Source organism: Mandrillus leucophaeus, unplaced genomic scaffold (genome assembly GCF_000951045.1).
Source record: "Mandrillus leucophaeus isolate KB7577 unplaced genomic scaffold, Mleu.le_1.0 Scaffold95, whole genome shotgun sequence".
In the NCBI taxonomy this organism is placed as follows: domain Eukaryota; kingdom Metazoa; phylum Chordata; class Mammalia; order Primates; family Cercopithecidae; genus Mandrillus; species Mandrillus leucophaeus.
This window is the reverse complement of record NW_012110363.1, coordinates 4,141,940-4,214,028: the sequence shown is the minus strand read 5'-3', so window position 1 is coordinate 4,214,028 and position 72,089 is coordinate 4,141,940. Positions and strand designations below refer to the sequence as shown.

Below are 72,089 nucleotides of genomic sequence, written 5' to 3'. Positions count from 1 at the left end.
GCTTACAAGGCTTTGGTCCAGCTCTGAGCTTTCCTCTGACGTCATCTTTTATAATACTGCTTCACTCAGATCTAGTCCTCCTGGAATTCTACCGCGGAGTGAGTGAGGGGAGTGTTGTGGGATTGTCAAAACAAGAATGAGTGAGAAAGCAAGAATGGGCACAGTGAGGGCAAGTGGTGCAGGGTGGGGTGTATGGTTTAAGTGGTACAGATCAAAAAGGAAGAGTCCACGTAGGAGCAGTTCAAGAATTTTGTTCAAAACAAAACAAGTGAAAACAAGATCTATACCCAGCCCCTTGGAAATAGGCCTAGTATGAAGAAGGCAAGAAAGCAACTCCAAGTGCCTGGCATAGATCTTGCCAGCCTTGAATACCCTTGAGTCCTAAAATTAGGCCAAATGTGGTCTGGCTTTGTTGTAGTGGTATTTGGTGTTAGGAAGCCTGTGCATGTTTTGACAGAAAAAATATTTCTAAACCTGGTGGTATGTGGAACCAACTCCTGTAATAACACTGACCTGATTTTCTCCTAGAAAAGTGATGGGATGGCTCCTATAACTATAACTGAAAGTTCCTTGGGAAAAGATGGGATGTGGCTGACATGAAGGCAAGCAAAAATTAAAAAAAAAAAAAAAAAAAAAAAAAAGGAGCAGCCAGGACAGCTGGGAGAATCGGCTGTGATCTAGTTCAAGGATAATCTTCCTTTTATTCAGAGACCAAGAACACATAGACCAAGAGCAGATATACTGATTGTTATCTTTTAAAATACAGTCTTGACAGGGCCATACTGTAAATCAAACAATCAGATAATAAAAAATGAAACAAAACCAAAAAGAAGACTTTTGTTTGCCCAGTTTAAAACATTGTACTGGTAAAAATCTCCTGCAACAAAATCTACTGGGTAGGATCCCAACTTACAGCCCAGCCTCATCAACTGCCTCGTCCCTTTTTCTGATACTGATCTCAGTTTATGAATCCTTTTCCAGTCTGTACACGTACCTTTCCAGCTTTGTTTCTGGCATATTAGCTCATTGCTACCTGCTTGTTTCTAGGATTCAATACTGCTTCTATGATTACTTGGCTGTAGCTCTTCTACTCATTAGATCTGTTTTGCTTGGGTCCCTGTGCTTTAGGTCCCTGTGGGCATAGTTGGCCTTAGTATTATAACCTTCTCCGATCCCAACTCCCCTGGCCCCTTTGTCATCTGTATCTGCCTTATCCTGACTTCTTCTAGACCATGTCCTTGGGTTAACAGGCTACCCTCAGAGATACACAGGCTACTCTATGCAAACATCTCATGACATGATAGAAAATTTCATCATAGCACATCCAGCCACCAAATAAAATATTCCAGCATGCTGACAAGGTTAAAGGTTGTTCTATTTAAATTTGTCCTAGCTGAGATTTTAGGACCTGGTCCTAGACCCTCCTGTAACTAGACCCTCTTTTGAATCATTTCCATAAAGGCCTGATGAAGGTGATAAAAAATTTGGTGATGAATCCTTTATACTTATACGTAATTGATGCTGTTGGTTTACTACAGAGTTGCCCATGTAGCCAATATACATTTCCCCCAGCTGCTGAAAGTGTGGAAGCTGAGGCCTAGACCAGACTTTTTCCAAAGGGTCTCCCTTGGCTGACAGAGCTACCTCATCCAGAGATGCTTGGGAAGTTACTCCCTCCCCCTACCTCCATTCTACCTGGATTAGACTTCAAATCCAGTTTTTTTGTATAGGGTGGAGTTGAGGGAAACGAGGCTTCTTCCCACATAATCACCATATAGGGCTCTCTGAGAAACGCTACTAGTCTGTGACTTGGTGCTGTATGAGTGGTGCCAATTAAAATTATTCTTCCTCCCACCTTTAAATAAAATCTACCTTGTGACTTCACATTTTTAGTGAATTCAAGCATTAAAACCTTTCTCTTACACTGATTAGGACATTATTTCCAGATGAGAGCTCTGATACATCTTTTTGGACAAGTTGTCAAATCCATGCATCATCAAGTATGCTTTACTCCAGTAATGACTTGCATCTTTTTCAGGCAATAGATCTTCACACGTATAAAATACAGGTACGAGACAGTGTGTTAGTTCCTCTCATCAAATTGCATTGATGTGAGGCTTTAGAAAGAGGCACTGGATTCTGTTTCCATGACAACCGCTTCACTGCTCAAGGGGAAAACAGGACAGTGATTGAAATCTGTGTTAATGGCAGCTCTAAAAATAATCGGCAATGTATTGAAATCAAATGAAAGAGCCAGGAAGCAATTAATAAAACTTGTAACCGTGGAGAGTGAGATTATTACAGTTATAATATTCTTTAAGAATTATAGAAATGGCTGGTGACAAAAATAGTTTTGGGGAGAATCAATTATTATTTTGTTTGTCCATTCTTTCAGGTGGCTGTCGATATTCATTATATGCCAGCCATAGATTAGGACCTGAAGATAAAGGGGTGAATCAACAGTGTCTCCATCTTCCAGGACCTCATGGTTTTATCTTCTAGGATCTCACAGTTTTATAAAAAGAGAATCCACCGTGATTATGATGGACATTTTGTTTGCATACCCAACGTTTAACCATTTCCCACTGTGTAGCAGCCAGGAGATTACATATTTGTGTGGGATCAATTCCATAGCTAAGTCCAGGGACAATTCGAAATCACTTAGTATAGTTATTGGTTCTTCGGTGAGCATGCAACCAAGGCATAAACCTATATGACACTCTTTTATTAAGACTGGCTTCTGCACAAAGCTCAGAAATGTTGAGTGGCGATGGGATGTTTATAATCTTTTTTACTTAAACATAAAAGAGGGGGCATGTAAGGTCTGTTGCTTCAGGCAGCTACTTTGTGATTAGGGGAAAATCAGCCTGAGGATGAAACCAGCCCTTGGACAAGGGCAATGCCAGGAGAATCACAGAGAAACACAGCCAGACCTGATTGAACTGCAGGAAACTACTCTACCTCTGTATGTTCTAGAGATCACAGCCCACCAAATTTCTTTTTGTGGATGCTTGAGTTGGGTTTTCATGTTTTTTTCACCTGAAAATAAAAAAAAAGCATACAGCTAATAACAAGTGTCAATGTCATGAAATAAGTGTAATATTGCAAATAAGCAGAGGTAACTATTGAATGTACAGGGAGAGAATAAATCAGAGGGAGAAAGAGGAGGTAACAATGAACTCAATCTCAGAGAAAGGAGAGCAGAGAAGATCATGAAGCATCTTATACTGTGAAGGTAGAAAATTCGGCTTTGTTGTCAGCATAGTTCCTGACTGTCCAACTATCTAGGACTGCCGATCAATGGCAAAATGGGCCTATCTTAGTCCAAGCTCTATGCAGAGGTGGATGTATCCCGAACCTAAAGAAGCTTAAGCTCATGTGCTTGTTACTTACACTGCCCCTTTGGGGAGGAAGTAGCAGCCATGGCTGCACATTAGCAAATGGGCTGCCCCAGCTTGAAGGTTATACTCTTAGGCCTGGTAGTGTTTTTGCATTGTGGATGGAGTTTTTGAAATTGTGATGTTTATGGTATTTATCAACTTTTAAAATGTTGTAACTTGGTTTTATGTATTTTCTAAGTAAATATTCTCTTTAGTATGTAAATTTGTATTCTTTTAGTTAAATAGAGTGCACAAAAGTGTACCATTGTCAGACCCACAAACCCTACATCTGACACCTGTTTTATGAGTCGAATATTCTCAGTCTTCTTCAGATGAGTCGGTTTTAACTAAAGCTTATTTCTCTCCAGCATCTTCCAGCAATCTATAAGAAGTACGAACATGGTGAAGTACTGCCTATTTTTCTTTTTCCTAAAATTTCAGACACAGCAGGCATGTTGTCTGAATCCTAAATGCAATCGGCAATGATTTAACCAACTGTTTTGTTATTACATGTACCAGTTTCCTGGAACTGCCATAACAAATTACCACAAACTGGGTGGCTAAAAACAACAGAATTTTATTCTGCCGCAGTTCTAGAGGTTAAAAGTCTGCAATCTTTTGCTATCAGTATCAGCGGGGTATGCTCCTGGTGAAGACTCCAGGGAAGAATACTTCCTTGCCTCTTCCTAGCTACTGGCGGCTCTCGCAATCCTTGACTTCCTTGGTTTGTAGCTGCATCACTCCAGTCTCTGCCTCCATCTTCACATGGCCTTCTTCCTTGTGTCTCTGTGTGCCCTCTCCTCTTCTTATACAGTCATTTGATTTAGGACCCACTGTTATTCAGTATGACCTCAACTTAATTACATCTGCAAAGGCCCCATTTCCAATTAAGGTCATACTTTGAGGTTTCAGGTGGATATGCATTTTTGGAAGGCACTACTCAAACCACTCAACTACATAACAGGCATATCGTACTCCCAGATGGGGATGGAGTGATTTGCATTGTCCCCATCCCATCTTGTTTCATCAAGTTCCACATTTTAAAGACTGTAATTGACAAGGTTTCAGTTCTAAGTATAAATACTCCTACACTTACCTCTTTGATAAATCCATTATATACTCATAATATTCTAAATCAAAAATGCATTTAATACACCTAACCTACCAAATATCATAGCTTAGCCTACCCTACTTTAAATATGCTCGGAAAACTTACATTAGCCTATGGTCAGGTAAAATCATCTAACCTTAAGATTATTATATAATAAAGTGTTGAATATACCATGTAATTTATTGAATGTAGTACATGATAGAGTACAGTATCATTTTTCAGTCCTTGTGGTCATATGACTTGGAGCTGTGGCTCACTACTGCTGCCCCACATCATGGGATATTATCATCTCATAGCCATAGCCTTGGAAAAGATCAAAATTCAAAGTATGGTTTCTACTGAATGTAGGTATCTTTTGCATCATTGTAAAGTTGAAAAATTTTAAGTTGAGCCATAACTTGGGGACCATCTGTACAAATCTCTGCATCAATAAAAAATCTTTGAAATGAAAGTGATTGAAACTCAATTTGAGCTTGTTAGGCAAAAGGGTGAATTTATTGGCACATTAATTATGGTAAGGACAGGGAAGATGGAACATCGAACTGGAGGCTCTAATCTGTATTATTCTCTTCCTTCTCTTTCTGTGGTTCTTTCTAAACAGTGACTTCATTTTCTCAAGCTGGCTGAAATGATGTGCACTATCCCTCTTCCTGGGATCATTAACTCATCGCTTCATGACTAGACAGTAAATGTTCTTAATTTAAAAGTCCTGGAAGAAGGCTAATATTCCAAGCTTGAGTAAAGTTCTCAACCCTAGACCAATTGCTGTCCTAATAGGGAGATAAACTGTTTTTGCCAAAGCTTAGCCATATATTCATTCTTACATGCAGGACAGTGACGGGGTCTATTCCTAGAAGAAATGAGGAAAGAAATGGTAGGTAGAGAAAAGGTAGATGTCTATTATCAATAAATCATAATTCCTTTTTCCATTCTCTCTTGTAGTCCTCCACCCTCCTTTCACATAGTACAGATAATTGTATTAGAAATTGTATGGATCAGTCGGGCACAGTGGCTCACATCTGTAATCCCAGCACTTCGGGAGGCCGAGGCAGGCAGATCACCTGAGGTCAGGAGTTCCAGCCCAGCCTGCTCAACATGGCGAAACTCTGTCTCTACTAAAAATACAAAAAATTAGCGGGGTGAGGTGGCGGGCACCTGTAATCCCAGTTACTTGGGAGGCTGAGGCAGGAGAATTCGTTGAACCCAGGAGTCAGAGGTTGCACTGAGCCGAGATTGTGCCACGGCACTCCAACCTGGATGACAAGAGCAAAACTTCGTCTCAAAAAAGAAAAAAAAAAAAAATTGTATGGATCACACAACAAATAATAGCTAAAGCTAAACATGAACGCAAAAGAACAGCAGTTTTCGGTTTCAGTTGCAGTGCTCAAATGTCATCTAAAAAAAAAAAAATACATGTGAAAAACACTCTGAGTTTGAAAGTTCAGAGACTTAAATTTTAGTCCCTGATCTGCCTCTAACATGTGATCTTGAACAAGTGACTGACATTACCCTTTCTCACTATCAATATGCCAACATTATGAAAGTCAACAAGAAAGATTTAAAAAGTAGTTTAGGAAAATCCATATTTAAAATGATAGTATGCTCTATATCTTCTGATAATGCTGTTGATTTAATTTAAGAAAATTAGATAGGAAAGTCTTATATAGTGAAAATATCACTTAATTTGAATTTAAGAGTTCTGATTCTGTCTGACTCTCAAGTTATTTACTGGTAGGCCCCTCAAGCTGCTGCTTCTATAAAATCAGTGGGTTATATTTATTTTATCTCTTAGGCATCTTCCAGTTCTAATATTCCAAAAAAATACAATGCAATCTCAATTATCCAAACTTTATATTGCTTACTTCTTATAAAATGGAAATGTGCTTATCCTTCTGCAGGTTTGTAGCATTTATTAAATCTGAAAAATTCTTGGCTGTTTTCTCTTCAAACACTGTTTAAGTCTCATTTTCTTCTCCCTTCTTCTGTACCTTGAGTAAACCTTTTAATCATGTCTGGTAAGTTTCTCACGCCCTTTCCGGATTCTCCATCCTCTTAACTGTCTGTGTGTCAGTTTGGGTATCTTCTTCTGACCTACCTTTTAGTTTACAAATTCTCTTTTCAATTGTATATATTTTGTTTTTTAATGAGTGAACTATGAGGTGTTTATTGATAATTCCCTTGTACATGCATTGAATTCAAAGATTTTACTTTATCTTTGGATTGATGTGTTTTTTGAGTTTGAAAATTCTATCATTGTCTTTTAAAATATTGTTTCTGCCACCACGTCTTTCTCTTTTCTTTGGGACATCCAGTTACACCTATGTTTGATTTTTTAACTGTGTCCAATACATATTTTAAACACTCTGCTTTGATTTTTTTTTCTATTTATTTTTCTAATGCTTTGCTTTTATATTTAATATTTTCTAGGGACCTGTTTTTGATTTCATAAACCTTGGTTCTGCTTTGTTCTATCTGCCTTTAAAATCAAATTATTTTTTTAAATTTCAGATTTCTAAAAAATTTCAGACTAAGAATATCCACTTAATTTTTTTTTTTTTTTTTTTTTTTTTTTTGAGACAGAGTCTCACTCTGTCACCCAGGCTGGAGTACAGTGGCGTGATCTCAGCTCACTGCAACCTCCACCTCCTGGGTTCAAGCAATTCTCCTGCCTCAGCCTCTTGAGTAGCTTGGATTACAGGAGCGCACCACCACACGTGGCTAATTTTTGTATTTTTAGTAGAGATGGGGTTTCACCATGTTGGTCAGGCTGGTCCCAAACTTCTGACCTTGTGATCCACCCGCCTCGGCCTCCCAAAGTGCTGGGATTACAGGCATGAGCCACTGCGCCTGGCCCCACTGATTTTTTTATAGCTTCTAATTTTCTGTTGAAATTCTCACACTCCTTATCTTTTGCTTTACTTTGTTTTATCGATCAATCTAAGTATTTTAAAGTCTGAGTCTCCTGTAGAACTCTCCCTAAGTCATTATCTCTGTCTTATAGGTAGGGAAACTAAAAAATTTCATGAAGAATAAAATCCATTGTACAATGCATAATATAGTCAAAGATCTTGAAAAAGAATTGGTGTCTAAACCATTATTTTTTACCTTTAGTCAATAAACATTACTCCTCTTTAGAGGAGGTAAAAAAAATTACCCATATAAAATATACTGAAAATAAGTGTCATTAAACATTAAACGATGAATAGTTTTAAATCGCTCTATTTTCTTTGCATGCATTAACTAGCACTTCAGAGAAAAAATAATGATAGCTTTTGTTATGGCTTCATATTTCTTTAAAATATTGACTTAAAATAGATTTCCCATCTGGGAAATAGATAAGAACTAATGCTGTTTGGTTTTAAACAGAATTGTGTTGTAATCCTCAAGCTAAAGGCACAGCAAAATAAAAAATGACAACATCACTGGAAATTTGCCTCAGTCTACTTACTGTTCACCATTTAATCAGACATTTTTTAATTCTGGCAGAAAGTCTAAGAAATTCATGGATCCATCTCCTAAGCACATCAAGAAGTGCTAATGCACTGGACAGCTAGAACAATGGCAGTAGAACATCTTATTTAAACTTTTGACATAATAAAATAATAATTTTTTTCTTGTTTGGGTAACAATAGCATTAATACTTTATAGTTGTGGCATACTATAAAGTTAAAGATTAAATTAAGCAAGAGAACACTGTTATACACTTTAAATAAGACTGCTACAACTTTCACAGGCACAGTTTCAAACAAGACTAGTTAACCCTCCTTATTCATTAGGACTACTTCATATAAGTCAGCTACCAATAAGTAGCACTTTACAAAAGCCTCTTATCTACCGACTTACCACACAGGTCTTAGGAAAAATGTTTTATTTTTGAATAGTTATATGGATACTATAAAGATGGTGATTGTTTATCACTATGTTGTGAAATTTCTTGCCCTCCTTCAATTTTTTTTTTTTTTTTTTTAAAGTGGAGAAATGATTTTCTAAAAAGTCTGAGTCTTCTAAGCATAGTTCACCTCCTGGTAAAAATTGCAGTGCCCCATTAGTTAATAATGCCATCGCAAGGCATCCTTTTCTCTCTTCTAATGTACGATACAAACAAAATTTGTGCAAGTCAAAGAGCAGGGCAAAGTTTTCATACTTCATAGAGCTTTAAGTAAGTTTATTTCATAGAACTGTGGGAGTGCCAGCCAAAAGAGCTTCCAGTATGAAACTTTCAGTTGCTTTTATGGAGATGGCCACTGGCAGCTTACCACCTTGGTCATGCTCGGGTGGGCAGGCAGGGAGAAGGCAGCTCGCGCAAACAGCACAGGAAAAAGGCCTTTGGATGCATGCGGCCTCCCAGGCTCGTGAACTGCAAGAGCCAGGGACTCCAATAGCACAGAGCCCGGAAATCGGGCGCGCAGTCAGGGCGCACCTGCAGGCACAGGAAGTGACGCAGAGCTTGTGCCTCAGGCTTAGGCTCAGGCTTCAGTGGCAGCAGCTGCATGCCTGCCTCCTCGATATTCCTGAAGGATGGAGCCTGGAAGTTGTTTTTTTTTTTTTTCTTTCTAAATTTCCCGCCTTTTCCCTCTGTGTTGGTTATTTGCTGTTGTTATTTTTGGCATGTTTTGTAATTTTCAGTCGGTTTTCAGAATATAGATGGCATACTGTACATTCTCTATATGATGTTCCCACAAAAGTGTTGCTTTTGTTTTTTAGTTATAAAGCACGTCAGTGAATGACTTTGATCCAGTTGAGACTTAGTTTTAAGCCTTGTCATACATGACCTTTTAAATTTGTTACTTACAGGATGTGACTATTAATCTTAAAAAGTAGCTTTGCCCGAGTCGGGTGCGGTGGCTCACGTCTGTAATCCCAGCACTTTGGGAGGCCGAGGTGGGTGGATCACGAGGTCAGGAGTTCGAGACCAGCCTGGTCAACATGGTGAAATCCCATCTCTACCAAAATTACAAAAATTAGCTGGGCATTGTGGCGCGTGCCTGTAATCCCAGCTACTCAGGAGGTTAAGGCAGGAGAACTACCTGAACCTCCGGGAGGCGGAGGTTGCAGTGAGCCGAGATCACGCCATTGCACTCCAGCCTGGGCAACAAGAGTGAAACTCTGACTCAAAAAAAAAAAAAAAAAAAAAAAAAAGAAAGAAAATTTAAAAAAGTAGTTCTACCCAAGTCCTCCTAGACCTGAGTTTAGCACGCTCCCTCTGGATTTCATTTTACTCTTTAACTCCTCAGTGCTGTTCAACTGCTGAAATCTGTGCTCAGCACTCCAGCTTTCTGTTTGCTGTTTCCTAGTATGTATCTTGAAGGCTTGCCTTACACATACACAAGTCAGAAATTTACCCACAATTTGAGGGAAACTAGGGTGCAGATTTGCAGACACTCTCTTAGCTTCCTGTCTTTTTCAATAGTTTGCTCCTCAAATCAGAGCTCCTTTGGCATCCTGAAACACCAGACTTTGTCTCCTCTGGTGTGTGAGACTCCTGCTTTCTTCTTGCGCTCCTTTCGCCTTCACCACAACTTGGAAAATGCCTCCAGGAAAATTCCGAGGTGAATGTTGAATACATCTTGTGTGCTTCCCTTTCTCAAGGATTCTAGCTGCTCAATATTACTTGCACTGGCTCTCCAATGCTTTCATAGGATTGTTTTCTAGATATATGTTTTTCCAATTTTTAAACTTATTTTTGGTAGAAGATTTAGTTAAATGTAAGCTACACGGTTGACTCCAGGGGCCAACATTCTATTCAGTGAATTTTAATTTGAACAGTTTTATCATTTCTAAATGTTATTTAAATTTTTTTTGATGTGTACCCAATCATTTTTAAATCCTTTTGTTGCATGTTCCCTTAGTCTTCCTTTAAACAGTTTATGTTTATCTATCTATATTTACGTTTGGATTCAAATAATTCCAAAAATTCTCTCTCTCTCTCTCTTTGTGTTTTTTTTTCTTTGTATGCTTGTGATTTCTAATATTAACCACAGATAACTTGATGTCATTTATGGAAGTTTTAAATTTGAGAATCTTTCATTTTTAGAAAATTTGTAAACAATGGATTATATGCGTTTTTTCCTTATTTATTCTAGGTCTAGGTTTTAGGTAAGAGGGCCTTTGAGAGTTTCTAGCCTGACAATATATACTGCTTGAAACAGAAAGTTATACATTTTAATTTTGAATTGTGCTCTTCATGGAAAACTTGAAAAGAAATAAAAATGTTTCGTGATGAACTTTTGTTCACCAAGCCTCTCAGACACTTATATGTTTGGCTGCAGAAATTCCAAACTCAACTTATTAAACTTTTTTATTTCACAAAGCTATATATTTTAGAAAGAAATCTATCCACCTGTTAGCTGAAATTCAATTAATTGTAAAGCATTTTTTTCTTATTTAACAAAAAGAAGAATGTCTTTTTTTTCCATGATTCAATAATAGAATAAGTGAAAATAAGCTTTGGGTCAGTTTGAAACTTATGACAGATTGGTAAGTGAATTATTTATCAATGAAAATGAATTATCTATAAAACTACCGAAAGCAGTCCAATACTGTCACTTGGTAGACAAATTTAGTATGATTAGAATGGACATATTTGAGGTATGTAGGCATGATCTACTTAATTATATTGAGACAGATAGAATGGGAAGAATTGAGAGCTGAAACTAGACATTTCTGCTCGGTTTGGGCAGGTTCTCAGGGTGGTAGATGAGGAAGAAGGTGGAGAACAGGATAGAGATGAAATTTTGAGAAGGGAGTCCAGCCTAGAAGGTAGGATCCTATAAGTCCCTTGACTGCTAGACCATTGTATATCATTTTAACTGCTACTTCCAAAGTGATTTCACAACGCCTATCACATGGTAGTTGCTCCAAAAATATTTTAAATGAAAAAATAAAAGCATAATAGAGGAGTCTAAGGATATGGCAACAAATACTTCAGTCTCTAATAAGCGATTACAGGTTTCTCCATAATAAGGAGATACCTGTCAGGAGAACTGACTAAATCCATCCAATAATTGGGTGACCTCTCCCTTGATCAAAGTATAAATGGGTGTGACCAACTCTGAATCTCATTTTGACCGTAAGAAATGAATATTTCTAAGGTCTGTCTTTCCCCACCTGATAATTACAAAGCTGACTTTTTTTTGATATTGTAAGGGCTTGCATGTATTAATTCATCTAATCCTCACACCAGCTCTATGAGATGGATGCCATTATTAAGTAAAACAAGTATTCAATTATGATACCTCCCTATTTCAATTATATTGCTATGAATCACCTCACTGTAGCCTCATATAGGTTACCATAGACTAGTTCAAAATTTCAAATGCAAAAATGGGCAAAGATTTGAATCCAAAGTAGCATGCAGAATATATTCCTGATTATCTTTTAAGTCTTTTGTTAAGTATAAAAGGAGACAGTGAAGCAAATTCTGGATAATTTACTGCATTAGTAACTTAATAATACAACTGTGTCTTGAACCTGAAATCATGTATTGATCAATGAATCTTACCAACAGTGTCTTACATCTCTTTAGAGAGTGCCTAACCATTAGTATCATCCTTGCAAAAAAAGAGAAAATAATGAATGAGCAATTACATCTTAGAGTGTATCAAGCACTGTGCTAAGTGCTTTACATATAACATGCAATTTAATTATTAGAACCATTCTGTGTACTAGATATAATGATCTTAGCTTTTCAGATGAGGAAACTAAGCTAAATTAATTATCTTGCCAAAAGCACCTACCTGAGATAGGAATCTTTTTGTTCACAAATTCGTTAACTCAGGTAAATGCAGATTTATTGTCATAAATTATATTGTCTGGTTATTTCTCTAAGCAATTAGTGCAAAGATAAAACAAGGAGTTGCCTCTGAACTGATGATTACCTCAGTCAAGGGTGGCTTCATTCCCCAAAGAACTGCAATATAATATGCATTCTTAACCAAAGCACTGGTCATTTCCTGTGGAAAAATAATTGGAGTGTGTTATATTTAGAGAACGACATGTTCATTCTTATAAAAATATTCAATTTTTTTTCTCTGTGTTATACTCCTTGGTATCTTTTCATCTTTTTATTTCAGAACCCATTCCAAGCTTCTAACCAAAAGCTTTTAGGCTTATAATTTTTGGCTATGCTACATGTTACATGACCATGGGAACCCGATGACTGCCCTTTGGAAAACAGTGTGATTTTACTATAAAAGGAGTCTTTATGGATTCATAACTGGTGATGGGCTGTCAAGGATTGATTTTTCTCTGGCACTTTTCCTTAGGCAGTCCCTCCACACCCAGCCATGAGTGCTCCTGGTTTTCATTCCATGGGCTGTGAACTGTAGTCTCTCTCAAATTCCTTCTTTTTCCAGTTTCTACATGCTGTGAACTTGCTTTGAGAAGGAGCTTGAATCTATGGCGCTGAGTAGGTGAGAGTGGGTGGCTGGGCGGGGTATGTGATGTTAACACATTCTGTGTTTTTGATCCAAAGGATAAAATATCAGGAAGGAAATGGAACTCTCATAAAGATGGGAAAAAGAATAGAATAACCTTAGATAAACTGCAAATATTGTTTTGAATTGTCTCCCAACTTTTTGCTTTTCTGTCCACCTTCTTTTGGTATCTTACTGTCTTCCTCCTGGCCTGCCCCATTCGTTTTGGGGCTTCTCACTAGGGCAGTCACCTGGAGGGCTTGTTTCAATATCTGTATTGAAACAAGACTCTCCTCCAGTTTCCGATTCCGTAGGTCTCAGGTGGGTTTCGAGGATTTTCATTTCTAACAAATTTCTAGGTGAAGCTGATGCTGCGGGTCCAGGGTCACACTTTGAGAACCACTGGCCTTGGGATGTGTTTTACCATCTTAATATGTTCATTCATTCATGCACTTGTTAATTCAGTTAATGTCCAGGCAGTGCCTTACACATTGTGTACTCCCCACAGAATCCAGCTTTAGTGACAAGCGTTGAGTAGGTCTTCAATAAATTTTAAACTGTTGTGCAACGTACATTTCTCCAAGTCTCACTAGCCCATGGCTACCTAGCATTCTTTGGCAGGAGTGACTTGAACTGTACTGACTTTTACCCTCCTGCGTAAAACAAGACCTCCAGCACCTCTCCGAAAAGCACTTATTGTGTCTTAGGGATGCTTAGTCTTGTAGTTCATAGGCTTATAACCCAGGTAGTTCTGGTTACCACACACAAGCCTCTCTCATGGATGTTTTCTCTCTGTGCAGCTACTTATGGGCAACTTACTGCTTCACCTGCTGCTCTTGCTGCCTTCTACGGCAACCCTGAAGTCCACACCATGGGAGCTACCCACCAGTGCTCCAGAAGTTGCAATACCTGAGAGGTAATGGAAAGGATGAGATGCTCCCTGACCCTGCATCATATTTCTTCACCTTGCAAGCCAATGGCTGCTAATGCATTGATATTGCACAGAATAATATATGAAAATATCTCCATCAGTGCCTTCCTGTAGTTCTTCTTTTCTGGTGCTTGAATCCACAGTGCTGGGGAGGTGGGAGTGGGTGAATGGGTAGAGTATGTAACATTAACCCAGTCTGTCTTTTCCAATCCAGTTTCACTATCAATTCTTAAAACTTGGGTATGTAGTTACATACGCCAACATTGTATCAGATAGGCTACATATGTCAGAATCACAGTAGGTGATCCAACTCTGTTCCAAAACTACCAGATACAAATGAATAAATGATTCCAAATTTCTCTCTACATTCTTCTCCTGCAGTTTAAGGTGTTTACTTATAATCCCAATGCATTTCTAATGTTCCAAATTTAATCTAGTGAAGCCAGGGGCCTTTCCTTTCTTTAAATGTACTCTGTAGATTTTTTTCTTTTACATAAACTATACCTTAGGTGAGGAGAGAAAAAATAATCTGTTGGTCTGCACTAGTTTTCTGCAAGGAGCCCAAGGGTTGAGACAGTTTTATCCAATCTTTACTCCTTTACAAAGACAGAAAACTACTGCTGCGTGAGTTGTTCTGTCTCTGCCAAGAATGACCTAGAGCCAGTGTGTCTGTCCTGGTTTCTCCTCTGTGTGTGTGCCCTGGGGACAGAGATGGAGCAGAGTATCAGGACCTTGAGTGCCTATTTCTGAAACAGAGAAGCTTAGTTGTCTAGATTGTGTGGGGGCTTTTTGAAGAAACCCAGGGCAACCTCCAATTTTCCTAATTCTTACTTTATTCCATGATGACTCTATGAATTATCAGGTTTTAGAACTATAAAACAAATGGAAATTATTCTAACCTGCATAAATTATCTAATTATTAAGAAGTGAAATAATAACTTTGTACATGTCTATCATTTCAAATAGATGCCAAATTGGCTGTCATATGTTTTATCTGTTTACCATATCATAGTATGTTCATGCAGACATCGCCCAGTTTCTGGTCATGTGGCAGAACCATTCTAACACAGACACAACGTCAAATCATGGAATAAACGTTCCTAGGGAAATGAGGCAAATGCATTATTGCAGGAGATTTCCATACCAGGAAAATGGAGGAAAGTGCATGGTATAATAGTAGACAGAGGAGAGAATACCTAATACAATGCAATGCCAGGCATTTTATCTGCTGGAAATATGCCTATTTGGTGTTCTCTGGGTCATATATGAGTGATTAGGCTATGGCACATAGTGTTACTTCATAGATTTGTAAGACCAGTTCTGAGGAGACAGGTGATTTTCTCCAAAAGCACTTCTCCTACTGCATATAGATGTACTAGTTTAGGTCAACAGGAATGATGTCCTTAGGGGTGAGCAATCAATTGTCAGATAAAAAGTGCACATATTTCTATAAAATATGACATAATCAATATAACTTCTTTTGCATACTGGTCAAAAGACAGATATAGTATAGACTACTATTTAACACTTTTATGACAAAACTTCAAAGATCATAAAGTTGAAAGTTTTTCAGCGGCAGGCGGGGCAGCTTGGTGCTGTCCAGGCCTGGTGTTGGAATGGATAGCAAAGGTATTAGCAAATTCCATACAATAAGTAGGGCAAAGGTTGTACCCAGGAACCTATGCTAATGCTGCAATTATAATCATAGTAGGGTTATGGTTCCTAGAAATCGGGAATATGAGGAGCAAGGGATAGGGTGCCCCAGTGGAAGAGTCTGGGCAGCACTGAACCAGGAACAAGGTGTCCATCTGCAGGTCGGCAATCTGTGCAACAAGCCTGGGTCAACAACGGTAAAGAAAAACTCAGTACTTAGCTTTTCAGTGATTGGAGTCCTTATATATTGTCCTTCACTTTCCCAAGGGCTCTCAGGAGATGGGCAAGTTGCCACACAGTCACAGCAGGTGACACACCTGACAGGAGTGGGGGAAATGAGAGTGCTGTGGGTGAAAGATGAGGCCCGATTCACTATCTAATCTGGTCCAGGAGTTGTCCCAGACTGAAGGCAAATAGCCTTCATCAAACTAGGATCTTGCTATTGGAAGCCTTGAAGGGTTCACTTCATTGCCAGTGAAACCTAAGACATCATTTAATTGTAAAAAGGTGTTAATTTGCTTCTAGAACTAAGTATTTAACTTATATATAACAGTGAATTATACACAGTATATAACAGTGTATATAATTATACACAATATATAACAGTGAATTATAACTCTGCACATTAGAAGCTTTTAAAACTGTGGATTCCTGGGCCCTACTTTAGATCATTTAGAGTCTCTGGGAAGATGGATGGGGCCTAGACACTCATATATTTTTAAAATTTTCGGGGGTTTTTGCTGTTCTTTAATATTTAAACTTAATTTTTAAATGACTGAAAAAATGTGCATTTTTTATTGTAAACAAATTATTTGTCCTACTCTCCTTCTTTATAGATTTATAACATATATACAAGGTATAAAGGATATAAAATAAATAACTATTTATCTACCACCTTTCCAATTTGATTGAAGGATAAGACATATATAAATATGGAAAAGTACAGAAATCATAAATGTATAGTCAATGTGCTATCTCAAAATAAACATACTTAGGTAAATCCCATCTAAACGAAGAAACAGAACATTCCCACAATCCTGCTCTACTCATGTTTTCTCTCCATCACCATCCTTGCCCCTCCATAAAGATATGGAAAGGTCCCCAGGTAATTCTAATGGGCTCTACCATTATCTTACTGTCTACTTTTTCACTTTATTTCTCTCATTATTTTTAAGAAGAGAAAATATTTTAGGCACAAGAATTATTAGTCTCTCTGATCTAATCTAATAATAATAACGAATGCTTTGAGTTCTATATGTGCACACACAGATTATATTGTAAGTTATAAACGAATGTTATATTGTGGCAACAAGTTTTCAAACTAACACTCGTTCAAGGAATTTAGCTTTATTTTTCTAAAACCAAATTAAACTTCTCCGTGTCCCATGCTACCTGATGGCAAAAAACACCTTTCCATTCAGTTTCAACAGAGACCATGAGCAATTGATGGCAATTGCTTCCACATTCCAAAATGAGGTATGGATCCGCTGTGCTGAGGGAAGTGGTTTGCTGCATTGGGAAGTCTGAGGTTACTGGAGCAAATGATGGTGACCATGTCCATTGGATCACTTGTGGGGCAGTACACAGAGGTCCAAGTTAGAAAACCAGCCTGCGAGTCAGCCTAAATGCTGCCTAAGAGAACAGCCTGGAGAGATGAGGTGATCTCAACAGAACAGGGGACTACCAAGTTCCAAGGGACTGAGGGGCCATCAACAGCCAGCTAGAGAGATGCTTTGATAGTGGTGTCTTTGAAGTGACTACAAGATGCTCATCGCAGAGTCAGCTTTACATACCTGCCAAACCTGGAGAGCTTATAAGTCAATTCGCAGCATTATGAATGGAGTAGCAAAACCATTTCTGCCATTATTGCTTCTCTCTCTCCACTACCTTGGAACAGCCAGAGCCAGGCTCAAAGTAGGGTGAGTGGCTGGGTGAGTGGTTAAGGAACAAGAACTCTAGGCAAGAACAAAAAAGAATCTACGATGGATCTCCTCTGTCCCTTTTCAGTAGATTTTGGTTATGCTTTTTGAGGGACTGCTATCTTCTGGAGAAATTCTGGAAATTTAAAAGAAATTGAAAAAAAATGTACTATGATATAGAATCAAACATATTAATTAGTTTATGTATATTACGTGTCTGTATGTCTATGGTTAACAACTGGAGAACTTTTAAAAAAATTTAAGTATTACTGGAAAAGTCATGGGGCCTGCCTGAGTTTCCATTTAAGAAAGTTGAGGCCGGGCGCGGTGGCTCAAGCCTGTAATCCCAGCACTTTGGGAGGCCGAGACGGGCGGATCACGAGGTCAGGAGATCGAGACTATCCTGGCTAACACAGTGAAACCCCGTCTCTACTAAAAATACAAAAAAAACTTAGCCGGGCGAGGTGGCAGGCGCCTGTAGTCCCAGCTACTCGGGAGGCTGAGGCAGGAGAATGGCGTAAACCCGGGAGGCGGAGCTTGCAGTGAGCTGAGATCCGGCCACTGCACTCCAGCCTGGGTGACAGAGCGAGACTCTGTCTCAAAAAAAAAAAAAAAAAAAAAAAAGAAAGTTGAAAAGAGATATCAGGCCACAGAAGAGGTTTCAATGGGCAGTGGAGGGCGGCAATCACTAAAATTGTGTTCTGATTATATCTGACAAGCCCTGTTTATCCAGTGTATTGGTTACATCAATATCTTGACTACAACTAATTCAGTGTGCTTGTCCTCAATTCTACCGTGATAGCTTTGCTGTGGTGCAATGGTGACTATGTGTCGAGGCCTGGGCCGAGGAGACAGGCTTCCGAGCAGTTTAATGAGGCATCATGGGGGATAAAAACAAACACATTGCTGAGTATTTCAAATGATCATTCCAAGGCTGCTATCTCATTCAATCATCACAAGAAACCGATGGAGTAAGTGGTATTATTTTTCTTCTCTTACACATGAGGGAAACTGAGGCAGGGTAAAATGACTTGCCACAGGGGACCACACGTAAGAGTTAAATGAGAAGAATTTAAAGCCAGACTTCCTCCCTCTTCAGCCCATTCTCTGAATATCATAGTTCAGAGTAGAGAGTGGAGCCTCCACTAATCCCTATTGTGGCTATAGCAGGGGACAGTGTATTGTTCTTTTTCTAGGAGACATTTTCGGAGTGGGGTGGGAAGGTAGTCAACCAGATTTACTAACTCACACAACTCGCCCTATCTCCTAGGCATTTTTCCATGAAAAAAGTAGCTCTAAAAACAGCTGGAGGAGACTTCTGGTTATTATAACTGGTCTCTGCCAAAGGCTTACTTTTAATTTTTATAGAGCCAAGTCAGTTGTTCCTTTGACTGTAAAAATAATAAGATGATTATAAAATGCAGCTTTGGTATGGTTTTCTTGCAAGAAGTTCACATTTTCTATCTAGAAAATAATTCTGTGTGTATGAAAGTATGTGCCTTAAGAGTTTTTGAGTGCAAATAAAATTGCTTTGATGCCTGAATTCTCAGAAAGTTTAGCCAAAATACCCAGGTACTTCCAGGCTACTATCAATATTGGGATTGCTCCTTCTCATTCCTCCATGTGGCAGGACTTTTAAAGAGGAAAAAAGGACTGAGTTTAGAGTGCTAAAATAACAGCCTGATTATAATTTTCGTCAATTTACCACTTGGACGTTTATTCTCTCCTTCCATATATATTCCAACTCCTTGCTCTTTTTGCATTGTAAAATATAGTATTTTTAGGAATATACACCATATGCTAATCTTTTACCCACTCTTCAGTATCACAACTTTCTTTCTCTGTGGGGAGGAAAAATCCCTGTCCTCTTTCTGTCTTCTTGCCTTTTGATTCTATTTGTCATAGTCTAATTGAGACCCCGAGGTCATCAGCTCCTGCCTTTGTGCTAGGACACGCAAACCACCCAGGCCAATCCCTCACCTGTTTTTTTTAAAAACCTCCAATCAGAGGAAATCCACGACTTCTTTTTGTGAACTGTTGCACTGTGCAACTGCACACTATAAATGTCTTTCCTTATCTATGTGCACTCTTATCTCACTGTTCTATTTTTTCCCCCTCATTTATATTAACTCTTTCTTACCTTTTTTTTCCTGAACTTCTAGGCCTTCTCTTTCCAGAACTGGTGGAAGACAAATGAAACGGCCAAGATGGTAAGGTGAGTAGTTCCTGGGAACGCTTGTGCTCTAACCCCAAGTTATGCGGGATGGACACTCGAGGGGTGATGGCATTCCGCATTTTACAAGTTACTCCCTTGGCTGCGGCTGCTCCACCAAGATAGCAAACACTCTCGATCTTTTGAACTTCATGAGACTGACATTTCTGAGTCTGTTTTGCAAACACGACACTAGAGGGCTCCCAGGGGTTAAAAATAAGTGGAAAGTTATTTGAATGAAAACTGATTCTCTACGGCATTTCTTTTTTCCGAATTTAAAATTAATGTTTATTTTGTTAACTATTGTTTTTAAAAGCCTTATATATCTTAAAACCATGCAGCAGTCAGTTTCCAAGTTTTGCTTTGCAATCAGTAGTTTTCAAGGGAGCTTTTAAAGCTGAACTGAAATGTTTGAAATGTGGAACACTCTTGACCATGAAATATGTTCTACTTACATGCCTCAGCCTTTAAAAGTTCTTTGCATTAGAGTCAAGGATTACATTCTTCCTGGAGCCAAGCATGGGGCCAGCTGTGTAAGTAAGGTTGCTTACAAGTTTCTTCTTTTTCTTTTTAGTAGTGAAAAAACAGAACTAGAGATGCTTTTATTTTCTTTCAGCTGACTTCGGTGGAAAGAAAAGAAATAAAAAGCAGTCAGAGTTGTGTTGTGTTGTGTGTGTGTGTGTATGTGTAAGAGAGAGAGAGAGAGAAACAGAATAAATGCAACTGTTTCCAACATATATGGACATTTACGGCTTTGTATTATACTAACAATGTAAGCTAATGGAACATATTATTAATATGAAGAAAAATTTGTACCATTAGACTAAGAGAATATGTTTCTAAATTTTATTGTTAATACTTGCTGCTTGTACTTGGTTAATTCAGGACTTTAAAAAGTAAATATGGTATAGTTATAGAGTTTTAAAAAATCACCTATTACTTGTCTTAAGTTCTTTCTGAATTGCAAAAAGGAAAAGCCCAGGTTTGTCACATTTTAATGCTTTTGCTTCAGAGTCAACTTAAATGACTCTAGGTACAAGTTATAAAACACTCTTGGATTTTTGTGTCTTGTTTTCACTACTTTAAAGTGACTGTCAAATCTATACATCTATCTTGTTTCCATGGTTTTAACTTTTATTTTTAAAAACATTTAGTGGTGATATTTATGAAAGGAAATGATGACTTTTTCTTTACTCTTGTAGAGGAACTTAAATGGTTTGAGATTGTGACTCAGTTAACTCTGTATCCATTCATTCCCAGAAACCAGCCACATTTCTCCTTGGGGAGACTGACAGTTTAAAAGGTTTGTTGTGTCTGAAACATTCCCAGCTTCATTACCAACCCTTTCCTTCCACCTCTACCCACTGGAGACCATTTATGTCCCGAAGCGGACGCGACAGCTGAAGTCAGGAAACCATGCATTACATTAGCAGGAGCCAACTGCAGACTTTAAACTCCGTTCAACATGTGGATGCGGCAGAGAAATGACCTGTCCAGACAAGCCGGGGCAGCTCATAAACTGGTTCATCTGCTCCCTGTGCGTCCCGCGGGTGTGTAAACTCTGGAGCAGCCGGCGTCCAAGGACCCGGAGAAACCTTCTCCTGGGCACTGCCTGTGCCATCTACCTGGGTTTCCTGGTGAGCCAGGTGGGGAGGGCCTCTCTCCAGCACGGACAGGTGGCTGAGAAGGGGCCACATCGCAGCCGCGACACCGCCGAGGCATCCTTCCCTGAGATACCCCTGGATGGTACCCTGGCGCCTCCAGAGTCCCAGGGCAATGGGTCCACTCTGCAGCCCAATGTGGTGTACATCACCCTACGCTCCAAGCGCAGCAAGCCGTCCAATATCCGTGGCACCGTGAAGCCCAAGCGCAGGAAAAAGCATGCAGTGGCATCGGCTGCCCCAGGGCAGGAGGCTTTGGTCGGACCATCCCTTCAGCCGCAGGAAGCTGCAAGGGCAGCTGATGCTGTAGCACCTGGGTACGCTCAGGGAGCAAACCTGGCTAAGATGGGAGAGCGACCCTGGAGGTTGGTGCGGGGTCCAGGAGTGCGAGCCGGGGGCCCAGACTTCCTGCAGCCCAGCTCCAGGGAAAGCAACATTAGGATCTACAGCGAGAGCGCCCCCTCCTGGCTGAGCAAAGATGACATCCGAAGAATGCGACTCTTGGCGGACAGCACAGTGGCAGGGCTCCGGCCAGTGTCCTCTAAGAGCGGAGCCCGTTTGCTGGTGCTGGAGGGGGGCGCACCTGGCGCTGTGCTCCGCTGCGGCCCTAGCCCCTGTGGGCTTCTCAAGCAGCCCTTGGACATGAGTGAGGTGTTCGCCTTCCACCTAGACAGGATCCTGGGGCTCAACAGGACCCTGCCGTCTGTGAGCAGGAAAGCAGAGTTCATCCAAGGTAACAGATTCACATGCTTCGTTATTTGCAGCTGTTGGGGATTCGGGTTCATTTTCTCTTTTCCCTTACTGTCTTTTTCTAAATGATTTTTCTCCACCCACGGTTCACATTTGGACAGCAGCAGCAGCAGCAGCCTGTCTTTCCATGCGCTTGGCATTCTTTATTTTCCCAGCCTGGGAGGATATGAGAGTTCCAGGGAAAATGCTGTATTGGACATACAAGAGTAAGCCCATACTGTATAATCTTGGCTCTCCATTTCCCTCGCTGCACTTCCCAGTGGTTTATTAAATCTAATTAAAGCCAACGGCAATTTGCATGATGAGGAGAGGAAGCTAGGCTGGAGGCAAAGAACTTGCTGACAGTCAGGCATACTATTAAATAGGTTACTATGGGAGGAAGTAGAAGTTTTTAAAAGTAAGGGGGAAGCGAGTTATCGTTCTTGAGCAGATGGAATCTTCTTAAGGGGCGCAGAGCCATACCATGTTAGGTTCAACCCCTTGATTTTTTTTCCAGTGGATTTAACCCCTTTATTTAACAACAACAACAACAAAAAAGAATGAGGCAAAAATTGGTAATTTGTTCAGTATGTATACTAACTAGCTGTGTGGTTTTATCAAGCCCCTGACTATGGTCTATTGAGCTAGTCTTTCAAGATTCTCTCTTCTTGGGTGACAAACATTTTGGCAGGTTCTAACATATGTAGCCAGTTACTGCAGTTGCCAGCAAAAGGATTGGTCTGCGGTCATGCCCATGCCATATAAAGGATATTCCCTGAATATTAAAGCTATTCCAGGGTTTGAATACAAAGTACAGTGAGTCAGTGGCTTATGTTTGAATGCAGAATGATGCCAGAAGTTACAACTTTGAATCCAGATTGGCTCAAGAGGCTAAAACGTACCCCAAAGAGATTAAAAGCTGAAAGGATACTTACTTTCTCCATGTCACCATGAAATTTAGCATTTCAGTGAGGTTCCCAGGGAGCCTACAATGGAATGGATTAAAATCCCTTGGAGTGGCTGAGACCCAAACTGCATTTCCAATGGCTTTAGCATTATAATTTCGTTTTAGAATGGATACTCCTTGAAGTACCAGTGATTTACTTAGAAAAACTGGACATTCATTACTGATAGTGGTTCTTGTCTAAGTGCTCCAGATTCACAGGTATGCTTTGATGTCTCAAGTTTACAAAGCAGTCCACCACAATTATGCCAATGTAAGAAACCCTCTCAAACATTTAATCTAATGTTGATAAAAATGAATTTTGTATTGGGTGTCCACAATTTGTTAAAGATTATACAAATTGATTCATATGTGTTGGCTCCTAGAATTCTCATAGCAATGCTATTATGTAGGGACTGTTATTATTTCCATTTAGTAGGTGAAAAAATTCAGTCTTATTGAGACAAAGTAATTGACCTCAACTCCCACAGCTAGTAAGTGGCTAAACTGGATTTTGATTGTAGGCCCAGCAAACTTCAGAACATAACTTCTTAGCCACTGGACTTAGGTGAATATGTAACTTATTATCCAAACTGGAACCATGTGGCATGAAAGGAGCTGCTGGTGGGCATTGGGACAATAGGCACAACCGACTGTTCTGAGCAGAGTAGGGCACAGGATCCCTCTTGTTATGCTGTAATCCCATTCATTTTCATGTCATAAAGGCCCCAGAGAGGAGAAGATGAACTCCTGGGTACATCCTGAGGCAGGGTTCTCTGATATGTCCTTTGAGCTTCCCTTAGACACTCTTGGATGGAAGTTGGGAGAATACAGTAGTGACTAAGAGCCTGGGCCCTGGAGTTGGACTAACTGGGTTTGAACTTACCAATCTTATGACTTGGAAATGTTGCCATGTCTCTTTATGCCTCAGTTTCCTCAGCTGTAAAATGACAATACTGCCTACCATATGACATTGTTGTTAGTCAATATATGGAAAACACTTAGAACCAGTATTTACCACAAGATAAACCTTCAATAAATATTGGTGATTATTATTATTATTATACCAAACACAGGAGGTACCAAGTTCATTGAATTCCTCACATAATCTCCAAGTCTCATATATTATTTCTTTATGTGATAAGACTATGGCTAAAACTGCTTAATTAAACTTTTGTAATCACGATTCCTCTTAGGTATTTAATTCTTTGCTCTGAATTTCCAGCATCTTTGAGAACAAAAATTCATTTGAAGGAGGGGTTTATAATCTCAATATAGCCTGGATATTTCTCTCTCCTTTCATATGGGAGTGGTGATAGAAATAAACTAATAAGGTTATACCAGTATGACTCAATTTAATAAATAAAATCCCTAAGATTATATCTCAAACAACATTCTCTCTTTGATACCTTCTTCTACTTAGTCATTTAGAGTCACAAAGTCAGGTCAGTTTCTTCAGAGGCTCATGAAATGATTTCATATAGTTATGAATACTCTACACAATATAATTCTACTCAAGCAGACTGTTATAGTGATGCAAAGTACATAAATAGAACACTTCTGGTCATGGTATAGACAGCATTAGGTTCTCAGTATCTCTACCCATCCACCTATTTCTAGTCTTTTCCTCACTATGTCTTTCTTCCCTGATTTCCACAGAAGTGTGTAGCTTTCTTCTAGGGCCCTCCTATTCTGTTGGTCAAAGTTTGACTTTATTTGAGCCTCTCAGTCCACCCAGAGAGGCAACAGACCTTACCTAGTTACCTAGCATCTTTTTCAGCTTGCTCTATATCATTATATTATATAATACATTTTTGTATTATAATCATTTGCTTAATCATCTGTTCCTTCCCACTACTCTCTAGGTCTCTGAAGTCAAAGATACTTCCCATTTTCTTTAGAATTGCATTTCTGGATCTTAGTGGAGAGTCTGGCCTATAGTAGAAGCTCAATAAATATTTTGAACGAATGAAGGAATGCGTTCATTGCTTGTTCCTTGGACTCTAAACAGTAAATCTATACTGGAAGCCACTAGCTTCTAATACTTAGGACGCGTAATAACATTTTTAGTCTTAAGTACAGGCTAGACTTTCTCCTGGAGGATCTCATAAGGAATTCATTGTGGATGTAATAAAAAATGTTTTTGTAGCCTCCTTACAATGCAAATGAAAGGTTTACAGGGCTTATTCTTGTGAGGACTATCAATGTGGTGTGTTGGCATCACGCTCTAGTGTAATTTGATAATGAGTTTTCTGCAGGAGGAACAATAGGATTTAATTTAGGTATATATTTCTCTGATGATCAGGCTTGGTCTGGGAGTAGATCTTTTAATATTTGAGAGAGTGAGAAGCCAGCAAAGGCTGTAAGTAATCTGCCCTAAATGTTGTTTCTGTTCTGACTTTTGATTAATGTTTACAAAAATAAATTTATATCTGGCACCAAGGAAGTGGTTAGTCTGTGTTGCAAGTTGAATTTAGATATTTAAGCTGTCTTAGTTAATTTTTCGAAGAATCCTATGCAGTAGACTTTTTAAACCTCAATTTAGAGATGAATGAAAGGCAAGAAGACTGCTCAAGGACATGTGATGAGTTGTCCAGCAAAAATTTTTGTCTTCTAATTTCCAAGTCTTTTCTCTTTTCACAAATCTGCTTCCCTCAACAAATCCTTTAAGGGGCCCTAAGGTAAGTCATCTTTCTCTATCACCACAGCCTACTAGGAAGTATAGTTATTTAATATAATGAAATAGATTACTTATACACTGATGCAGAGATGTAGCTATGGGAACCTCCTTTTTATCCTCAAGGAGACAAAGCAACCTTAACCATAGCTAAGAGTCATTCAATTTTCCTAGATATATATACCAGGCACCGTTCTAAGTACTGTGCTTGCATTATTTCATTAAATCGTCATCTACCAGCTGCACCCAGGTGACATAGAGTTTGGGGACTCTGACAAACATTTAACAAATATAGAAGTTGAGGCCCAGAGTGATTATAAAATGGATATGTGATGTGGAAAGGGAGATGTAAAAAGGAATCAAATGCTGTGAATTGACTAATCTGCCTGCCCCAGCCTTTCAGATAAAGCTCTCTGTTGATTTAGTCAAAAGACAAAGAGTTCCAATTAATAAAGGTCATCTTTAGGGTTTTTCTAAATTGGCAGAACTGGTGTGGGTGATCCAGTCAGCTAGCTCAGTTTAGTCTGAGACAAGATCTTGATTGTGTGACCTGATGGGTTCTAGATAATTCTCCCTGAATACAAAAAGATGTGTGAAATTAGTGGACTTACTGGTATTGTGCTTTATAACAGACTATTTTCTGACAGGTTATGCTCCAAGATATCCTAGAAAATGAGAAGGGTGCACTTGAGGAAGGGCAAGATAGTAATTAAGTAGGCAGAGCCAGCAGTGTGCCACAATATAAGATCCAGCAGTTACCACTGGAGCAGATTTTCATGCTATATGTTTCTGTGTAGGAAGTCTTAAAATGAATTAAAATATAGCATCAAAGGGCCTTAAAATGTTTGTGTGCAATAAGGAAGTATTTTTCAATTGTGACAAAGAATCTAGTGTTATGTATCACATAGTACTTACACTGTACTTGATGTGTGTTGTCTATTATACCACCTGACAATTTTACACAGCAGATATTACTCTTGTTTTAAATAGGGGAATCCTGAGGCTCAGTGAGCTTATAAAATTTGCCCTACATCGCCTACCTAGAGAGCAATGAAATTGGAATTTGTGCCCAATTCTGTCTCTGACACTGAAGTTTCCTCATGTTGCTTCTGTTAACCCACACTACCTCACAAATATAACTTACTACAATTATGGGATAATGTCAAAAATGTACAAATTTTAGCATGATGGTTTCTGATTTTACCACTATGCCAACATTTCTATTTAATTTCTTTTTTCAATTCAATAATCTAACATTGATAATATTTTTACTCAAGTGCAGTACTGATGTATCATTGTGAACACTGCTACAAGTTTTTTTCGTGCAAGCCAAGATGCCAGTGCTTACCAGATTTTCTTGTTTACCATAAACAGTCAAATGTGTATCAATGTGACGGAACATATTTGTTTTCTGCCAAATTTTCCTTGCAAGAGTCTCAAATTATTATAAAAGTCACCAGATACTGTGTGGTGCTGATACCTTTTGATAATTAAAAAAGCGAAAATATCCTAAAGTATTTATCTAGGATTAGACAAAGCAGACTATGTCCATGTAAAAATCAAGAGAATAAAAACAGAGACAACCCAGCATGCTTCTGTGATCTCTGATTTAGCAGCTTTGCCAGAGCTTCCCCTGTAGTCTGCACAGTATAATGTGAATGAATCTCAAGGGACACCATTTTGGTAGCATTTAAGCATTGTGCTATTTTTCATGCCCAGCATGGAAGATAGATGATGTATGCTTTATTTTTAGGATGCTGCTTTATTCCACAGAGCTGTCAGACTGAATTAAGGTAGTCTAGTTCCAGGAATTCTGTATGTCAAGGCTGCTTACATGACAAACTGCAGGCACCCCACAAACTTCCATTTAAATTCATTGTAGATCCCAAGTTGCTCACTGTTTTCCAACTTGTATTGCCGCTTCGTATTATAAAGGAGGAGAAATATGTTGTGTGTTTTTCACTCTCTTTTCAAGCCTATGTGAGCAGCACTGTGAGTTCTGGGTGAATGTGCAGTTGCCGAGGCAGAGGGATGGCAGCTTTGCATTTTATATTGTTTCAGGCTCTCAGGTAAGGACATAGTCATTTTGCAGGGAGTGTTGAGAATAACACAGACGTCCTCACAACCTGGGAACATACTGGCTTCCAAATCCTAGAAATCTTTGACATATAGGCAAACTTTGTGGAAATATTTATTTAGGAGTGTATAGTCATGTTTTATTTTTCAAAAAGTTGGTGAAAGTATGTTGTGTTCTTCCTCAGAAAAGCCCTAAGGCTATTTCTTTATGAATCAAATTGAGCTGGTCAGCTTAATACATTCATTCATCAGTGAACAAAAGTTTACTGAGCCTCGGCTCTAAGCAGCGCTGTGCTTCAGCGTCCTCTTGTTTGCTCACTACATAACTTCATAGGCAAACGGGGAACCGGGCAACCTTCTCTGCTGTGTAATTTGTCCCTTGGTCCCACACACAGCTGGGATCAAAGGGGTGATTAATGGTTGCCACAGTACTCACAGCATAAGAGATGCATGTGCCTTAACTCCATGCAATCTATTGTCTTCTATAGGATCACATTTATCTTTTCTTCCTTTAACATGTATTTATTGAGCACGTGCTGTGTGCTAGCCACTATTCTAGTCACTGGGGCTGCATCAGTGAACAAAACAGTCAGGAATCTCTGCTCTTGTGGCGCTGACACTACAGGGCCATGTGTGAGTTCAGTGTTCTGGAGGAAATCTTCCTGTCACTGATGTGAGAATTCACTAAGCACCTTCCCAAGCTCAAGGAGGTGGGCTCTTCAGTGGGAGTGAATCAGCTGCTGTCTCTGAGTTGCTGTAAGGATCACACAGGTGCAGGGGTGCTAGATAGCTCTTCCTACCTAAGTTAAAGAAGAATTGTTACAGTTTCAATGTGTTTGTAATCAACTCAATTCAATGGCATTTTTACGTGTGAGGCACTGCCCTAGGTACTAGGGGAAAGTGGTACAGTTTGTAATTCAAATAGCTTTGTATTTTGGGGTGTTGACGGGGAATGTAGACTCCTTGCAGGTGAATCTGGATTCTGCCACTTGCTAGCTAGGTGATCTGGGGAAAAGTTACTTAATCTTTCTGTGTTTTATATTTTTTTAGTATAATAGGGATGATGATAATAAAAACAGTGATGATAACATTACTTACCTTAGAGTTGTCATGAGAATTAAATGAGTTAATATGCATAACATACAACATTGCTTAACACATACTAACACCTTTTTTTTCTTTTATTTTTTTCCCGAGACAGGCTGGAGTGCAGTGGTGAGATCTCGGCTCACTGCAACCTCTGCCTCCTGGGTTCAAGTAATTCTCTTCCCTCAGCCTCCTGAGTAGCTGGAATTACAGGCACCTGTCACCACGCCCGGCTAATTTTTGTATTTTTAGTAGAGACAGAGTTTCACCATGTTGGCCAGGCTGGTCTCAAACCTCTGACCTCATGATCCACCTGCCTTGGTTTCCCAAAGTGCTGGGATTGCAGGCGTGAGCCACCGTGCCCAGCTAGCGCTCTTGAATGCCACCCTTTTCATGCCATTTCTAAGCTGATGTAGCTCTTTGCGATATATTTCTTTAGATTTTCTTAGTTGGTTTATCCAGATCGATGTTTACTTGAGTAGAATAAATGGGCACCTACATTTTTCATTTAGAGAAGGACCTTGGAGCTTATAGAGGATAATAACGAGATCTCTTATTTGTGGAGTGCTAGGCAGTTTGCATCCATTATCTTATTAAATGTCACAACAGTCCCCTACATCAGATGTTCTTATACACATTTCCTGAGGGGAAACGGAGGATGAAAGAATAATGTATGTTCCCTGAAAGCCCACAGGTAGTGTGCAGTAGGGCTGGGATACAGACATGGGTCAAGAGGACTCCATAGCCTCATTCCTCAAAACTGTGCCTTACTGCCTCCCGCTGTCCCTTCACATCATGTGTGAGCCTTCAATGACTGCAACCTGGGGCTTTCCCTGTTAATCATCCATCCAGATTGTGACCACGTTTCCCATTGCCTTGTCTCCTGATTCCTGAATGTAGCCATGATGCCTAACTCTTCCCCTTCTCATGATAGTAATCTGGGCTCAGAAGGAGAGAGGCAGTAGTGCTTCCACCACTCCTATTTTCATCGTCCCGGTGTATAAGAGATACATCGGAGTGGATAGTTGAGCACAAGCTGGACAGAATGAGGGCATCAAAACCTCTGCACATCCCTGGCTCTATTTCTCAAGTTTTTCTCTAATCCTTCCCAATTCATGTTGAATGGAGACAGTGAAATTACACCTTACTAGGATGTCATGCCAGGCAAATTTTTATTCTGGGTCCATGGACCATTCCTTAGACTCTAAGAGCTATACATGAACATTGGGGGATTCTGCAAAAATGCGTTCAGAACTTTTGAGTGCTTGCTTTGTTCTAGACACTGCATCAAAAGTTGGAGATCCAGAGGACTAAGAAGTAGTCTCTGTTCTTCAGAGCTCTCAGCTTGGAAGACAGGAGACCGTTAAGCAAACCTACCTTACAAAAAGGGTGTGATAAAAACATCAACGGAGATATTTTTAGGAGGTCCTGTAGGCAAAGAGAGGGAGAATTAAGCCTAGAATGTGTATGTAGGGGGTTGAGTGGGAAATTATAAATACTTTTGGAAGAGGTAATGCCAGAACTGGTTCTTAAAAGTCACTGTGGGTGGTGTGAGAGATGGGATGGGTACAGAAAGTATAGAGGGAACAGACTATGAAAAACGTGTGAAAGCAGAGTGTGTTCAGGAAATTGCAAATAGTTCTGAAAAACAACAGATTAGGGTTTGGGGGGCATGATGTGAATTAAGCTGTGGTAAGTAAGAGTGAGTGTGTTTTATGTCCTGTAAGGAGCCTGGACTTTATCTTGAAGAAAATAGGGAGTCACTGAAGGGTTTGAAGAAAGGGGGTGATGTCATGGGCTTTGCACTGTAAGAAGTAAGAGGGTCACTCAGGTCAGGAATTCATGGATTTAACTGGATTAACAAATGCTAAATCCCCCAGGACTGAGTCACCCTGATGTGACCAAGACTTCATCTGCCAAATGTGATTGTAGAGTCTGGCACAGTGACCACATCATCACCACCCTCTGAAGTCAAATTTGATTCCTGTTTTTTAAAGTGGAATATTGAGACACGAAGGGTCTTGGAGTTTCCATTTATACAGCAGAAGTTCAGGGCACACCTAGAAAGCAGAAGTTCCTGCCCATTCGTTAGAACAAAGAAGAACGCTTGTTTTCAGAGGAGAACTGGCGATTTAGGTTGTTTAGGTAGTTAGTGATGAATGAAGTCACAAGAAATTCTCCTTTCCTGCTTCCTTAACTTCACACTTAGCTAACTCCTGAGGAAGTATGGAGATTATTTTAACTCAGGCCTAGAGAAAACAAACTATGAAGTGAAAAACAGTTAGATAAATAAATATATGAAACATATTCTGAGTCACCCAGAGATCTACTTCTTTTTTATTATTTAATCTAATTTTCAGTTGAGTATTTCTATATATTTATGGGCTCAAGGTGATTTTTGATATATGTTTACAATGTGGAATTATTAAATTATGCTAATTTAAAAATCCATCACCTTACTTTTAAAAAAATTTAAATTTTAATTAATTTATTTTTTAGGCTTCTTCAAATCATAGGATTATCTTTTTTTTTGGTGAAACATTGTGAATATATTCTTTTAGTAATTTTGATATATACGTTGTATTATTATTTGTTATAGTCACCATTCTGTACAATAGATCACTAAAGCTTACCTGTCCTGTCTAACCAAAACTTTGTATCTGTTGATCAACCCTTTTCCAATTTAACCCCCTCTTCCAGCCTCTGGTAGCCACCATTCTCCTCTCTACTTTTGAGTTCCACTTTTTTAGATTCCACATATAAATGAGGTCATGCAGTATTTGCCTTTCTGTGCCTGGATTATTTTGTTTAAAATAGTGTCATCCAGGTTCATCCATGTTGTCACAAATGACAGGATTTCTCCCTTTTTAAAGGGTGAATAATAGAATTCCATTGTGTATATGTAACATAGCACATTTTTCTTATCCATTTTCTGATGATGGACACCTAGGTTGCTTCCATAACTTAGCTATTATAAATAGTGCTGCAGTGAGCATGGGAGTACAGACATCTCTTCGGCATACCGATTTCAATTCCTTTGGATAGACACCCGGAATTAGGATTACTGGATAGTATGGTAATTCTATTTTTAGCTTCCTGAGAACCTTCCATACTGTTTTCCATCATGGCTGTATTAATGCACATTCTGACCAGCAGTGCTAAGGGTTCCCTTTTCTCCAAACCCTCACCAACACTTGTAATCTTTTTGTCTTTTTAATCATAGCCCTTCTAACTGGGATGAAGTCATATCTTATTGTGATTTTAATTTGCTCTAGGACAAATTCCTAGATTCAGGACTTGTTTGGCCATATAAAATCTATGCCTATGTAATCTACAGACTCCTACCTCCCCACCTACTGTTTTTAAAAATCATGAAAACCTTATAGAGGTTTATTTATTTTTGCATTAAAGTTTTCCATCAATGTGTTGTTGACAGTTGCAATGGAGCCCAAGAGAATTTGTTTCCTATAACAAAGATGCCACTCAAGTTTGACTGGCTTTTGTTTTCTTCAATGGGTATTGTAGAATTGTTTTTAATGAAGGACTTGAGCTGGACTGTCACTTGCTTTTTATCTTGTTCACAAGGAGTCTTGGAACATGGCCCGTGCAAGAGAAAGAACTTTTGATTTCAGAGCTCAAGACTTTTCTTCTTGTTTTTGCTCAGTGACAAATGCACACAGACATTCACAGCTCCACCCAACATGCTTAGCATTCACCTATAATTCCACAAAACCACTCAGCCAGTGCTCAAAGTGAACGACATTTAATAAATCTAGACAAAGAAGATTGTGTAAAGCACTCATTCTAAGTGAATTTTCATGTTCATCTTCTCAGAAGAATGTCTTCTTTGTGCTTTTGAATAAAAAACGACTTGGGAGAGCATCAAAATTCAGGGGAAATATTCAGATTTCAGAAAAAAAGAAGCTTTCCTGGCAAGTCTCATTTTTTAGGACAGCTCTATAACCTTTAATTCACATGAACACCCACATATCTTTTAAAACCCGCTTTCTCACCACTGTGACAGAATTTTATCTCTTCACTTGTTGAGATTTCTCTGGAGAGTTCAGTACTGCATCATTTTGACAAACCTGAATGTGGAGAGATGAATGCTTCTCATCTCTGAAACACTTCAGGGTAAGTTGCTTTAACCAGTTTCCTGTTTTCAGAGGCAATTTTTCTGTCATCTCTTCAAATCCATCAAGGTTCATTTAATTCTTTCAAAAGCCATATATTAAAAGAAGTGGAATTCTCCTCACAGAAGTACTCATTGCTCTGAGATCTGGAGTTATAGTGACTACTATTATTACCTGCAAGGGCCACACATGTATATGTAGCAAGAAGACCTGTGTGTGGAAAGAAACCACAGCCATCTGTGACTCAGTCTAAGTCTTGCTGCTCACCATGCTTTCTTCTGGTTCTCTGGGAATCCCCTTTCCTGAGGTGCACTGATTTCTAGCAGGGCAGGAAAGAATGCCTTTATGCGATAGTCGGCATTCAGAAGATTTTGCTGAGGGGAAAGGGATGGATTGGGAGAAAAACATAGGCTATTAATTGAAAACCAATTATACTTATCAGTTGAACACTTTCTTTGGCAGTTTGAGAATGCCTTTTTAATGATTAGTATAGAAAATGTATCATTCCAAAAATTTGTTGATCTAAAATAGAGAAATGGTGACTGACATACAGTATACTCATAAACTAAATTAGAGGTTAATGTATAGCTTGTGGGCCAAAAATAGCCCACTGCCTGTTTTTATTTTGTGAACTAAAAATCGTCTCTATAATTTTAAATGATTCACAAAAATCAGAAGATTAGTGATATTGCTATGACCCTTGAGACTCACATGAAATTTAAGTTTCGGCATACATGATAAAATGTTAATGGAATAGTTACGACCACTTGTTTATATATTTTCCATGACTGCTTTTGGGCTACAATGGAGTTGAACAGTGGCATAGTTGAATAGTTGTGATATTTTAGGCCCTCAAAGCCTAAAATATTTACTATCTGCCTTTTATAAAATTTGCTGATCACTGGGCTAGATTATTGCATTACAATTACAGTGGCACTATTTAAAAATAATTGAAATAAATATTTATAGTATAATATTTAGTGAAATAATTATGACAAACTCTACATACAAGATGGTCCCAAATAGCTTTTTTTCTTTGCATCAATTTTGCCTCTTTCTCCTGGTAGAAATGTAAGTTCCATGAAAGCAAAAAACTTGACATTTATCTATTCATGTATGTAGCTTCCGGTTCTAGAATAGTGCTTAGTGCACAGTAAATCCTCAAGAAATAGTAAAGGTCAGTTGAAGCCTGATGAATTATGTGATTATGTGATGTATATATGTAATAGTCATCAGAGCAAAACCTTTCTGGGGCATGTGTTTATATTAGGTACCATGCTGGGAATTTTAGATGCACGATCTCATTTCTTCCTAATAAGGTCAGTTTTGAAGGTATGTTATTGCTTCATTTTACAGGTGAGAAAAACAAGGTTTAAAAAGGTTACATAACTTCTCTAACTTTACAAAACTAAGACATAATGTGACCAGAATTGTGTTGGATTCCAGAGTCTGAGCTCTAATCATAAGTTATACTCTTTAAAAAAAATTCTAGAAGCAGTTTACCTATTCAGATGAGAAAGAAAGGGATAGAAAAATACTGGAGGTAAATATACAAATAACAGAACCAATTACTGGGAGAGGAGGTTATGGTTGATTTTTATTTTCTTAGCTATACATTTTTATGTTTTTCTGTATTTCATGAAATGAGTGGATTTACCTTTAATTAGTTTTACAATTAGAAACAAATGTTTCTAAAGGGAAGCAAAACAGCCCAGCAGGTTTCAATTGTTTATGTAGATCATTTCCATATTTCTCCAAAGGCCTTATATGAATTGCTGAGGAAACTGCTGTCCTTCTGACCCGTGTGTTGATGTGTGTTGAAGTTCACTGTTAGGTTTCAACTCCCTTTGAATACTTTCTAGCCCTGAGCATGCTAAGTGCTCTTTGTCTGTGTATAACTTTGGTTCAAAGACACTGATAGAAAGAGCTTCTTGGTGTTTATTTTTAGACGCCTGAAGCGCACACCTTTGGAGGCTATGTGTCTATTTTCTATTTGTATTTGGTTATACTGGCCCAGTGCTGTCTTCCACAGCATGATGGATTGCTTTTACCTGGAATTTATTCTTTTAAAATCAATTGGCATAGTATTTGGGATATACATATTTAAAATTATCTGATATCTAAGAAGATATAATTAGGTCCCAGGAACCCCAAATCATTTACTAAGGTAAAGCGAAGTTGGAAGGAGAGAGAGCGTGCTGCAAATGAAGCTCTTCTGTTATGGCTCACATTTCTTTCTCCACTCTTCTCTTAGTTTTGTATGAATGATTGTGGCATATTTTCCATAATCCAATAGACTTTCCACATGCCCTGGCCTACATTGCAAGGCTAAAGGGAGAAAGATTTTTCTTTGAACAGAACTATAATGCAAGTGATTAGAATGATTTAAGTTAATGCTACTAAAACTATTAAGGTTAGTATAACTCCAAACTCAGGAGTGGTTAGAGGACTGTTTCCTGTGTTAAAGACTGGAGATAAGAACTCTACAACATGGCAAGACAGTAAGGTGGCAAAATAAAAGTTTCTAATAGACCATAAAATTATATATTGAGAACATCTGAGGCTATTTAAGAGAGGTCTTAAAAATTCCGGTGACAAGTCTGAACACTCCAGTTGTAATTTCAGAGGCCTCTGTTGTTCAGGCCTGTTAAGAATGAGTTAAGTGGGCTTTATCGGATCTTTGTAATTTAGTTGTTTTTATCAGGTGCATCATTCTGATTTTTGAGTTATAAGCAAAAATGCTCAACACCATCTCCTTGTGACTTTATTGGTCAGAAATGGGGGCTTGGGAATGATGTTATTGGTTTTAAGCTTGAAGTGTTGTTTAATGTGTCTGGATCATGGTCTTTCTTGTTTATGATGATTTCACTGGGGCCCATCATTCTTTGTACAGTTTAACAATGAAAGAAATTGCATTTCCAAACTTCCAAAAGTGAGACAAAACAAATTGAGTGACAGGTTAAAAAAGATCATCTATGCACATGCAGTTGAAGAACTGACATCTGCTTAAATGAACTTTGTTGAGGTTGTGTGTGAATAAATGATCCCTTAACAAGAGCACTGTTGTGCTTGCACAGTTTCTATCAGGAAAGAAAAAACCTCTTGCCTCTTTTTTTTCTGTCTTTGGAGATTATAGTGATTGGTGTGAACCATACAATTTCACTTTTAAATTTGCGACTTCTAAAAATTCTTTTTCTTCCTGACATCATAATGTGGCCTCAGAAAATCAGACAGTTGTTATTACAAATAAAGAGCAACTCCACTCAGACGTTGAATAGACAATTATAAATGTCTGGATTCTTTCCCTTTTTGTGGTGGCTGCTTTTAGATGTGGAATAAAGCCACATTAACCATAGGACGTTGTTATTGGTGCTTAGTAGCCTATTCCTGCCACATCTATAAAGTATCTTGTTTAAAATTTTTTTTCGTTGTCTAACAATAACTTTCTGCTTTATAAGACTTCAAACAGGAAGCACTGAGGTATGAAAGTATTAAAACTTCAGAAGACAAAGGGACCATAAAATATTGTCAAATCATCTCTCACATTTGATAGGTGAGAGTGAGACTGTGAGAAGAGTGAACGACCTGCTCAAAGGCACACCCTGAGTCAGTAATGTGCTGAAAGTGTGTTTGTTTTTCTGATTCCATAGATGGCCGCCCGTGCCCCATCATTCTCTGGGATGCATCTTTATCTCCAACAAGTAATGACACCCATTCTTCCGTTAAGCTCACCTGGGGAACTTATCAGCAGTTGCTGAAACAGAAATGCTGGCAGAACGGCCGAGTACCCAAGCCTGAATCGGGTTGTACTGAAATACATCATCATGAGTGGTCCAAGATGGCACTCTTTGATTTTTTGTTACAGGTAAGTTTATTAAATGAAGCAAACAGTTATCTAAGACTGGCACTGAGTTATATTAGCCTGACAGTAAGGAATGTTCAGCACCTGGAGTTTTTATGAAGCTGGTGATACCTTCTATTAGGCTGGTGCAAAAGTAATTGTGGTTTTGGCCATAATGGCCAAATGCAGATGAAGCCTCTAGGTAGCAGGCTTCAGAGAGAATAGGTTGTAAAAATTTCTTATCAGACTTAAAGAGGTACCAGACTCTTAATCTCTCCTGGACCAGGAAAAAGATCTGGAAAGGGAAGGGGATTCTCTACAGAATGTAGATTTTCCTCACAAGTGAGAGCTTGGCAGGGACATTTCAAAATATATCAAAGAAATACATCTTGGGGTAAAATACTTTGATTTCTTTCAGGGCCCACTGTCTGTCATGCTGGTATCTTATTGCTACAAAGAGAGTTTGTTTTGTAGATCTTAAGTTCTCCGTTAATGTTAATTCTGGTCAACTGTGCCTGAATTCCAAAGAGAAGAAGGTATAAGGAGGCATGCCCAACCACCCTTTCCCATCATGGCCTGAACTAGTGTTCAGGTTTACTTTTATTTTTTAATTGTTTTATTATTTTTTAAAATTTCAATAGGTTTTGGGGGGACAGGTGGTGTTTTGTTACATGGGCACATTATTTAGTGGTGATTTCTGAGGTTTTGGTGTATGCATCAACTGAGCAGTGTACACTGTACCCAATGTGTAGTCTTTTATCCCTCACTCTCCTCCCATTCTTTCCCCCGAGGCCCCAAAGTTCATTGTATCATTCTTATGACTTTGCATCCTCACAGCTTAGCTTCCACTTATGAGGGAGAACATACAATGTTTGGTTTTCCATTCCTGAGTTACTTCACTTAGAATAATGGTCTCCAATTTTATCCAGGTTGCTGCAAATGCCATTATTTCATACCTTTTTATGGGTGAGTGGTATTCTATGGTATATGTGTACCACACTTTCTTTATCCACTTAATTGATGGGCATTTGGTTTGGTTCCATATTTTTGCAATTGCAAATTGTGCTGCTATAAACATGCATGTGCAAGTGTCTTTTTTGTATAATGACTTCTTTTCCTCTGGGTAGATATCCAGTAGTGGGATTGCTGTATTAAATGGTAGATCTACTTTTAGTTATTTAAGGAATCTTCACACTGTTTCCCATAGTGGTTGTACTAGTTTACATTCCCACCAGCAGTGCAAACATGTTCCCTTTTCACCACATCCACGCCAACATCTATTATTTTTTATTATGGCCATTCTTGCAGGAGTAAGGTGGTATCACACTGTGGTTTTGACCTGCATTTCCCCGATCATTAATGATGTTGAGCATTTTTTCATATGTTTGTTGACCATTTGTATATCTTCTGAGAATTGTCTATTCATGTCCTTAGCCCAGTTTTTGATGGGATTTTTTTTTTTTTCTTTCTGTTTCTTGCTGATTTGTTTGAATTACTTGTAGATTCTGGATAATAGTCCTTTGTCATGCATAGTTTGTGAAGATTTTTCTCCCACTCTGTGGGTTGTCAGTTTACTCTGCTGATTATTTCTTTTGTTATGCAAAAGTTTTTTGGTTTAATTAAGTTCCATCTCTTTATCTTTTGTTGTTGTTGTTGCAATTTGTTTTTGTGTTCTTGGTCATGAAGCCTTTGCCTAAGCCGATGTCTAGAAAGGTTTTTTGGATGTTATCTTCTGGAATTTTTATGGTTTCAGGTTTTATATTTAAGTGTTTTATCCATTTAGAGTTGATTTTTGCATAAGGTAAGGGATGAGGATACAGTTTCATTTTTCTACATGTGGCTTGCCAATTATCCTAGCACCATTTGTTGAATAGGGTGTCCTTTACCCACTTTATGTTTTTGTTTGCTTTGTTGAAGATCAGTTAACTGTGAGTATTGGACTTATTTCTGGGTCCTCTATTCTGTTCCATTGGTCTATGTGCCTGTTTTTATACCAGTACCATACTGTTTTGGTGACTATAGCCTTATAGTATAGTCTGAAGTCAGGTAACGTGATGGCTCCAGCTTTGTTCTTTTTGTTTAGTCCTACTTTGTCTGTGTGGACTCTTTTTTGGTTCTATGTGAATTTTATGATTTTTTTTCTACTTCTGTGAAGAATTATGGTGGTATTTTGATAGGAATTGCACTGAATTTGTAGATTGCTTTTAGCAGGATGGTCATTTTCACAATATTAATTCTACCCATCCAAACACACATGAGATGTGTTACCATTGGTTTGTGTCACCTATGATTTCTTTCAGCAGTGTTTTGTAGTTTTCCTTGTAGAGATATTTTACCTCCTTGATTAAGTATATTCCTAAGTATTTTATTTTATTTTATTTTTTTGCAGCTATTGTAAAAGGGGTTAAGTTCTTGATTTGATTCTCAGCTTGGTTGCTGTTGGTGTATAGCAGAGCTACTGATTTGTGTACACCAATTTTGTATCCTGAAGCTTTACTGAATTCGTTTATCAGTTCTAGAAGTTTTTTGGAGGAATCTTTAGGGTTTTCTAGGTATACAATTATATAATCAGTGAACAGTGACAATTTGACTTCCATTTTACTGATCTGGATGTCCTTTATTTCTTTCTCTTTTCTGATTGTTCTGGCTAGGACTTCCAGTATTATGTTGAATAGAAGTGGGAAAAGTGGGATGTTTGTCTTGTTCCAGTTTTCAGGGGGAATGCTTTTAACTTTTCCCCATTCAGTATAATGTTGGCTGTGGGTTTGTCATAGATGACTTTTATTACCTTAAGGTATGTCCCTTCTATGCCAATGGGTTTTAACCAAAAATTGATGCTGGATTTTGTCAAATGATTTTTCTGCTTCTGTTGAGATGACCATGTAATTTTTGTTTTAAATTCTGTTTATGTGGTGTATCACATCTATTGGCTTGCTTGCATATGTTAAATCATCCCTGTATCCCTGGTATGAAACCACTTGATCATGGTGGATTATCTTTTTGATACGCTGGATTGGTTTAGCTAGTATTTTGCTGAGGATTTTTGCATCTTTGTTCATTAGGGATATTGGTCTGTAGTTTCCTCTTTTTTCATTGTGTCCTTTCCTGGTTTTGCTATTGGGTGATGCTGGCTTCATAGAATGATGTAGGGATGATTCCTTCTTTCCCTGTCTTATAGTGGAATAGTGTCATCGGATTGGTTCCAATTCTTCTTTGAATGTCTGGTAGAATTCAGCTGTGAATCCATCTGGCCCTCGACTTTTTTTGTTGGCAATTTTTAAATTACTGTATTAGTTGGGGTCTCTAGAGGGACAGAACTAATAGGTTCGATGTATATATGAAAGGGAGTTTACTAAGGATTTTTGACTCACACAGTCACAAGGCGAAGTCCCACAATATGCCGTCTACAAGCTGAAGAACAAGGAAGCTGGTCCAAGTCCTCATATCTCAAAAGTAGGGAAGTTGACAATGCAGCCTTCAGTCTGTGGCCAAAGGCCTGAGAGACCCTGGCAGATCACTGGTTTAAGTCCAAGAGTCCAAAAGCTGAAGATCTTGGGATCTAATATTTCAAGGCAGGAACCATCCAGTATGGGAGAAAGTTGAAGGCCAGAAGACTCAGCAAATCAGCTTCTTCCACCTTTTCTGCCTGCTTTGTTCTAGTTGTGCTGGCAGCTAATTAGATGGTGCCCACCCAGATTGAGGGTGGGTCTGCCTCTCCCAGTCCACTGACTCAAATGTTAATCTCTTTGGCAGCACCCTCACAGACACACCCAGGGACAATACTTTGCATCTTTCAATCCAATCAAGTTGACATTCAATATTAACCATCACAGTTACCGTTTCAGTCCTGCTGCTTGTTACTGGTCTGTTCAGAGTTTCTATTTCTTGCTAGTTTAATCTGGGAGAGTTGTATATTTCCAGGAATTTGTCCATCTCCTCTAGGTTCTCTAGTTTGTGTGCTTAAAGGTGTTCATACTACCCTTGAATGATCTTTTCTATTTCTATTGGTTGTAGAATGCCCCAGGCATAGAGATCAGTTCAGTTGGTTGGGGGCTTAGAATTTTATTTTTGGTTTACATCATCCTGCAATAATCATACTCGCCATAGCTACCATTTGTTGAGCTATGAGAAATAGTCTTACTCCATTTGGGAGGTGAGTAAACTGAGGTTTGGTGAGGTTGTGTCTCACTCAAGTTCTAACAACTACTCAAGTCTAGAGCTGGGATTTGTTGGAATCTGTTGATGGTAAAAGTGTCTTCTTTCCAACATTCCACACTGTGTTTCAATGGTCACTTGGCCATGTAACTTATTTTCCTTCTTTCCAATTAAATTTATTGCAAATTTTTCATAAAGATTCTACATTAGAGAATAATAAATATTGATCATCTACATAATTGTGTGACTCCTCACGTTTTATAAGGTTTTCTTATGACGCTTTTCTCCCTTTGATAAATATCTTAGGACTTTCTCCACCACCTCATTCTGATTACTGCCTTTCCTTCCCCCATTTTAGAAAAAAAACTTTTCTGTTGTTGCATTGTTAATTAGTATCTTGTAGAAATTTAGAATGGCCTTAGGACATTTGGAAAACATTATCCTTTTGTTAATTCATTGTTTTGTGAGTGTGAGCAGGAGGAAGAAATTGGAGAAGGACAAAAATGTAGGAAGAAAACCAGTTTAGTAGAGTCACAGACTATGAAATAGGAACTTTGATGGAGGAGAGAAGGATCCCTGATGTCAGTGGTGTAGAGACACCAGCAAGGACTAAATTGGGGAATAGGACATTTGACTTGGCAAGGAGGTGGTCAGCAGCCACCAAGTTCTGCCTCCTTAAAGAGTGTTCAAGGGTCCAGCTATAAGGCTGTAACTGGTTTGAAGCATTATATATGCATTATCTCATTATTCCATTTTATTAATGTACTAGCTCTGTGAAGTAGGCATCCTTTCTCCATTTTATAGGTAGAAAAACTGAGGCACAGAGAAGTTATTATCAAGAGCTCTCAAGAGTCTGGGATTTTACTTTACTTGGAAGCTAACAGGTGAGTCTGCCACAGGTTGATGTTAGCAGAAGATATGAGACTCCTGGGTCAGAGACAAATGACTTTATTACTCATGATATAGCAGGTGCCATGAGTTTTGTGCTCCTTTGCCTCTCAAGTTCTACTGGGGCAATACAGAGTGGCCTTGGTGAATTCTTCAGATAGTGTGTTTATGTTACTGCTGAGGGACTCTAAGCTTCGGAAACCCCCCATTCTATAAGGGGCTGCTAGCAAACCTGCCAAATATTTGCCTCAGATGGACACATTATCTTTATTATCTTTGTCAGGAAACAAACCTGCCCTTCATCTTAGAGGGAGATACTCTCTGTTTGGTATGCTAACACTCTTAAAAATACATGCAGACTTTGGGAGGCTGAGGCGGTGGGGGGGATCACGAGGTCAGGAGATTGAGACCATTCTGGCTAACATGGTGAAACCCTGTCTCTACTAAAAATACAAAAAACTAGCTGCGTGTGGTGGCAGGTGCCTGTAGTCCCAGCTACTCAGGAGGCTGAGGCAGGAGAATGGTGTGAACCCGGGAGGTGGAGGTTGCAGTGAGCCGAGATCGTGCCACTGCACTCCAGCCTGGGCAACAGAGCAAGACTCCCTCTCAAAACAAACAAACCAATCAACCAAAACAAACAAACAAACAAACCCCAAAAAACAAAACAAAACATGCAGAACAAAATCTAATGTAAGATGTGCAGAAATGCCATGAAGAATTGTCTCTCAACAATTATCTAACTTGTTCAATGTTACATAGCTAGTAAGTTCCTGAACAGAGATATCATCAAATCTGGCTAATGCTAGATTCCATATTTTTAGCCATTATTGTATAACTACTACCTAGTTATCCTTGGATTAATGAAGTAAGTCCATATGATAAAATGTCATAGTGATAAAGTGGAGAATGAATGAAAGTACCTAGGGTGAAGTAGGTAAAGGTTCTCACTATGAGGTCAAGTGTTTGGGGAGTGGTAAGCAGAGATATTGAAGTTCCTGAGAATGATTAGGACAATGGAAAGTAAATTATGAACCTGGCAGTGAAGTCTATGAGAAAGGACCTTGAGATTTGAAGCTGATGAACATAAGCGCTAACCTATTGTGAATACAGGGCAAACCTTTATGTTCTCTAGTGACATGTGTTTTAATTCTGAACGCCTCAACTAAATCTCATTCTACCCAACTGCCTTTATCATTCTTTCTTCTATTGAGGGAAGCTCAATTTATGCAACATTTACCATGTGTTATAGTGAGGAAAACAACCAGAATGGTAGCAAAGTAGTACAAGGTGATTATCCTCACTGCCCCACTTTAAGCTTTTTAAAAATTATTTAGTTAAGGAAACATAGTGTATGAAACAAATGATAGTTCCATCTAAGAACTGCTGGATGACATAATATAAGTTCTAATTTTTATGAGGTCAAAAGAGGAAGAGCGCTTCGCCATAAAATAGTGAAGGGGGAAGAGTTTGAGTAGGATTGTAGGCTGTCAATGATAGAGAGGATAGGGACAAGTATGAGTAAGAATATAAGATTGGTACTGTTCTTGTGACATCCAGGGCATTCTAAACATACCATTTGAAGCAGAGAGTTCTTTGAGGGGAGTAGTAACGCTTGCTGCCTCTAAGAGATACCATTCAACATAGAGGAAGAGAGATGTTACTCCAAGATGTGTGTTTACTTTGTAACTTTCTGCTGTTCATACTTGTTCCTGACTGAGCAAGAACAAATTCCAGCTGATCTTCAGTCTTCTTCTGAGTGCATCAGCAGCTTTAATCATTATCGTGCCTATTGCCTGTGGTCTTGAGGACAAATCTGAACATGTGAAATCACTATTAGGAGTTTTCAACAAAGATCAATGTTTAAAATCTGTTGCCCCCTCTGCCTGGGATGGGACAGCCTTTCTCTTTTTTGATACTCCATAAGGTTGAGGTCTCTGCAAGACTTTACTAGAACTTACTCAAATTATACTACCAAGATTGGAGCTCCTGATTTTAGCTATTACTAAAGCACAAAGCTAAAATCAGAAGCTAATCTGATTATTAGAAGTTAATTTGGTTAGTATTTACAAAAGTAACACTGTTTGTCAAATTATATATACAGGGATAGCAATTGAGAGAATGGACTTACATATTTTGTTCATTCAACATTTATTTATTTCCCACAGTGCAAAAGGTAAGAGGGTAATTTCTTGCAGATGTTGCAGCATTTTACAATTTCAACAGTAAAGTATGAAACTACCTCTTTCCTTTTCTCTTACCAACTGTGGGAAGTGGAAAGCAAATTAATATTTTTGCTAATCTTATAGGTGGTGATGGGGCATTATTTATATTTTTCAGTTTTTCATTTTGAGCGATATTGAGGATATTATATTTTCTTTCCCTTTTTAAAAATAGAGACAGGGTCTCGCTCTGTTGCCCAGGTTGGAGTGCAGTGGTGTGATCAAAACTCACTGCAACCTCAGACTCTTGGGCTCAAGCGATCCTTCCACCTCAGCCTCCTGAGTAGCTGGGACAACAGGCGCATGCTACCACACTTTTTAAAAACTTAAAAAAATTTTTTAGAGACACGTCTCATTGTGCCCAGTCTGGTTTCAGACTCCTGGGCTCAAGCGATCCACCCGCCTCGGCCTCCCAAAGTGCTGGGCATGAGCCAACACACCCAGCCTCTATTTTTAAATATGTATAGATTATTTACATTTTACTTTCTGTGAATTGCTCACTCAAATCATTGTGCTTTTTTATTGCATTCTGTAGCTTTTTCTTATTGATTGATAAAAAGTTTTTGTATATCATGAAAATTAACCTTTGTCAATCCTATGTCTTAAACACTTTTTCTTACTTTGTTGTTCTTCTTTTGGCTTCGCTTACAGTAGATCTTACTCCAGAGAAGTTTTTAATAAAATCATATCTTGATTCTTTTACTTCCTCTATTCACCATCATAAAAGTTTTTTTTTAATTTAAATTAAATTATTATTATTATTATTTTTTGAGACAGGGTCTTGCTCTGTTGCCTAGGCTGGAGTGTGTTGACATGATCATAACTTACTGCAGCCTCAACCTCCCAGCTCAAGTGATCATCTTGCCTCAGCCTCCTGAGTAGCTGGGACTACGGGTATGCACCACCATGCCTGGCTAATTTTTTGATTTTCAATAGAGATGGAGTCTCACTATGTGACCCAGGCTGGTCTTAAACTCTGGAGCTCAAGTGATGTTCTTGCCTCGTCCTCTCAAAGTGTTGGGATTACAGGCATAAGTCACCACACCTGGCCATCAAATGTTTATAGAACAATATCAATCAAAAAAGTATATTGAATAAATAAATAAACAAATGGACAAACTTAGGTCATTTTTCGTGAATGCCATAGTAAATAGTTATTATTATCTAAACACTCTTTCTCATCAATTACACTGAAAATTTTATTTTAAATCAGAATGAATGCTTCAGTTAAATGGTATTTAGGAATGTATTGGATGGATATTTGTGAACAATCTTAGAAAAGTTATGCCTGAAGCAAACTAAAATCACTTGCTCTATGATGCGAGAGCAAGAGCAATGGAATACAGAACCCAGTTGTTAATTTTCTGTACACAGCATTCTTTTTGTTTTACCCATTTAACAAATCTGCATTCACAAAGGCTATGCCATTTTACTGGGTCTGTAAAATGTGAGAGAAACACAAGTAATCTTTTATTCTGAAGCGTGGGGTATAAACTGCATAGACAAAAAGTCACCTCCATTAGGATGACAAAGAGTAGTATTCTAGAGAGTGTTTGAGTCCCCAAGATTTGGTCAAACTTCTCTCAAAAGATTATATAAAATAACAGGAGCACATTTAGGAGGTAGAAAACTTGCTTTTTGACCAAAGAGACACTGTATTGTAATGGTTAGGAGCTGGGACTCTGCAGTCAGCTACATTTTAGTCCCATTTCTGCTACTACTGATTTAACCTCAAGAAGTTGCTTGAACCTCTCTCTGTATTGGTGTCCTCATCTGTAAAATAGGAATAATAATGGTGCATATATAGAGAGCTATTGAGATGATTAAATATTTTTATATACATAAAGCATTTAGAATAATGCCTAGTACATGGTAGGCGCTCAATAATTATTGCTTATGAATTAAGCAACTGACCATCCAGAAATAAGAGTAGAAATAAGTAAGAATTAAACTATTTTATCATTATTTTTATTTATTAAATTATAAGCCATTCCCAAATAATTTCATTTGGACTTTCATACGTATAGGGATTCGCCTATTAAGTTTTAATTATTTTTGACTAGTCTGTCTTGACAAACTGTGAACTTCTCAAGGGCAAGTCCCTGTCTTTTTCAACTTTGTAACAATTCTGTTAGCAGCAGAGTGTCTGGAAATGTCACACTTACTCAGGGCATGGTTTACTGAAAAAAGAAAAAAAACTACTTAGTTATATTAAAATATTAAGTCCAAAGTGTCAGATTAAAAATGTTAAACATGAAAGATATAAAGTATTCTCACAATGTATGTATATTTAGCTTTGTTAAAGGAAGAGAATTAGAAGTTCAGAAAATAAAAGAATCAAACAAGTAAAAAATATTTAGTATTTTTACTGTTTGATGGAGTTCTTCATATACTTACATTTTCTGAGAATAACTGTTTATTTAATGGTAAATTAATGGGTGTTAGCATAAAGGAGGACCAACAAAGATATGTCTTGGGAGATATTTTTTTCTACCATCAAATTAAAAGCCTGCATATATTTCTTTTCACTTGATTGTAACAGACTTTTCTGAGCTCTTGTTTGCTGCAGACACTGAGTAGGTTTAGTGCTGGTAATAAAAGATGAATGGGACCATTTCCCAGCCCTCAAGAGTTATACAGTCTAGTAGAAGAGACAGATAATCACAGCAGAATATAGCAGGTGCCATAATTAGGAGTAATATTTTATAAAAAGAAATTTCAAGAGTGTAGACAGAAAATGTGACGTGTAATCTAGAAATGGAAAAACCTGCAGAAATTAGGTGAGTACAAGAGACGGGAAGAGAGTTTATGAGAGAGAGGAATTTTAGCAAAGGATTGAATGTATGCAAAAGTTCTTTAAGTGGGCGAAATGGTGCTTACAGAAATATCCTGTTCCCTAAAGGTGGTTTTCTCTCAGATGGCTATAGTAAACTTATATTCATAAATTCAACAGACAACAATAATATGAGTTGGTATGCCTTGCCTCCTAGATTTGTCTCTTTCAATTTAACTCTGTCCTCCTAATTCTTACCTGACTTCTAAAGAATTACTTCCTGAGTCTAATGAATTAGATTAAGAGGTATTCATCTTTGTCCTACCTTCTCCTGTTTTTGATTCTGTGCATTATTTTTTTTTCCCACTTAATGGTGTGAAAAAAGTAAGAATAAAAATTCCAACCAATCGTTGTTGAAACAAGAGGGAACTTATTACTGTTCACGGAAAGATCTGTTTCTGCAGGAACATTCTATGTGCATAAGAAAGAAAGATTCCAACTATGGCCCTCTTGATAGATGATGAGGATTTTTCTCCTGCTTGATGGTCAAGGGTCTTGCTGCCAGCTTTCAGAGGCGAGTGAGGAAACACACTCACAGGCAGGTGCTATGACAGCAAGAGACATGGAGATCCAGGGTCCTAGACATTGGGATTTCAAATAGTTTGGGTTGGTTTTATTGTTTTGCTGAATCAGAATACTGCCAAACTAAATTACCTCTAGCCATGTATGTATTGGCAAGTTCAAGCAAACGAATGAAACAGTTTCGCATTAGTTTTCTAGTAAACAATGAGAGATGATGTAGTTGAATGTCGTCTTGGCTTCAAGTAGCAAAAAAAGTCTGGGATTAGTTGTCAGTATTGGGTAGCATGCTGAATTGGTGGATCTAGGGAGCAAAAATTGTCAAGGATCAGAGAGTTTAGAGAACAATATATTTCTGCTTTTTATTGTTTTTGAGGCATCTTCCCAATTTTTTAAATAGAGGTAATTAGAGTGGTTCACTTAGTCACAAGGAATCACTTACTAAGGTAAAGGATAAGGGAATGTATGATGCTAGGCATTAAAAATGACAAATTCCAAACTTTCAGGTATTGACATGCTAAGCACTGAACAGTATTGTGGTTATTATAGACTTTTAATTGTGTACAACTAAGTTTGTCATAAATGAAATTCAAAAGTCTGACTTAGACACAGTTTCTACTATATATATTTCCATAGTTTGTCACTAGGATAAATTATTTCAGTATTGATGATGTTACTTAAGATAATTAATGATACTACTTAATAAAATAATGATGTTATCTTACTTAAGGAAGCTTCAGAAGACTTTCCAAATTATCTGGCAAAATTACAGTCTTATTCTTCTGTGTACTGCTTGCAATAAATGAGCATATTGGGCAGAAAACTTGGTGTTTATTTGGCACCTATGACGTGTTCACTGTTTTATATGTTTAGATGTATGGAGACAGGGAAAATGATGTAAAATAAGTACATATACAGATCTACTTATGATATCAAGGAACATGAATATTTTTTGCAGTGAAATAATGTAAACTAATGGTAAAACGTGACAAAAAATGTGGAATTTTATCAAAGAAGAGTTTGGGCTATTTTAATATTAGTAACAAGGAAGTTTGACTTATATTTTATTTTATTCAATTATTTTATTATGCTAAGTTTAATTTATGACACTGTATTTTTAAACACATCATCACATTTCAGGAGACAGCACAAAGGATTTTTTTTTATGCATGTGTAGCTAAACAATAATTTACTTTAATAGCAAATGGTCACTTCTTCAAACTTGATGTCCAGAAGTAAAATTGGTTACCTCATCAAACTTGAGGTCCAAAAGTAAAATTGGTTACCTCATCACCTAACAATTTGTCATCTTGACTGGCCTGTTTTTATTCATGACATTACTATTTTTAAAATATGCCAGGTTTGAGATTTTTGTGTCATCTTTTAATCTTTCTCTGCTTAGTGTTTCATATTCAAGTAGTAGTGAACTTTTATGTTCCTCAAAATCATTCCTGTCACTTTTTCCTTTTCATTTCTATTAATGTTACCTCAATCAGACTTTTGTCAATGTAGATCAAGATGCTGTAAGAGACTCTTAACTAATCTCCTGGTCTTTAGTCTTCCCCAACTGCCAATTAATGTGCAAATCATTGCTGAATTTATCTTTCCATTTCCCTTTTAATCATATTGCCACTTGCAAAATAAAATCTCTAAAGACTTCCGTTTGATTGGAAAATAAAGTTTAAATTCTTTAGAACATTAAAAATTATTATGGAAAATTAAACATATGCAAAAGCAGACAGGATATTATAATAAACCCCTATGTGCCTGTCACTCAGCTTCAGCAATTATCAGCTCATGATCCATCTTGTTAAATCTCTATCTCTATCTACTTTCCACATCCACATTAATTTCAACAAAATAATGGGCGTTATATTATTTCATCTGTAAATATTTCAGTGTATATCACTAGAAGATAAAACACATAAGCACATTACTACGATCACACCCAAAATAGAATTGAGCAGTGATTTAGTCAAATATCTGATCAGTGGCCACATTTTTGTTTCATAAGTGTCATTTATATCTTTCAGTTTGTTTATTTGAATCAATATTTAAATAATGCCCACACTTTGTGACTGGTTGGTGTGCCTTCTAATCTATGGACTTCGTCTCTATATCTTCTCTTTTCCCTTTCAATAGCCTGTTGAAGAAACCAGATCATTTGTTTTGTAGAGTTCACACTCTAGATTTTGCTGGTTGTACTCTTGTGGTGCCTTTCTTTTGCCCTTCCATTGTCTATATTCCCTATAGATTGGTGTTGAATTGATGATAAAATTTAGATTTGATTTATTTTGTCAAGTCTTCTTTGTAGATAGTGGTGTGTTCTTTTATCACAAGACATCATATCTGGTTAGTCCTTTTTGTGATAATAGCATCTACTGATGTTCACATTGATCCACCAGTTCACTGGGAATTGAAAAATGGTGAGATATTAATTATATAATTAATTCTTCATTTATTAGTTGGACTACTTCTTTAAAGAGAAATCTCACCTTATGTCCTTTGTGGTTATCCAAGGGTACAGTTTATACAGAAAAAAAATTAGCATGCTTTTAACAAATCCCATGACCTAATTTGCTGACTTTCCAATCTTGTCTGTCACTATTTCCTCATACGAGGGGTGTGTGTGTGTGTGTGTGTGTGTGTGTGTGTGTGTGTGTGTGTTGTAGTTTGGTCTATCCACTGCTGGTTGAATATGCCCCACACTCTTTTTCATGGTCTCTTCACCACTGCCTTTAGTGGTGGAGATTGAATAGGTCTTTCTTTGAATGTTCCACAGTGTGGAGCTGCTCATTATGGTATTTGGTGCTGTAAGAAACCACAACATCGGCCAGGCGCGGTGGCTCACGCTTGTAATACCAGCACTTTGGGAGGCTAAGACGGGTGGTCAGGACATCGTGACCATCCTGGCTAACACAGTGAACCCCGTCTCTACTAAAAATACAGAAAAATTAGCCTGGCATGGTGGCGGGTGCCTGTAGTCCCAGCTACTCGGGAGGCTGAGGCAGGAGAATGGCATGAACCCGGGAGGCGAAACTTACAGTGAGCCGAGATCGTGCCACTATACTCCAGCCTGGGCAACAGAGTGAGACTCCAATCTCAAAAAAAAAAAAAAAAAAAAAGAAAGAAAGAAAGAAAGAAAAAAAAGCAAATACAAGGACACTGACCAATGAATCCCCCTTTTGGGCATTAACCTCATTTTTCTAGTAGAGACTTGACTTTTAAGACCACATTCTCTCACTTCACATAATTTAAGCATTTTTTTTCATGACGGCAACTTTAAGAAAAAGAATAGCCTAGCCACCCTGATCCAGGTTCGTTATAGAGGCATAGCTTATGAGATACTTGTCCTCAATAACCAGAATGTACTTCTGAATGTTTTCTGATACATTCTGGTCATTGAGGCCCGATAGCTCATAAGCTATGCCTCTATGATGAACAGGGGTCATTATAACATGTGCTCGTACACATCCTTTTCAGACTGATCTTTGTCTCAAATCATATCTCTTCCATTAAGAAACATATAGATTCCTCATGTCTGCTTCCAACCTGAAAGCCTCTAGAACTTAATATATTCCTTACATCTACTATCTAGCATTCATGCTCAGAGATTGCTAGGGCTGTTGTTCTAAAGCCTCATCTGCATCACAGGTAGACTAGAAAATTGGTTAACATAAGTCTTTGCTCTTAAATTAGTCTGAATTAAAGAAGGAAATGTCTGATCAAATATGTTATATTTATAATTTTCAAATTGCTAAGTGATAACTAGTTGAGCATTACTGGATTCATTCTAATTTTATTATTAATCAAAAGTGCAGTATATATTTTTAAATTTTATGTCTCTTTTGCTTATTTCCACCCTTGTGGTGAATTTTTTTAGACTATGTTGAAATTGATCAGTGCATAGTTAGTATGCTTCAATGGCAAGTCTAGTTATAGACATAGCTGGGCTAGAAAGATGAGAGATTTGAGGAAGCCTGTGTGATTTCATAAATAACCATTTGAGATTCAAACATTGTTTAATGTATTGCTGGGACTAGCTTTTAGGATTGGCCTCTTCACTAAGCCTGTGCCATTGAACCATAGACAGTCTGAAACCAACCTTGATGGGTATCTTCGAGCAAAGCAAGAGGTCAAAGCACTGAAACTCTGAGTAAGTCTGGTAGGATGCAAATATAACTGTTTTGGAAAAATGAACAGGATTGTGTTTTCATAGGAACATCTGAGAGGGCAGACAGATACTCATTGGGCTCAATGTATATGGTTTTTGTATGTATTTTTTAAAATTTATGACTCATTATTGGCTAATGAAGAAGTAGATTCAGAGAGGGTTAAGGGTTAAGTGAGAGCTGTTTCAACCAGTTCTAAAGTAGGATAAGTATTCTATTAGTTTCATGCTCTTCCCAACCATATTCATGATGTTTATGGACATGTATCACTAAGAGTTATATGGAGCTTCCAAGAATTACTACTGTTGTGTGGTCAACTTGAATGAAACTGTTTGGGGCATGGTTTTTGTGTGCCTTTCTGGGAGTCCATACGGGCAAAACTATTTTCACAGTAATACTGAGACTTTGTTTTTTCGCTTTTTTCAGTGTTGATATATGCAGTAGTTGTTAAATCTGTTGATGCTTTAGCATAAATAAAGGCAGGCACCAAACTGTACCAGTGGTCATTGTACCCTTCACTGCCACTGCAGTCACAGGAAGAAAAATAACACATGAAATAAATGCCAGATTCCCTTAAAATTTTTCTTGAAGCAGTGAAACTCTATTAATTTTTAAAAATCTGTGCTTGTAAGTCTCTGTCTTTTTAATATCCTGTGTGACAAAATGAGAATGTGTAAAGCACATCAACTTATCCCATAGTGCAATGGTTGTCTTGAGGAAACTACTTACATAATGTTTGAATTGTGAGCTGAACTAGCTGCTTTTTTCATTAAATGCCATTTTAACTTGAAAGAACAATGCCACTTCTCTCATTTCTTTGGAAAGTATAGCAAGTTCCTTTAAAATATGTAATTTGTATTAACATATGATAGGTTATTTTTATATGAATTTAATGCATACTTATTTTTTTAAATTTTTGGCTTTAATTTTTCATTTGATATGGTAAATAATCAGAAATGAATACTCTTAGGTGGTCCTCAGTAATTTTTAAGAGTGTGAAAGAATTCTGAAATCAAAAGTTTGAGGACCACTGTTCTAGGCTATCTTTTCTGAAATATACTCCCTTTTGTCTATATAAGATCCAGTAACTTCAAAGGTATTCCATTTCTGTAATTCTAAGATTCTGTGATTTTAAGATTTTGACATTTTCACAAAAGGACGGGTAGGGGAAAACAGATCTTTTAGTCCATAGCCATCTGCATTCTGTTTCAATGGGTGAGCTGAGTGGAGCTGGTATGCATTCTTTGATTTCTTTCAACAATCATTTATAAAGTACCTGCACTGTATAAAGTATGATGCTGGTTGCTATAGAGAATACCCAGCGAATCATACTTAGAGGCATTAAGTTATAATCTTCATGAAAGCAAGAACTTTGTCTTTTCTAGCAGGGGAAGCATCGTGGTAGGCAGGCAGATGTCTTTTGAAATCCACACGAGTCACTCGTTTTATCTCCTTAGGCAGGTTGCTATCCTCTCTGAACGTTTTTCTTCAATTGTAATATGGGGAAAAATACATACCATTCTGGATTATTTTGATGATTAGGAACTTTTAATGTAAAGTGCTTTAGCAGTGTTCTGAAATATTTTAGCCAGGTTATATAAAGGGCTTCATTTTATAGCTATTTTCTAAACCAAGAAGCATAGAAATATAGAATGGAAAATTCTATATGTATATGTAAAAGTAATTTTTAAGAAAAGTTTAATTCATAAAAGCATAATTTATTTTTAGTGACCAGAAAATAATTAGACTGTCAAAATTAATTTATTTTTTAAAAGAGAACTGATTTTTATTAAAAAAAGTATGTTAAAATAGCTATTAGATTTGATTGCTACATTGGGTTCTGTTAACCATAACCAAAACTAGGTTTTAATATAGTCATTTAGCTTATCTTTACGTATTTTTGTCATTTTCCTTTAAAAATCTATATTATAGAAGAAATAAAATTGATAGAAATTCTATATTAATAATAAAAGTAATACACATCAGTTAAGCAAAAAAAAAAAAAAAAGGTTTTCACTGATACTATTCCTTCAGATGTGAATGAACATGTTTTACTCATTTCTAATTCTATTTTATAGATTTAGTTCCAAATAGTAGTGCTTTACTTCACTGAAGAAAAGCAATTAAAAATTTCATTACAATAAGGTTATTTCATTTCCATGTTAAATTTATTGCTTAAGAGTGGTTCATTCTATAAATCAGAATTTCATAAAATGTTAAAAATATTTTTTTTTTTTAGTCTGAGTGTTCTTTTTAAATCTTTACAGGAAAATGGATGTGTCTCCGACAGAGACTATTTTCAAGTATCTCTGCTTGTGCAAATTATAGAACATAAATTTTCTTTCTCCAAAAATAGATTGTTGCTTGCCTGGTGACTCCAGTCTTCTGTGGCATAGTGATGTTTGACTTCTGGTTCTTATTGAGAGGTGCAGTAGATGGATTTTAAACATTGCATCTATAGAAATTGATCCAAATGTATAATAACCTTAGAATATTTTTACTCATACATAAAGAAATACTGTGTTGTTACGTGTTGTTTATTAATGTGGAAGAAACTAGAGATTCCTCCCTGGATTGGGATACACTGATATTTATTTTTAAACATGGAATTCGAAAGTAAAGGTGGAGTAGAGCAATGAATGCTCCTTACAGAGGCAGAGGCATGAGGGATCCTACGCCCCTTGTTAGATTTCTATATTGCAGACTATTTTTACACTTCTCTTTGTTCGTCAACTGCTCTTCAAGTCACATATGCATGCTCACTAATTTAACAGGCACCTGTTGTCATGGCAGCAGAGAACAAGAATGAAATTCATTATTTTATGCAGTGAGAGTTCCCAGGTGATACAGGTGCTGGCGGCGGGCGGAGCGGGGGGGAATACTGTAGGCTTTTGCTTTGTATAGCTCCCCAAGTAAGAGGCTGTGTCTATATTAGCAAGTGCCATGGGGATGATGGGATTTGTCTGAGGTTGCGTTCTCTACAATCTAGTGTCCCTTTATACACTCATTAGACTACATGGGGCCAACTCTAGTTCCGTTGATAATATGGTAACCATACAATGGTTTTCATCAAGGCAAATTCATGTGAAGGGATTTTCCAGTGTAAGTTATTATCTGATAAACAAGTCCATATGTTTTTGTATCTGTCTGTCTGAAGGGGTGCTGATAATGATAACAATTCTCACTGTCTTTTTCCCTTTTTGAAATAATTAAAATAATTGTTGTAAATGGAACTTTTTTCTAAATGAGATATCCAATGAGGTAACTTGGATTGAAAGAAATCTTCCAGAAAACTACTAATTGTAGAAAAGAATTTCCTTTGGTTATTTCTGTCAACCTGCCCAGTATGTATTTATCGAATGCCCATTACATACATGGCATTATGGCGGACCCTCTGTGAGATACGAGAATTCATTATCCATGGTTAGTTAATTTAAACCCACATGAAGAAAGTAACCAAAAGCACATAACAAGCACAGGCCATTCCATTATTTGGCCTGTTCATTTTTTTTTGTACTTTATTCAGTGTATGCTACATTTTTAAAAATCCATTACTTTGATAAGCCACCATCATTTTGTTTATTTGACTCTTCCCAATATAAGACAGTGCTTTGGAGGAGCATTGTAAATAGCCATATACAAAGTGGGTGCCAACTTTTAGCAGGGTTCATCTAATAACAAACATTTATTGAGTGCCTACTATGTGCTAGGCATTGAGTGAATTACTATGGTGAATGTTAAATTCCACCAATTACATGTCTTATTGCATATTTATACTTTCTCTCTGATATGCGTTTTTCTTTCTAAAGATGCAGTTTTTAAATGCTGAAAACGAATCATTTGAAAAGAGATGGTGCGGATCTTAAGATGCTGACTTACCAAACCAGAAACACACACACCTACATAGACGCTTGTGATTATACCCTCACTTAGACCCTTAAAGAGGTGGAAAACAGAGGTGGAAAAACAGAAGTTTATCTAATTTAACTAACAGATTTGAATGAGAATAACATTTCGATGTTGGGAATTTCCTACCTATGTTAGGAAGAACATCCTCATTTTACCCTGTTTTTATCTGTCAAGTACGTTCTGCCTGTATTCCCTTTGGTTTTCATTCTTTTAATGTTTTCACCTGATGACCTGCTCCCTTGCCTTCAACCTTTCTTCCAGCTCTGCATAAGAAAATAAAAATGAAACTTGCAGACACATAAAACATTTTTAGTTTTTTTTTTTTTTTTTAATAGGCACAGTGCATTTTTTGGGGAGTGAGGGGATGGGGTTATGTTACCCAGGCTCGATTTGAACTCCTGGGCTCAAGCGATCCTCCTGCCTCAGCCTCTTGAGTAGCTGGGACTGTAGGTGCACATAACTGCACCTAGGTAACAATACTCTTCTCCACCTTTCTCTCTGACTACCTGCCCTAATGTTCCCCTTACTCTCAGTAATGTGGTCTTGTACCGAGCTACTCAAAATATGATCCAAGGACGCATGCCACTTCATACCAGTTCATGAGATAACACAAAGTAAGCATTTAGAAACTTTGATAATAATTTGATAGAATAATTTTGTCTGTTGAATCTAACAAGATGTCTATCTGGTATTTTCCATTTAAAAAATTTTATTTATCTAATGATTAATCATTATTTATTTAACAAAACAATAGTCCACATAGAGAAGCACTGGCCAAATACACTCATTGTATCTCTAAAGATGCCTTTGGATTTCTTACCTCCATGCCTTTCCTGGTTTTTAGCTAATGCCGCCTGGCTCTTAAAATTTAACTGTAATGTCATCTCCTTCACGAGTTTTTCTCTGAAATCCTACTGAAGTTCTTTGTATTTCTGATGAAACCCTTATAACTAATATTTTAAATTCAGTATCATTTAACATTCTACACAAATGCGCTTGCTTTTTGCAGTATCATTTTGGAGACTAAACCTGAGAGATACAATCAGGATGGATAAGAGCATGGACTTTAAAACCATAGATACCTGGACTGGAATCCTTAGAGTTCTGTCATTTAAGAGTTGAGGGGCCTTGAGGAGGTCAACTAGCCCTTTTGTGCCTCAGTTTCCTCATTTATCAAATGAGACTATTGGTATCACCTATGTCTTAAGGTTACTATGAGGATTAAATGAAATAATACATGTGAATCATTAAGTATACAGTTCCTGGCACATACTAAGCACTCAATATAAAACTGCTATTAATATTAACAGCATTATATATATACATAAAATAAAAATATAGCACTTTTTTTTTTTGAGACGGAGTCTCACCCTGTCGCCCAGGCTTGAGTGCAATGGGGCGATCTCAGCTCACTGCAACCTCTGCTTCCCAGGTTCAAATGATTCTCCTCAGTTTCCCGAGTAGCTGGGATTACAGGCACATGCCACCATGCCCAGCTAATGTTTTTTGTAACTTTAGTAGAGAAGGGTTTCACCATGTTAGCCAGGCTGGTCTCGAACTCCTGACCTCGTGATCCGCCCACCTCAGCCTCCCAAAATGCTGGGATTACAGGCATGAGCCACCATGCCTGGCCAAAATATAGTGCTTTTTATTGCCTTCATCCAAGCATTGCCTGAAATTAGTGATTTAATCATATTGTTTTGAGGAAAAAGAAGATATGAAGAAACTGACACAATTTCTTGATAGACCCATTTTTGAAGACATGGCTGGTGTGGGTAGTGTGCATAGGGATGGAACATCTTTGGGTTTTTGCAGATTTCTAATGGGTTTTGGGGAACTAGGACAGTGCAGCAGAGGCACCCTTGTGTTGGTGCTGCAAGCATAATCTGAATCACTCATAAGATACTTTTTTCCTACAGGCAAAACTAACACTACCAAAGGAAAATGGAATTTAAAAAAAACTTTAGAAGAAGGAAATATATCTAAAAATATCCCACCACCACCAACAAAATTTTGGCTGGAACACCTGGGTTTTTCTGAGTACAATTTTAGTTAGGTAAACATTGAAAACATGTATTTTCCTAAGAAAGAAAAGAGTCGTTTTATGGAAAATGGTGGTTGGCAGTATTTTAAGATGCAGAAGATCAGTTTTGCAAAAGATATTCCTGTTTTAAAGAATGAGAAGACGTGAATTTGAACAAGCAGTAATAATGAGGACTAACACTCACCATTGCTTAGCTGACAAAATTTATCCCCAAATAGCCTTCTTTGTAGGATAATTACCTACATAGACACGAAGATGTCCACTACAGTGCTTAATCATGCAGTAGTTAAGTGATTGTTTTAATGTGTGCACTAAACAAGTATATTAAAACCATATTATGGATTCATAGCTATGTAGGATGTGCTTTATTAGGCTTTAAAAAATAGATAAGCAGTCTTAAAAGTAAGCATAAATATGCTCAATAGATAACTAAATTAACTGCCTAACAAAATGGCACTGAATTTAAGGGAGTAGATTACGTTTTTGTGGTCAAGTTATTTTTGGTATATTGAATGTGAATTCAAAAGAAAGGCTATAAACAAAATTCTGAGAAGAGCTAGAGAACATGAATTAAGAGGTACATAAGCCCTTGCTAGACAAAGGCAATAATACAAAGACATAATTTACTATAGTTGGAGGATAAGGAAAACGAAGTAAAACCTAGATTATTTGAGAACTTACAGTTGATTTTACATCTGTAGGTGTACACACAGTGTTTGTGCACATGCGCACGCATGTATATATATTTTATTTATATAGAGAGAGGGAGCCATCAAGTACGTATATAGATCTGAAAAAAATGAGCGGCAACATTTTCTAGAAGAGAATTTGGGCTGAACACACACACCTGTTTTCAATAATAATGTCTGTTAGATCTGGATGGTACAACGGTCTGTCAGGGAAGTGGCGAAATCATCACAGACTGTTGAGTCATTCAGAATTGGATCAGACGAAGTACTTTAAAAGTACACTGTAGCAAAAAATCTAATGTTGGTAAGGAAACAAGAAGATGACCTAAATCAATCTTTTCCACCTTTAACTTTTAATGCTTTTGTGTAGTTTAAAAATAGAAAAATATAATGTTTACAGAAGTACTGAAAGGGCCTTATCTCTAAAGAGCTTATTATTTAACATAAATATATAATACTCATGGTTTTGTTATAGAAACAGTACAAATGTAGCTATGTATTTTAGTCCTTTCCCCACTACTATGAAACCCACAATGATGGAAGAACTTAGGGTTTGAAGAAGCATTTAAGAAATGTTTGGTAGAGTTTTCTTTAAGGGTTATATTCAAAACACGTATGTCCAATATAACAGACTTTGATATTGTAGTCAAAATTAAATAAGATTTAGGCTTTAAAATTTTTAATGTTAATATAACTAGATGAAACAAGGATGATGATAAAATGGTACACAGATTCTTTGAGAATCGTTAGTTAATGTATATTTTAAAAAAAGGTGATTGGATGGGAAGCAGCTTTTAGAAGTTAGTTTTCATGTTCTTTCTGATCTTAACTTAAATAATTGGCAATCAGATGCAGTCTCTTTTATGTCATTTTATTTCTCTTATATTCAAAGTCAGTGAAGGTACTGCATAAAATGACTGAAATTGAGAAGAAAGGGCTCAATAAATTTTTCTAAAAGTTTCTAATTTGTGCTTTTTTAGTTTCATGTGCTATTCTAACCTACAGTGATTTGCTCGGGGCACTCTTGCTCACCTTTGGGAAACCTTCTTATGTTCATGTCAAACAAATGCACATTAACAAGCAGTGGTAACGTACTGTTCCCTGGAGTCAGCCTCTGTAACTTTTTGGATAAGCTATGGGTTAGATTTATGGTCCCATGGCTCAGGGATTGGAACCAATCTTGACAGAGCCCTCCTTTTCTGTGACTGTTTCTAGGCCAGCAGTGTACCCTTTGACTGGTGCAAATGCTTGGTTGCTCGCTCGCCACCCATGTGACCAGTTTTACATAAACTTCATAGAAAATTGGCTTATGCTAACTTCTCTTACAATCCTTTATCTCAAGCATGGTATTTGATACAAAGTCTATTTACATACAGAAAACAGAGAAGAAAGTCCTTTGTCCAATTCTTGAAGCTTGCTCTGGTAGCGAAGCAAAACTAAATAACTATTTCAATTTCCACTGGAAGTGGTAACGATGGAGAGGTGCTGACCTTGGGCAACATTTACCTTGGTGCCTGGCTCACTGATAGGATGTAGAAGATGTTCAATAAGTGTTTGTTGGATAAGTGAATAAACGATCATTGCAAAGTAGGCTAAACTTTGGCACTGCTTACTGCATCCCTTTCTAAGCAGTTGGTCTCCTGAACAGCTCCATGGGAGCTGCAGAAACACAGGAGGATGAGAAAAAGATGGGAATTTAATACCAAAAGAATAAAAGTGGCAGTATCTGTCTATCTTTTGACTCGTAAGCACATGTACAAACTCTGACTAGTTAGCCTAAAACCATTCAATGTGACATACTGGGGAAAAAAAATTGTGAAATTTTGGAGACAAACAAATCTATGTCTAAATCCTAACTTTGCTACTTACTTACTAATATTCTACCCAGGACAGGTTACTTAATGTCTCTGAGGCTGAATTTTTCTTCATTTAAAATGGATAAATTACTTTTTGTCTTAGAAGCTTGTTTTGAGGTAAATAACTTTGGAGAGTATGTAGGTGTGTCTCAACAAGAGTAATAGTAGTTTTCATTTTTTGAGTGTCTTATAGATGCTTGGGACAGGGCTGGAGGGTGTACACATATTTTCATCAATCTTTCTACCAAGTGTTCAAGGTAAAGAGTATCATTCCTCTTACTCAGGCGTTTAAATTGAGGGTCAGTGATGAAAAGGAATCTGCACAAGGTTGCAGAGCTCAGAAGTGTGAAAGCAGAGATTTGACTTAAATTTATCTAGTTCCTTTGCCCAGGCTTTATTTTACCTGATTCATAAATATTATTTCTTTCCTTGCCCAAAGGAAATGGAATTAAGCAATTCTTCTTTTTCTAATTAATCTGGTTACCCTCTTCTATAGGATGGTATCCTTAACTCCCATAATAAACTTCAAGAAGCCCATTTTGTTCACTTGTTTAGATTCTAGCTGTGGCCTCCATTTAGATAGTGCTTTTAGTTTTTATGATTGGGTCTCACATCTTTTCAATAGATTTTTTCTATGTAATTTCGAGTTAGACTACTGTAATACTGAAGTCCAGGTAGGCTAGGGGTTGCAATAAACTTTTTGTGGCAATGAAGTAACTCCAGTTTCCCATAAACCACCTGAGGGAGAAAACAAGACAGAGCCTTCCAGACACATAGAAGTACAATGGTGTTTCTTCTGTCGTGCATGGAGTCAGAGATTCTGCTGGCCATGTGTCGGTATGTGATGTCAGTGGGAACTTTGAATATTTAGGGTGGAGATGCCTGACTTGGATAATCTGACTTTGGATCTATTAGCAGAAGCTGGAAATGCTCATAACTATGACTGAGTCAGAAGGATATGAACCTTGGACTTGTTCTGACAGTTGCCTTTAATTAAATGAGCCTGGCCCTCTTAGATTCTGGCAAGTCAGCTGTTGAGAAAGCACTGGTTTTTGAAAATCTTGTAACTTTCCCAAGTTTTGTTTTCACTCAGCATCTTGGATTTTGTGTTTTCCATTTACAGATTTATAATCGCTTAGATACAAATTGCTGTGGATTCAGACCTCGCAAGGAAGATACCTGTGTACAGAATGGATTGAGGCCAAAATGTGACAACCAAGGTTCTGCGGCTCTAGCACACATTATCCAGCGAAAGCATGACCCAAGGCATTTGGTTTTTATAGACAACAAGGGTTTCTTTGACAGGAGTGAAGATAACTTAAACTTCAAATTGTTAGAAGGCATCAAAGAGTAAGTTTTATAGTAACATCTGCAGGACATCACATTTATATTAGATAAGTAGCAAGGTTCTGAGAAAACTCACATCTTACATCTGATCATTTTAACCCTTGAAAATCATTGTGAATGTGGAATCTGGGAATGGAGACCCAAGAAGGGAAACAAACCCAAGAAGAACAGAACGAGAGTGCAGCCGTAGCGCCTCTATCGCCAACCCATACCGCCTACAAAGCGCATACTACATTTCACATTCATGATGTTGCTTGGTTCTCATTGGGAAAATCCATGTGGGTTTTGTTGCAAGAGTGCAGGGACCTCTGGCATAGGATTTGGCAGAGCAGGGATAAGCAGGTGGTGGAGGCTCCACTATTAGGCATAAGATAGGACATGGGAAGAACTAATAGACATGCAAATATTGACATGGCAGAATGTCCAAATTTATAATGAACTCAAGTGACTTTTATGAATGCAGTGGAGAATGACAGCCAATCTGGTAAGTAAGGCATAGTCTCAAAGGACAGCTGGCTGTTGAATTCAGCAGGAGGATTTTTCAGCATTTTGAAATCCTTCAAGGAGACATAGATTGAGGGGAAAAGTATCTAACACCTGAGAGAGGGTTTATGGAGGCTAGTTAGGGAAGAATTATTTATTTACTAAGGGTTGACCAAGAATTCAGGAAAGATCTCAAAGATTTGGGGACATCCGGCAAGACTCAGAAAGAATGCAGAGTGGAGAGGGAACCAAAGAAGGAGTTCTGCAATGCAGAAGTTAAAACACAGTGGTTGCTCATGGCACACTTGATCATACATCTGTTGGAAATAAAGGACATTAAGACACTTAGTAATGGCAAGAACCCAGCTATAAAGCGTGAGCTGTTCAACCCCAGCAGTGGAAATTGTGGCTGGATTTCAAGTTCCACCGCATAGTGGGCAGAGCCACTCTCCATACTTCCCACCTTAGTCAGAAATCAGATTGACTAAGAGACTGCTGTAGGGTGGAGATCTAAAAATAGAGGGTTCATTGGTAAAATAGGTAACCAGCTGTGTGAAGCTAGGTGACTGCTGGAAAGCTCACGAGCAAGTCTAAAATTGAGGTTAGAACCCAGGTCCTCCAAATCCAAGTTCAGTATTTTTTTTTTTTCTGTAATAACTGTGGTGTTATTTCTGTAATAACTGTGGTGTGCTCTGTTACTATTATTCTTGTTAATAATATTCTGGAGCATATTTCAATCATTCTTCCTAAACTCGATGACTTACATGGTGTGGATTTTGTGTACTTAAGCATTAAGAGCAATACTGTTCCTGTGAGAGTTTTATGAGACACGATTTTATAAGTTTTTTGCCGGGTCCTGCCCGGTTGATACTTGTTTCTCACCATCTCTTTGTGGATTGAAGGCAGGACGTGTGGCAGGTTTTCTCTTTTAAGCTAAGGAAATTTTATGTATGGGAAAATCGACTTTCCTAAGACATCACTTACTAGGGTGATATTACAGGGTCTTCTTAAATCCCTAAATTCCCTCTTAGACTTAGGAGTGCCTGAAGAATACAGTCCATCCATTTCATACATTCATGTAAATGTGAATATCTTTATTTCTTCTTTCAAAGAAGATTTACGTTTAAATGCATTATGAGGAGTAATGGATTTGAAGTTAAATCTTCTTTGAAAATATGATTCACACATTGAAAAGCAAAAATGAAGACTTTTCTAATCCCCGATTTATGCATTGAATATTCCGACTATTATATCAGTGTAGTGCAGAGACAGGTAATATTTTTGCTTTCCTTTATGAAAAGGATTAACCACTAAGGAGATCCAATGGTTTTAATGATTTCATCTCATGCATCCTGCCACAGCTAAATTAGTTGAAAGGCTATAGAATTGACAATTCATGGACTATTAATACTTCATAAAGCAAAAATCCCACTTAATACTAGAGCCCCTAAAGTTTAGCCCCTCAACTATATAGCAATGTCTTCAGGTAACTAAGAGCATCTTATAAACGTTCTTTCATTCCACATTTCCTCGCATACATTAAGCTTGTCCAGCGCTTTGGCCTTTTTACTTGCTGCAGCCTCAGAACTGCTAGAGCACCTGATACTTGCTTTCAGGCACTCTCTGTGCCATCTCCATTGTGCTCCATTGAAATTTGGAAGAGGTGCTTAGAAGGCCTGAAATTTCTGGCAAAGTGTACTCTTTAAGCAAGTATATATGTTTTTGAGGTATAACTGAGTTTATTAGAAATGTACTCTTAAAAAATATTTTTACTGTGCTTTTATCAGCATTTTAATGAAAGCTGAGAAACGTCAGATTGGGGATTTAGCAAAATATTACTTACGTTTTTGACCTAGAAATTTTGCTAAGTCCTTCAGATAATGTATATGCTGGACTCCTGGCTTTCTACTTTCTAAATGAAGAAAAGCAAGCGCAATGCATTCTTTCAAGGTAATTCAGCAAAGACCCCTCTAAATTGGTCTTAGGTTTTCCAGAGAGACTTTCATTGTGGAACTAAAAGTTTTCTCTGAAACTTGAGTTTTGCTAAATTTATTTGAAAACATCTTAGTACTCCAGTTAAATAAAATGATCCTAAATCCTCAGAGTTCCAGAGGTATAATATGACTCAAAGACAATTCGTTCTTTAATTTGATGTGTTTGAATGATTCTTGTCTCATTTTAGTACACACATTTTTTATTATTTCACATAAATTCAGTTGTGTAACTTGTATTCAGGCAGAATACTTTATTGAAGTTGTCATCATCAATATGTCTCTCATATTTTCTTGCATAAAATCCCACCTTGATACGTCAGAGGATACCATTCTACTTGACAGATTAAAGGGGTTTCCACAGCTGAAATGAGCCTAAGACTAAGAAAAGTATTTCTGCCAGGCTAATAGAATCCTTTCCAATTCCATGCCTTTGTTTGAGTGTACAGAATTACCTTAAGTAAGATGTCTGTCATGTTCTGAATGGTGTAGAATATTCAGTTCACTGGAAACACTTTCTTCTAGTATATTATTATTAAGAGAAGTGTCATCTTGGCAGTGACAAAAATGTTTTGGTTCTCAAACATACCATTTGATAGTGTGATTTATGACAGGTTAATGAAAGGCAGGACAGTTGGGTAAGGAGTACTATTCCTAAGCAATTACTAAGATTGAAATACCATGTTTTATCTTTTCAGGTTTCCCGCTTCTGCAGTTTCTGTTTTGAAGAGCCAGCACTTACGGCAGAAACTCCTTCAGTCTCTGTTTCTTGATAAAGTGTATTGGGAAAGTCAAGGAGGTAGACAAGGAATTGAAAAGCTTATTGATGTAATAGAACACAGAGCCAAAATTCTTATCACCTATATCAATGCACACGGGGCCAAAGTATTACCTATGAATGAATGACAAAAGAATTTTCTGGCTAGGATGTTATATATAAATATGCATTTTTGGTTTTGTTTTTAAATCAAGCACATCAACCTCAAGCGTGTTTAGCAATGAGGCAGTGTAGATGAATACATAAAATAAATGACTTTAACCAAGTAGCTATAATGGAACTGAGCACTGTATGCATACTTAAAAAAGTTTTTAAAAACAAGCTACTTAAGAAGTATTTGTTTATATTTTTCTGTAACATCATGCTATGTGTGAATCTGAACATCTGACAACAGAAGCTTCAGTTATTATTCTAGCTAAGTTTTGAAAACATTTGTCATGCTGTTTAATAGAAAAGTGTAAGCCGGAGGTACTGACTCCATTAATAAAGCATATTTTATGCCATTTTGACTGTTCTGACCAAATACTAATGGGAATGATTCTTGACGTTCTTCTGTTGCTGATTGTTAACATAGAGCAGCCTCCACACTACCCCGAGGCAACTCTACATTGGAACACTGAGGCTCACAGCCTGCAAGAACATCAGAACTGACCGTACATTTAAACAGAAATGCTGACTTATTTGCAAAATCACCAGTATATTTTCTATTGTGTCTATAAATAATCAGCCATTTAAGTAGCAAGAATCATATTTTCCATTCCTTTTTAGAAATTTTTTTTGTTGCCACTATGGAATCATTCAAATCTGACAATTTACATATTAAAGTTTAATTTACATATTAAACTCTCTCTGTTTCAGTCCAATTCATGCCTAGTGGCTGAGAAATTAAATAATTCTCAAGTATGAAGTTACCTATCTGAAAATGTACTTACAGAGTATCATTTTAAAATGGATGTCTCTTTAAAAATTTTGTTACTTTTACAAACAATGTAATATAATTTATGTATATTTTATTAATAGTAGTGAATTCCTTAACATTTGTTCTATGTAATTATATTTAATTTGGTTTAATGGTTGCTGCCCAGATATTGAGAATTGGTCCCGATATTGAGGGTGTTTCAATATATTATCTGGCTTATTTCAACATGAGTAATATGCACAAAATAAGTTAAAACCTGCCTCTGATCAATTTTCCTCATGGCTAGAACTAACACAGTAAATTTGGACAATATTAAGCCTCAAATAATCCTCTCCAAACTCAACACTTCTTAAATTAGCTTGGAAGAGGTTCGTGTGTTGCATATTTATGTACTTTACCAATACCCAAGATGGTCACATATGGTAAATACTCACATAGAATTTCAAATTCAGAATAGATTACCATTACCCTCCTGCCCTTACACATCCTACTTCTTATTTAAAAGTTCAATCTGTGACTTTTTCATTTCCTGAAAGTTTAAAAATACAATTTGAGAATGTTTATAATACATTCTCTCCTGTCTTTTCACAGTTATGTCTGTTATTGCTAAAATACACCACATTTTCTTTGTTCTGTTCAAGGGTAACTCAATATCTGTGTGAAAGAGAACTACTAACAACATTACAATAGACGCTAGATTTGAAAAAAAATCTGTAGATCTAATTGACACAAGTGTAGAACAAAATGTCAAAATAATGTTTTAAGTATAAGAGAAGATGGACCAAGGAGAGAGAGATCATTTGAAAATCTAATTGTAGCTTTTCTAGGCTCACATTCATGTACTACTTTTAGCACCCTTATGGGCTGTGCTCGCCCCCTGGACAATTGAGCTTTGGCCTATCTTCCTCTTCAATGTTCCCTCTATTGACCTGAGTGCTTCCCTCGCTTCTACAGATTTATAGCACTCCTTGGCTCTTTTGAGTCTCCACTTTTACTCACTGTCTCTGGGATTTTTAAGATCCTTTTCTTATCTTATAAATCATCCTCTTAATGAAAATTAGCCTAACAAAAGTTTGGAGACTGGAATTCTACTTTGAGCCACTGATTTGAAATAACTCTTTTGGCAAGTTGCCTGACACCTTGTCTTACCAAGGTGGCATATTTGCATTTTTACTGCTTAAAACATTTTTTTTTTTTTTACCATCTTTATCCAAATTTATCATATTGATGGTAGGACTAACAGGCTTTTTAGAAGCTGGCTTTAACTTTTGAGTCTCAAGCTACAATGCTGCTGGGTAGCCTGGTCCTCCCACGTGAGGGTTTAACTTCGTTTATTTGCCTCCAGTTATTCCAAAATGCTTATTAAATGAAAGGCCCAGGAACATGTTTATTTTAGTCACCTTTGCTTTTTAACAATTTTGTTTTGTAACCAATGAGTAATTCATGATGAATTATTTTTGACTAATGGATAGCTGAAGGCCAGGCTTTTAATTCTAATAGGTAATGCTCTTCTTTTGTCTTATTGAAACAATGAGAATACTCTGTGCATTTCAAATACACTCCGATTATGCTGCGGTTTCATTCACATAAGCACAATATGTGTTTTATTTATAACTTCATAACAAATTTATAATGTAATAATTTACCTTAGCAGACATGCAAACACTTATTCTTGTGTGACTTACTTTCTTTAAGCTAATAATATAAAAATAAATATGTATCTTAAAAATCTATAATGAAACATTAGAAATTAAAGATACATGCTTTTTATTTTGCAGATGAGTTCATTTGCTTTTGTAGATGTGTTTTCAAAAGCTAGGTACAAAGGAATGTTTGCTACCTTTAGCCCTGAATAAAGAAATAGAGTCAAGAATTTTGTTGGATTGTGTTTGTGTGTGCATGTATTTGATATCATCATTATATTTGTAATCTTTGGACTTGTAATCATAGCCTGTTTATTCTATTGTGTCATTAAATATACTTTACCTTATATATAATGAATAAAATACCTAGATGTAGATTTATTTACACACTGTCTTATGAAATTCTTATGTTTATATCAGCACAGAACAAGCACACATTTAGAGCATTCATCTGAAAATTATATGGAAATTGAACATGGGTCAAATAAAGATGATAAAGACCTTTTTTAAAAAAATTAAGTATCATAAACAATAATCAAGAACTTTCATTCAAGAAAGAACTATAATTGACTTGTCAGATAAAGATGATAACAATTGACACTTGGGACTACTAGAGGGGGACAAGTGTTGAAAAACTAATTCTTGGGTGTTATGCTCAGTACGTAGGTGATGGGATCATTCATATCCCAAACTTCAGTATCATGCAGTATGCCTAGGTAACAACCCTGCACATTTACCCCCTGAATCTAAAATAAATGTTGAAAAAGAAGAAAAAAAAGAAAGAATTGACTTGTCAGAATGAAACTTGGAAATAGCCAGAAAAGAGTTTTGTGTGTTTTTTCAGTGCAATGCTGGGCTTAATTTTCTATTACATGGGCTACTTAACAATGCAGGAGGGCAAAGACTTACAGAGTTTTGTTCTGTAGAGATGCAAATAATTTCTTTCTGGTGGAAGTGATAAACTTAATGATTACAATTTATTATTTTGTTGGGCATTAACCAGTTTTAATCTAGTCCAACAATCTTATCCCAATATTGCCTATAAATATTTAGCTTTTGAGATACTCTTTTAAATGGTTTTTACCATCTCACTGGTTCCATCATTAATGGATTATTTGAATAAAATCTTTATAATCTATTCATTTAACATTTTCATATGAATCAGTTTTTCATCTGTTGAAAATTTTGCTTTAATAAACATTTAACCATAGAGCCATATAATTTTATTTGCTTGAGAGTCATGATTTTACATTTTGGAAAATTTTACTTTAATAAACTTTCAAAATACAGACTTATACAATTTTCTTTTTTCTTTTTTGAGAGGAAGTCTTGCTCTGTCGCCCAGGCTGGAGTGCAGTGGCATGATGTTGGCTCATTGCAACCTCTGCTTTCTGGGTTCAAGGGATTTTCCTGCCTCAGCCTCCTGAGTAGCTGGGATTACAGGTGCCTGCCATCATATCCTGATAGTTTTTGTATTTTTAGCAGAGATGGGGTTTCACCATGTTGGACAGGCTGGTCTGGAACTCCTGACCTCAGGTGATCTGCCCGCCTTGGCCTCCCCAAGTGCTGGGATTACAGGCTTGAGCCACAGCGCTTGGCTGACTTACACAATTTTATAATAGAATGGGACCATGAAGTCAGCATCTTGTCCAACAACTTCATCCTCCTGATGGAGAAACTAAGGCTTAGTGAGGCAAAGTGACTTGCCCCAGTCTATACAAACTGTTGACTGAGAATCTTCAATGTTGAAACTGACTTAGAAAGTTAGAAAGCCAAGATTTTCTCAGAGATTTATTATCTACCAAGATAAAATAAGAAATCCCACTTTATACACCTTGAAGATCTTACATAGGCATATTCATATGTAGTAATAATTTTAGGGCACTATTTTATGAACATTTGGAGAGCAGAATGAACAAGAAAGCTACTTATATTATGAAACTTTTGATAATTACATTGCAAAGTTGATTGAGAATTTACCAAGTGTTACGCTGTGTTAAACAATGCAGATACACAAATTAATAAGTAAATTTTTAACGTGTTAACCATCAATCGACCTGTAATTGGGCTTTAAGTTATATCTTTAGTAGCAAAAATGTAGGAAAACAATTCTTTTGAGAAGTGTCCAGAAATGAACTCTTATTAGACTAGAGAGGGGATTCGGTACTCACAGTAAGAGTTTGCCTATCTGTAGTTTATTGTTAATGATTGCTGCTTGAAATGATAGTTCAGAGTCACATTGTGGCTAAATGAATAGATCTAATCACCTCAATATGTTCTGCAGACATCACCATGTTCTAGTGTTATGGTACAATAATAGATTAATACTGTTTTGCAACCTAATGAATATACTGATTAATCAAAAATGCATTAATTTATGTTCTGTGTTGTACCAGTGGTATTTAACCTTTTATGAGATCTGGACCTCTTTGAGAAGATGATTAAAAGTTTAGCTGTCTATACAGTTCTGTATGTAGTTTCATGGGGCTCTCAGATCTGCAGATACCTATTTATGGAGCTCTTCCCTCCCAGGTCTATAGTCTCCCAGGTTAGGAAAGCTTGCTTTCTAGTGTACTTAAGAAGATGGGAAATTATATTATTTGCATTCAGAAGATCTTCACCTAGTATGTTTTAAAAGCTTTGTTTTTATGCAAAGGTGAAAACTTAGGTTTTGGTGAAGAATATTCAATGAGATACATTATTCACCAATGAAAGTTGAGAGACCATTTACTTTAGCAACTCTTAAACATTTTCAGCCCATACCATCAATTCCAAATTCACTACCCTTTACTTAATCAACTATAGAAACAAACCTTTGAGTTTATTGTCACTTCAATCTTTAATTTATTAAAAATTACCAGTTACCTGTTTTATTTGCTGTGAAATACAAAAGATCTCAGATAGTCACTTTTAAAATTGTGTTTTGCTCAGGAATAAAAAAACAAACACCACATTTTATCACTCTAAGTGGTAGCTGAACAATGAGAACACATGGATACAGGGAGGAGAACATCACACACTGGAACCTGTTGGGGGTAGGGAACTAGGGGAGGGATAGCATTTGGAGAAATACCTAATGTAAATGATGGGTTGATGGGTGCAGCAAACCCATCATGGCACATGTTTACCTATGTAAGAAACCTGCATGTTCTGCACATGTATCCCAGAACTTAAAGTGTAATAAAAAAAAACTTGTGTTTTGGAGTATAGGAGAAATACAGTCAGTGTATGCTATTGAATGATTTCCTGCCAGTGGTTTTCTGGGCATTACCATAATACTCCTGCTTTTTATTAAACAACTTCCTAAACAAATGAATGAATTTTTCCCAAAGGAATTATTTCCTTGACATTTATGCAAAGAACTGTAACCATTTCTTACTGTTCTTTTGACCTGTTAGAGGAGTTTGAAGTGTCTATGCTCATGTCACCTTTTGCCCCACTTCCAATTTACACACAGCTGTCTTATGTCAAAATATGGCATCTTCACCAATTTTTAAGCTCTTTAGTCCTCCAGGATAGGGCTTTGCCGTAAGAAAGGTCTGACTAAGAAGGGTTGCTGGCAGACTGTTTTGCAAACTAAAAATGCACATGGTAAGCAAATGAAGTCACAGGAATCCTTTCTTAAAACGACATTGCATGTGGTTAAATTTGTTCAATATTTTTTTTCATCTTAGAAAGGTACCATTTTATTCCCATGATTCCAAAGTGTATTTCGTTTGTTGATAAAAATATGCACAGTCATGTGTACATTAAGAAATCTCTATGCTTCTTCTTTTAAGAAAGTTATCTGTATTTTGTAAGAGTACTTGTCAAGATTTCTAAAGCTTTTGAGACAAAGCGCTAACAAATAAAAAAACTTCTCTTGTCAGTGGCTTTAATCACTGCTGCAGAATAGCTAGCTGTGCTATATTTCGAAAGGCAAACTGGGCTGCGAGAGAGTGGGACAAGTCACTAAATGAGACTGAAACAGCTGTGATTCTGCAAGATGTGCCAACAGTGTCTTTAGCTTCAGGACACCAGACGTTATTTGGTTTATAAAGTACCCTATGTTATTGGCTCTGCTTCTGTTTAAAAGAACAAGATATCGTGTTCTGTACACTCATTTCAGGCTCTCAGGAGTATTAAAAAAACCATCATTCTCAGCAAACTAACACAAGAACAGAAAACCAAACACCACATGTTCTCACTCCTAAGTGGGAGTTGAACAATGAGAACACATGGACACAGGGAGGGGAACATCACACACCAGGGCCTGTCGAGGGGTGAGGGGCCAGGGGAGGAATAGCATTAGGAGAAATACCTAAAGTAGCTGACGGGTTGATGGGTGCAGCAAACCACCATGGCATGTGTGTAACAAACCTGCGTGTTCTGCACATGTATCCCAGAACTTAAAGTATAATGAAAAGAAAAGAAAAAAGAAACAACTCTGATCCAGATATTCCCTCTAACTTTCTGAGAATACGTTATGATTAAGCTTGCAAGATTCAGTTCTTTTGAAAGAGAATGAGCAAATGATTTATAGCTTCTCCTAGGAGGGAGTCAGTTTTCTTCTCTTTTAATCAGGTAACAAATGACAGTTAAAAGATAGGACTTTCCCAAGAGTTTTGGTGGCTACTATGGCAATGCTCTTATTGTGTATTACTGTTAGTATTCATTTAGTGCTTGCAATACCAAAAATTTTATCTCAGATAGAAAGGATATGCTATGTTTAGAGAGGAGGGATGTGGCAGCATCCAGAGAAGTAAATTCCTAATTAAGGACAAATTTCTAATTAAAACCTGACTTTAGCCTGGGTTTTCTGAATCCCCGAACTAGGGACATTTTGAGTCAGATAAGTCTTTGTCATGGGTAGCTGTCCTGTGGACTGCAAGATGTTCA

At 37.4% G+C, this 72,089-nt stretch overlaps 1 protein-coding gene across 2 annotated transcripts; it reads left to right on the top strand.

The window, feature by feature from the left end:
- Positions 1-19,437: 19,437 nt before the first annotated feature.
- On the top strand, positions 19,438-67,598 carry FAM198B (family with sequence similarity 198, member B). 2 transcript variants are annotated; one of them, XM_011970506.1, is made up of 5 exons: positions 19,438-19,623; positions 20,881-22,014; positions 36,576-36,790; positions 61,174-61,400; positions 64,570-67,598. In XM_011970506.1, exons 2-5 carry the CDS (start codon positions 21,105-21,107, stop codon positions 64,775-64,777), a joined length of 1,560 nt encoding a protein of 519 aa, XP_011825896.1. In that variant the 5' UTR covers positions 19,438-19,623; positions 20,881-21,104; the 3' UTR covers positions 64,778-67,598. The 2 variants fall into 2 exon arrangements, with proteins under 2 accessions (XP_011825896.1, XP_011825895.1); XM_011970505.1 differs by lacking the exon at positions 19,438-19,623 and adding an exon at positions 19,755-20,153.
- The last annotated feature ends 4,491 nt before the right edge of the window (positions 67,599-72,089 follow it).

Bases quoted from the DNA above. Each gene is read 5' to 3' on its own strand.
- FAM198B (XM_011970506.1), top strand. From the start codon at position 21,105: ATGACCTGTCCAGACAAGCCGGGGCAGCTCATAAACTGGTTCATCTGC. The intron at 22,015-36,575 runs GTAACAGATTCA...CTGATTCCATAG, and splicing joins GAAAGCAGAGTTCATCCAAG to ATGGCCGCCCGTGCCCCATC. The intron at 61,401-64,569 runs GTAAGTTTTATA...TTATCTTTTCAG, and splicing joins TTGTTAGAAGGCATCAAAGA to GTTTCCCGCTTCTGCAGTTT.